General features: G+C 42.8%; 2 protein-coding genes across 3 annotated transcripts; both read left to right on the top strand.

The window, feature by feature from the left end:
* The first annotated feature begins 4,931 nt into the window (after positions 1-4,931).
* On the top strand, positions 4,932-15,972 carry lsm6 (LSM6 homolog, U6 small nuclear RNA and mRNA degradation associated). Its single transcript, XM_039750212.1, has 4 exons — positions 4,932-5,011; positions 9,656-9,761; positions 14,460-14,573; positions 15,769-15,972. Exons 2-4 carry the CDS (start codon positions 9,668-9,670, stop codon positions 15,801-15,803), a joined length of 243 nt encoding a protein of 80 aa, XP_039606146.1. The 5' UTR covers positions 4,932-5,011; positions 9,656-9,667; the 3' UTR covers positions 15,804-15,972.
* An 8,461-nt stretch (positions 15,973-24,433) lies between these two features.
* LOC120527121 (reelin domain-containing protein 1-like) lies at positions 24,434-60,080 on the top strand. Of its 2 annotated transcripts, none has more exons than XM_039750213.1 (7): positions 24,434-24,575; positions 32,857-33,076; positions 38,112-38,334; positions 48,073-48,197; positions 51,170-51,347; positions 55,342-55,405; positions 59,090-60,080. In XM_039750213.1, the coding sequence occupies exons 1-7, from the start codon at positions 24,531-24,533 to the stop codon at positions 59,675-59,677; spliced, it is 1,443 nt and encodes a 480-aa protein (XP_039606147.1). In that variant the 5' UTR covers positions 24,434-24,530; the 3' UTR covers positions 59,678-60,080. The 2 variants fall into 2 exon arrangements, with proteins under 2 accessions (XP_039606147.1, XP_039606148.1); XM_039750214.1 differs by lacking the exon at positions 24,434-24,575 and adding an exon at positions 29,557-29,686.
* Positions 60,081-72,089: the final 12,009 nt, after the last annotated feature.

Genomic DNA, 72,089 nt, shown 5'->3' on the forward strand with positions numbered 1-72,089 from the left:
CCGTCCATCACCCCTGGTGAGACAAAACCGTGACTCATCAGTGAAGAGCACTTTTTGCCACTCCTGTCTGGTCCAGTGAAGGTGGGTTTGTGCCCATAGGCGGCGTTGTTGCTGGTGATGTCTGGTAAGGACCTGCCTTACAACAGGCCTACAAGCCCTCAGTCCAGCCTCTCTCAGCCTATTGCGGACAGTCTGAGCACTGATGGAGGGATTGTGTGTTCCTGGTGTGACTCGGGCAGTTGTTGTGGCCATCCTGTACCTGTCACGCAGGTGTGATATTCGGATGTACCGATCCTGTGCAGGTGTTGTTAGATGTGGTCTTCCACTGCGAGGATGATCAGCTGTCCTTCCTGTCTCCCTGTAGCGCTGTCTTAGGCATCTCACAGTGCGGACATGGCAATTTATTCAGCAGTCCTCATGCCTCCCTGCAGCATGCCTAATGCACGTTCACGCAGATGAGCAGGGACCCTGGGCATCTTTCACAGTCGGTAGACAAGTCTCTTTAGTGTCCTGCGTTTTTAGAACTGTGACCTTAAATGCCTACTTTCTGTAAGCTGTTAAGGTCTTAACGACCATTCCACAGGTGCATGTTAATTAATTGATTAGGGTTAATTGAACATGCATGGAAAACATTGTTTAAACCCTTTACAATGAAGATCTGTAAAGTTATTTGGATTTTTAAAACATTATTGTTGAAATACACAGTCCTGAAAAAGGGACGTTTCTTTTTTTGCTGAGTATATATTAGACTAGTGAAACATACAGAACTATGGTCTTAAAATAAAATGCAAGTAATAACCAAGTTAAAGATTAGTAGCTGTTGATACATCTTATGTTTTGTAAATAGTTACTTCTTTCAGTTCCTTTAAAACAGGGGTTCGCAACTCCGGTCCTGGTGGGCCGCAGTGGCTGCAGGTTTTCATTCTAACCCTTTTCTTAATGAGTGACCTGTTTTTGCTCCTAATTGACTTCTTTTGAATTCATTTTAATTGACCTGCGCTTAAAGACTCAGACCCCTTAACTGTTTATTTTTCTTTAATCGGCAGCCAAACAATAATGAGATACAGAATGAGCCAAAACAGGACCAGCAAACTGTGACCATCATACAATATCTGAAAATAAAAGAAGATGAAGGTCTCAGGAATGTTGATCTGCTCAGGTCCACAAAACATTTTAACAGTGCTCTCAGAAAAGTTGGTGGCAGAATTGGCACTCCAGCCAACTGCAAAAAACCTCACACTGGTTCCATTCCATCTGAACTTGTGTGGTGCTGAGGTGTCACCTGTTGCCTGGCTACACTCGGTCCCAATCTGGGATGCTGAGTTGGTTTGTCATGTGGTGGTTTGTGCGGCAATGCGCTGTATCAGCGGGCGCTTCTAACCTCTCTCTCAGAAAAGAGAAAAACCAACAAAAAATGTCTGCCTTTGCACAATGAGAGCAGCAACAAGCCATGGAATTAAAGAACGAGTTTAATTAACGACAAGACTTGGCGTCTAATTAAGGAACTGGTTGGAGTGAAATTGGTTGGAGTTTGAGGCCCTAACTTAGGTGGTCTTCTGTTGGCTCACTCACTTCACATTTCATGAGGAAAGAAAGGAAGCAATTCAGAGGAGCGATGAAGAAATTCAGGGAAACAAATCTTAAAAAACAAGTCAATTAAAATGAATTCAAAAGAAGTTAATTAGCAGCAAAAACAGGTCACTAATTAAGGGTTAGAATGAAAACCTGCAGCCACTGGGGACACCTGCTTTAGAAGTTATTATGTATTTTATTCATTTCTAGCTGAAATACCCAGCGTTGCCAGTTGCATCTGTAAATTGGACATGCAGATTAGAAAAGAGATGTACGGACCGATTTTACAGCCGCAAACATTTTCTAAGGTGCGCCACATTAATCAATAGTGTACTACAGAAAATAAACATTTACTTACTGTACCTTTTACCACACCATACCAGAGATCACCAAACAACTAGAATATAACTAACTGGTGGTGCCAGGACACTACCATTCATTAAAGATTTCTGTTTTGTCCATATATTAGGAACCTTTACAAAGACTAAAGAACCAACTTGACATGCAATGAACTCTTCCCAGAATGAAATGACTCGTAGTGAAGCAATGGTTCTTTGAGGAACCACACAACCCAGTAAAGTGCCATTAAAGAACCGTTAATTTGAAGAGTGCAACTCTTAAACGTGCACGTGCAGGCTTCCTTGGTGCTATTTTGGCTGAGTTACATCTCCACTCCTGCCATCCTTCCATTATGGCCTCTTGGCCAGGCAAGACATTAGCCTCCATCTCAGCCTGGGTAGCTGTCTGTCCTTCACAGCACTTACTGTACAACATTTTAATAAGTTAAATTTCCTTCTTTTTTGCACACAATGCCTGCCTGGGCTGTGCCTCAATGACCTTTAATGCAGAAATGCCACTGAATAACATGACTTTTAGAAAAAGGGGGGGTCCTACTTTCTTGACTTTTTCCCACCATTATCTATCACTATGGCTATTGGTGTTTTGAAGCTCCCCAAAAAAAGATCAGTGCAGGAAAGGAAAGAAAATCAAATTATGTTAGCAATCACTTCTCCCGTAGTCACCATCAAGGTTAATCAACTCGGATGCAGAAAATGATCTCATTAGCACCTTCCTCACACTGGACTGTCAGTGTAGGAAAGAGAAACCTTCTCCAAATTGAATGGAGAAAAGAAATTAACAAAGGACTGAAACAGCAGGGGGCGGCACAGTGGCGCAGTGGTAGCGCTGCTGCCTCGCAGTTAGGAGACCCGGGTTCGCTTCCCAGGTCCTCCCTGCGTGGAGTTTGCATGTTCTCCCGTGTCTGCGTGGGTTTCCTCCGGGCGCTCCGGTTTCCTCCCACAATCCAAAGACATGCTGGTTAGGTGGATTGGTGATTCTAAATTGGCCCTAGTGTGTGGTGGGTGTGTTTGTGTGTGTCCTGTGGTGGGTTGGCACCCTGCCCAGGATTGGTTCCTGCCTTGTGCCCTGTGTTGGCTGGGATTGGCTCCAGCAGACCCCCGTGACCCTGTCTTTGGATTCAGCGGGTTAGAAAATGGATGGATGGATGAAACAGCAGGCTGAGATAAGTGATGGGGAACATTGATATAAAAGTGAATGAATGGCTGTATGGGAAATCGAACCCTGTTTTCAGATATCGTATGACGGACGCAGTTTGCTGCTCACGTTTTGGCTCATTTTGTATATCATTATTGTTTGGCTGCTAATTAAGGAAAAAGAAACAATGAAGGGGTCTGAGACTTCAAGAGTAGGTCACATATGACTATTTCAGTCAGTCGGTCATTATCCAACCCCCTATAGCTTAACACGGGGTCACGGGGGTCTGCTGGAGCCAATCGCAGCCAGCACAGGGAGCAAGGCTGGAACCAATCCCGGACAGGGCGCCAGACCACCGAGGTAAGACTAATTCAAAAGAAGTGAATTAGCAGCAAAAACAGGTTAGAATGGGTTGAAGTTTGTACCTTTGAACACACAACACAAAAAGTACCGGTAATCATAACTCCCAACACTACACAAACTACAAATTAACTAAACACATATTGATATGTATAAATAATTTTAGGAAATGAAACGATAATAAAGAAATTTCACTTGAACGAATCTATGCATTTTCATTGAATAAAATTAATTGTTTTATGGGTGCCGCACGATTATATTTTTAGTCACATATGACCAGCAAAATCTTAGTACAAGAACAAAACGTGCATTTTTGAATAAAATCGTTTCACTTAATCTTTTTCAAAGTATTTTTAGTGTTGGGTTTTCCGTATTTAGCGGAGATACCGAGGATGTTTTTGGGGATAAAATCCTGTAATCTCTTTCACAAGTTACAAACGCATGTTAACACTTATGTATTTCGTAAAAGGAACAAAACATAAATAAAACTCACAATACCCTGCCCAAGTCAGCCGATAACATTCATGCGAGTGCATAAAAATTTATCCTCCACAATGCCCCAGCACAGACCTTGGGAAGGTGATTTAACAGAAATGACATTAGCGACAGAGTGGAATCGAACCAACGATCTTAAAGTGGCACGTAACCTTTATTCAGGTTTATTTCTCATTACAGAAAAATTAGAAACCTTACTAGTGTGAAATACTGGGAAGGTGCGTCAGTCTATTGGAGAATCGAACCTTCTTTCTTTGAAAAGCCCAACACTTTATCCACCGAACCAATATCGCCAAATCACTGAAAATAGTTTTTCGCCAAAGTTCTATATAAGTGATAAAAAAAAAATTGGTAAGATTACAAAAAAATAGTTTGCGTACATTGGTCTTCATTCTTCGACCATTTGATTAAACATCCACACGACCCACTTGACCAACTCTGCTCAAATGTCATATTGAAGTAATTTGACAAAACTTAAATATCAATTAATACAAATTATTTTTTACATTCATTTGTCTACATTGGTCTGGAATCTTCGACCGTTTGTTCGAAAAGTCCAACACGCTAACCACTTGATCAACACCACAAATGCATATATGTGTATGTGTGTTGGCTATATTTGTGTTCGCTAGAAGTAGAATAAAATGAGAAATTCAAATTTGACATAATTAACATACAGATCCCGGGTCAAAACTGATGAAGTATTGCGTTGTCACCGGAGATCATCATGCATGCATCCTGAATGAAATTGGTCCGGTAAAGGTGGGTTAAAAAATTGATTGCAAAATTTGACCAAGACAAACAGGAAAAGTTGATTAAAATCGTTTAACAGTAATAAAGATTAGAATAATATATATTATAAGTATAATATAAATATATACGTATATGTATATACTGTATAAGTATAATAATAATAAACCCGAGCTCATAGAAGCAGCCCTCGTTTCCCGGATACTGTCCATTAGACGCCGCTTACTGACATTTGAGCCTTCACAGCTTCCGTAGTCCACGTGCTTCTATTTTATAGCTGTTTATTGGCTGTCGTGGTTTCGTCAGGTTTACTGGGAAAAATCGTACAAGCGACGTTGAGGTAAGCAGTGCGAGTTTGAATTCACGTTTGTAAAGAAATAAAAGTGTGAACAAAAAAAATATATATATAACAAACAGGTCAATAAGGATGTTAATGTTTATAGTCAGGAACAAGAATTAATGCGGCATTTCTCTTAAAAGTGCAATAATAAAGCGAGGTTAAGTTTATGAGCAGTTCATTGGGGCCTACAGCGGTTTGTTTGGAATGCTTATCAACTTATTATAGGTTGATAATTCAGATTATGCACGGCATGCATGTATTGCTCTTTAAGAGCGTTAATAGAGGTCATGAACTTTACGTGTGAGAGTTAGTGTATGTTGGATATGTCCTTTGGAATTAAAGTACGAGACTGCAAGTTCAGCTTTGCCATGGGCCCCAGACAATACATTTTGTGTCCTTCTCTTAAAAAGTCGGCCTGGCTAGTGGGGTAAGTTTAATATATAATGATTATTATTTGCAGTTATTCTTTTCTGCTATTTGGCGGCTCTAAATTGTCCCCATTTGAGAGAACGCTGAGATTGTCTGGCACGCCGTATGAACTGCGAGAAATGGCACGGGCATCCGCTGCCCCTGACACTGAACTAACTGCATGAAAGAATAGACAATGGATGGGTCCAAAAACAAAGTTACAAACTTACTGCGCTTTATTTTTTGGGGGGAAAAAATGTATACAGTTTCTCCGACGGAATCCTCAAATTGTTTTGTAACAAAAGGGTGCGTTTCATTTTCTTTTGGCTTTCAACTGATCTTGGCAAAAGGAAAGTATCAGTCCTGTTGCAGATGTTCCATAAATGTGTGTTGCAAAGTTCAACTTGGAGGTGGTAGTAATGTTTGGAGAACTGGAACGTTTAATCTGCTGCCCTATCTACTTCTCGAGATACAGTCATGTGAAAAAGAAAGTACACCCCTTGGAAACTGCTGACTTTCTCAACATATTTGAACAGGCGAACATTAGATCTTCATGAAGACGTGGCCTACAGGTAAAGGTAATATACCCGAGTAAATGATGTATGAAATTGAAGTAGTGTGTTCTTTCTTGTAATCAGAATGAACACAATGCAGGTGTTTTGCATGAGAAAAGTAATTCTATCCCTCCGTTTCTCACCACTTCACATCCATGAAGTCAGAGTCCAGTGTTCCAGATGAGGTGCCAATGATTAGAGCCACCTTGTGTGGTCTGCAGGTGGATCTTGTGTGATTTAAAGCAACACATCTGTAGGGTCTGGTACCCTCTTTGCTACTGACGTGTGGGGTGTCATCATGCCAAGATCAAAAAAAAAGCAGTTTAAGGCCATCGGAAAGAAGGTTGTGGCTGCATAGGAGTGCTTCAAGACATTTGAAAAGATCACTAAATTATTTGTAATCAATCATTTCATTGTACGGAAAGTCATCTACAAGTAGCACAGATTTTAAACAACTGCTAATTTGTCCATTACTGGTCAGCCCTGAAACTTCAGCCTAAGACCTACCTTTTGATACTAAAAGAATTCTTAAAGAACCCCGAATTTTCATCCTGGGATCTGCGGGTGATGGCAAAGTGCAGGCATATACAGTCAAAGAGATTGCATTTATTTGACCTGCATGAGGGGAAGAAAAAGCCTTTGCCGTCCAAAAAGAACATCAGAGCAAGATGAAAGTTTGCCTTTGAACATATAGGCAAAGATCCGGACTTTTGGAACAATGTGCTCTAGAAGGTTGATTTAAAGATAAGAGTTGTTTGGTCTCAATAACTGTAGACATGTTTGGCAGCATTTCAGGAGAAGAAAAATCATACTAACTATGCAGCATTAATGTGGAAATGTTCTGCTATGGGGCTGCTTTGCTGCTTCAAGAACTGCTTCAAGTCAAGTATGAGTTTTGCATTATATCAAAGTGTACTTAAGGAGAATGTGAGGTCATCTGTCCAAAATTTGAAGTTGATCTGGAAATAGACTTTTCGACGTAATAATGGTCCGAAGCACACTACCAAATCCACCAAGAAATGGCTCAAAAAGAAGAAATGGAGTGTTATGGACTGGCCTAGTCAAAGCCCTGATTAGAATCCCATTGAAATGTTAACAGGCAGGACAAGCAAGAAAACTCAAACATCTTGCAACAAAAGGAATTTTTGGAGAAGCGGACATACAGTTGAGGCCAAAATTATTAGCCCCCCTGGAATCATGGAACATTTTCCTAAACTTCTTCCCAAAGTTTGCAACATTGATGAAACTTGATATAATCAAACATCCACCAGTGCTATTTACTAGCTTTTGATACATTTTGTAATATAAAATATATCTTTAGTCTTGCTTTATATCAAATATAGTAAAAAATGGGGTGGTCAAAAATATTAGCCCCATGTTAATGTTTGCTTTCAAAACACACCTACACTAATTAACCAATCAGCTTTGAAACCACACCTGTGCAATCAATTGGCTTCCTAACAACACTCAATCAGCATAAAAAGACTCCCAAGGAACAGGGCTCTTGAACACATGAGAGGGACTACTGTTACTGACCATGCCAAAGACAAAGGAAATCAGTCTGGAGCTCAGAAAGAAGATAGCAGAGGCTCGTGATAAGGGGCAAGGCTACACTGCCATTTCCAAGCAATTCAAAGTGTCTAGAACTGCTGTACGTTGCATCATTGCCAAGCACAAGGAGACAAATTCTGTTAGAAACAAACCTGGCCGTGGCCGTAAGCGCAAGATTTCAAGATCTCTGGAGAGAAAAATAGTCAGAGATGTCAGCAAGGAACCCCGGACATCTGCCAAGATGATTGTTGCTGACCTGACCTCTTCTAGAGTTGATGTTTCAAGGAACACAGTTGTGAGGGCTCTTCACCGTGGTGGGCTTCACGGCCATCGTCCCAGAAGAACCCCTTTACTCAAAGAGCGCACATCACAGCCCGACTGAGGTTTGCCCGTGAACATTTGAAATGTAAAGATGATTTTTGGAAGTCTGTGCTTTGGTCTGATGAGACTAAACTGGAACTGTTTGGGCACATGGATGTTGCTTATGTTTGGCGAAGAAAGGGACAGGCCTTCAACCCTAGGAACACAGTTGCCACAGTTAAACATGGTGGTGGGAGCATCATGCTGTGGGGCTGTTTTGCAGCCTCAGGCACAGGGAGCCTTGTTCGGGTGCATGGCATCATGAAAAAAGAAAATTATGTTGACATTCTGAGGGAGAATATGCAGAAATCTGCTCGTAGTCTAGGCTTAGGTCGTCGCTGGGTCTTCCAACAAGACAATAACCCAAAGCATACATCAAAATCAGTTCAACAGTTTTTCAAGGATACCAAAACCAAGATCTTGGAGTGGCCCGCACAGAGTCCAGACCTCAATTCCATTGAGAATCTGTGGCGAGTGCTCAAAGTGAATGTCCATGCTCGGAAACCACGCAATTTGAACCAGCTAGAACAATTTGCAATGGACCAAAATCCCTCAGGAGACCTGTGCTAATCTAGTAAAGACCTACTCTAATAGATTGTTGTCAGTTGTGGCTCAAAAAGGGTACAGTATTGACTATTAATGGGCATGGGGCTAATAATTTTGGATGTCTCATTTTTGCCCTTTCTTGTTTCCACTCAGTGTGTCAGTAAAATATCCAAACTACAATTAGTGGACCTTGTTATTTTGGACACAGATACGCTTTAAAAAACAAACATTTGTTGTTAATGGTCATTTTCATTATTGGAATCAGGAGTGCTGCCTAATTTCATAAGGGGGCCTAATAATTTTGGCCACAACTGTAGACTGCAGTTTATGCAAAATGTTTACAATGAGTCATTTTCAACTGTAGGAGACAGTACCATCTTCTGAGGCTAAGGGTGGACTGACTTTGTCCTCAGCTGTCAAACATCTGTTGTTGTGTTTGCTTTTTGTGGTTTTATTAGAGTATATCTCCTTTATCTCTGGGCACTGTTTGCCTTTCAAATATGTTGGAAAAAATCAACAATTTCCAAGGGGTGACCTTACCTTAATTACAGGACTGTATCATTTAAGTCTTTGGATCAAATATTCTTGTGGGGAAAGGATACTTGCCTGTTTTTACTTTCTCATTTATGAAGTATAGGGAAAGTATTGTAATCGTCCAAAAATTATAGTTCTCGACATTATAGGCCTCCCTGAGTTAGAAAATACCATTTTTTGGAATTATGTCTGTGTGTATGTAAATATAATAACTTGAGTACGCTTTGTTAGGTCAACCAAATTTTGCATACAAGTGTCAGGTATAAAACGTAGATTTCTATCAACGTTTGTGCTATTTCCGCTAACTGGAAGTGGTAGTTTTTGATTCATGCAGAGTCTGATTTATTCAACTTTTATAATAATTTGTTCAATATGTTATTTTGATTTGTTGTTGATGGTTCTTTAATGTACGTAATAAGAATAACCATTTCTTTGTGATTTACACCTTAAATATTCCCATATCTGAGTATACAAGAAAGTCGAGGGGAGACCACTCCAGATTGCCCCCCCTCTAGTCCTTGCCATGACATGCGACTGTGCCTACTTAAGGGTTATCAAAATAGGCATGTTGATTTGCACATGCAAGTAAAACGTTCACCTATAAAACTTTAACATATGTAAAAGAAGAACAAAAATGCCAGTGTGTATTCTAAAAAATAGTTTTGATATTTTCCTGCTTTTATTTACTCAGATTTGCAAGAAAATGAGTCTTCGAAAGCAAACGCCTAGTGACTTCCTGAAGCAGATCATTGGAAGACCAGTGGTTGTAAAATTGAATTCGGGGGTTGATTATCGAGGTAAAAATGAAAATGTAAAGTTGGGTCATTATATTGTGGTCAACGTGCATTAGTGTGGTCTGCAGCAGACTGGTAACCAGTCTGTGGTTTCTACCTTGATGTCCATTACTGCCTGGATATACACCTGCAACCATAAGCCACATTTACAGATTCGTGCACATCCATCCATCCATTCGGTTTCTAAAGTTAGTAAAAAAAAAAAAAAAAAAATCTTCAGGAGATGTAAAACAGATTCATTTAAACTTGTTCAGGATGTACATGGTGAGAGTTAAATAGTGAAATGCGTATAGCAAGTAATATAAAACTGAAAAAAGTTTTTGAAATGCTTCAAATGGATATCGAACAGAAAAGGTTGTGTTTTTATTTATTTTTTTTGATGTTTTAATGTTAATACGTTGTTCTGCCTTTGCCAAAACCAATTAATGCCACAACCATTTAAAGCCTTATATGTATAAAGTAGTTAGTTTACATAATTGTCAGGAGAAAGATACAGGTTTAAAGTCCTTTCTTTTAATACTTAATCATTAATTGGTGTACTTTATTGAAGCTGTGTTTTCATTGCATGGGGATGGTATGTGAGACAAAAAAAAATCCATATACAGTGCAGTATCTGATCAGTACCTTTAGAAGACATTGGGTAGATTGCCAAAAATTGCCAATCCTAACAAATGCAACACAGTTGATTTTATATTTTACCACAAAACGTGCATTGCTGTCATACAGAGGACATCCTTCTTAAAGGAACAGTCTTTATTTTACAACGTGAAGAGCTTTATGAATAAATTGTGCAGGGATGCCACTCTCATTGTATAGTACATTATATTACCAACAGTTTGTGGACACCAGACCATTAAACCTGTATGCGCTTGTTGGACATCCCATTCCAAAACCCTAGGCATTAACATGAAGGACAAGTGACTCTGGGCAGGCCACTGACAGGTCTGACCCAAACCCACTCCTCCCACGCTCAAACTCCTCAAGCTTTGTCTTTAATGATGGTCTCATCCGGCATGTAGAAGTAAGATGTACACAATACAGAACCCAAACATCGGTCATTCCATGGAGGTTCACTCAGATGGTGTGCTACATGGTTTCAAAAAAAAAAAAAAATGGAAACTTTTCCCTTTCATTTGATTGATGGCCCATTTCAAAGATTTTGACCATGACAATTTTTAGTATTTGAAAGCCTTTGTAAAATGTCAGATCTCCTGAACCAATAAAGATATTTGACTGATTCTTAAAAGGTTTTTCTCTGCATAACAGGATTATTCAATTTCATTTATCATATGCTTGGAAATCAGTAGTCATTTACAGTAGAGTCTCGCTTATCCGACCTTTGCTTATCCAACATTCCGTATTATCCGACGTCCCACCCAAAAAAACGCATCAATTGGCAACAAGAACTGCAAGTTGTGAGCGTAGTCTATTTTTTGTTGCTAAATTCATTTTTTCAGTTAAAATTTTGATGTTTTGTTGTAAAACATGATTACAGTGGATTATGTGGCCAGCCCCCTCTGGCCTGTGTGCATGCGTCTCTCTCTCTCTCTCGTGTGGGTGTGTGCGTGCTTCTCTCGCTCACGTGTGTGTCTCTCTTGCGGGCGTGTGTGTGTGCACGTGGGTGGGTGCGTGCGTGTCTCTTTTGCGTAGGTTTGCGCGTGTGTCCCTCTTTTTCTCGTGCGCGCATGCGTGTATCTGTCTGTGTCTCTCTCACGCTGCACATGAAATGCACAGGGAGAGACTGAACATGTGCGGAAATCATCGGCCCGCACAAACCGAAAGGGAAACTGGCTTGTTCCTATACCGAGTGTGTGGTCGTGAACAGAGGCAAAAGTTTGGCGAACTTTTTGGTCATAACCCGATTTGTACGTGTTCAGAGACATTCATGAACCAGTACACTGTATTAGGTTCGTAATGTGTAAAATTATAACGTAGTTTGACATTTTAATAGGCTTTTTCTTAACACCTCCCTTTATCCAACATTTTCGCTTATCTGACGTTCTGCCGGCCTGTTTATGTCGAATAAGCAAGACTCTACTGTACTTTATAGCACTTTAAAATTAATGATCAGATACAGATTTTTTCACTTGAATAAATAAAGCTGTTCATACTGTAGACATCTTGTCTACAAGGGCTCTGAGCCCTTTCTTATTTGCAATGGTGATGGACAGGTTGACAGACAAGATTAGACAGGAGTCCCCGTGGACTGGGATGTTTGCTGATGACATTGTGATCTGTAGTGAGAGTAGGGAGCAGATGGAGGAGACCCTGGAGAGGTGAAGATATGAGAGAAGAGCAATAGGAGGACCACCAGGACAGAATACATGTGTGTGAATGAGAGGGAGGTCAGTGGAATGGTGAGGATGCAGGGAGTAGAGTTGGTGAAGGTGGACGAGTTTAAATACTTTGGATCAGCAGTACAGAGAAACAGGGATTGTGGAAGAGAACTGAAAAAGAGTGTAGGCAGGGTCGAGTGGATGGAGAAGAGTGTAAGGAGTGATTGGTGACAGACTGGTATCGGCAAGAGTGAAAGAGAAGGTCTACAGGACGGTAGTGAGACCAGCTGTGTTATATGGGTTGGAGACGGTGGCACAGGAGACAGAGCTGGAGGTGGCAGAGAGAGAGGCGAGATGGCGTTGGTTTGGACATGTGCAGAGGAGAGATGCTGGGTATCTTGGGAGAAGGGTGCTAAGGATAGAGCTGCCAGGCAAGAGGAGAAGAGGAAGGCCTAAGAGAAGGTTTATGGATGTGGTGAGAGAGGGCATGCAGATGATGGGTGTGACAGAGCAAGATGACAAGGACAGGAAGATACTGAAGTAGCACCTTGGGATTACTTATTCTCCAAAGCTACCATCAAACACCACGTCCATGTCAACAGAACACAAAAAAGCCTTTCCTATCAGTTTACCACAAATGCAAGCGCCTGGAGTTTGCTAAAGTCTACTAAAACTTTGATTGGAATCTCGTTTTTTCATCAGACAAAAAAAAAAATAATAATTTTTGTGGAACAAATGCACCATGTTTGGTGTAAAAAAAAAAAAAAAGAATGATGGCTAAACCAAAAATAACCTATTCCTGCTGTCAAATATGGCTGAAGTTCTGTGATGTTATGGGCCTTTTTATGGTAAATGGCATCATGGACTCTGAAATTCCAGAAGATTTTAAATTCGAACCTGGTTGCCTCTGCCAGAAAACAAAGTGAGGCATCATTGGAGCATCCAGCAGAACAATGATCCAAAACATAGGTCCTAAAAAATGCAAAATTGGTTAAAGGAACACAAAATCAATCTTCTGTCCTGGTCCTCTCATGGCCCCATAGAAAATCTGAGGGGTGAGCTGAAGAGGAGCGTGTACAAGAAAGAACGTAGGACTCTGGATGATGTGGAGAGATTCTGAAAAGAGGAACAGTCTAAGATTCCCTGCTGTATTAGATGTTATAGGAGAAGACTGCAAACTGTTTTATTGGAAGTGGATGATATTGTGCAAGGGTGACAATGATTGTGACTTTTTTTTTATTTATTATTTTCTGTTTTCTTAGTGCGAGATTTACCGTATATACTCGCATATAACTCAGATCTTGTAACCCGAAAAATTGATCATAAAAGCAGTCTCTGACAATTTCTTTCACTACTTCAACGGTGTTTAATTTAAAACCAGCTTCATATTTTCTTCTGATTGAACGGTCCATGGTAGATCAGGGATGCTCGTACGATAAAGGTGTATGAGGGTGTGAGATGCACAAAACAGTGCAAACGTCGCTTCAGAATAGTTTGGGCATTACCGGATGGTCACGTAGGCACAATACATAGAGAGAGGAAAAAAAAAAAAAGGCAGTGTGCTCTGTGGTTACTCTCTCAGGTGGGCGTTAGCATATCATAATCTCTTGGACCAATAGCGTGAGTTATGTGACGGACATTATAAAATACCAGAAATTATACAATAAAATCAAGTCCCGACTTATCCACGGGAGAACTTCTCTGCGAGTGCATATGGTAACTAATTCACGAAAAGGTGTTTTGTGGTTTTGGTTTTTTAATAGCCTGTTTTACTCATCTTTCTCAGGGGTGGCAATAGTTGAGGAGGGGACTGTACATTAACCTTGTATATAGTGTTTGACATCTCACTTCTCTTCACTCAGCAGTCCAATTGTAAGACTTTTGTCAATTTTGTTGTATACTTATGAGAACCTGAAGTATGGAGCTCAGAAGGTGACAAGATCTTGAGGATTTGGCTTTGTGGTACCGGGTTGATATTCTTTTGATTTTTATGGCATAAAGGATATGGCAGGTCCAGGAGAATTGTAAAAGTCAGTAGATGATTCCATGTCTGTTGTTCTGCATCTTCCTCTTTTGGCCACGTCTCAATTCCATACAACATGCTACTTTTCACAAAACATTATAAATTTCCTTTTAATGCCAGAGTGGATCCTTTATAAGTCAGAATGGAAGACCGATCCTATAATTTCTTCCATGTACCATGCGCCATCACAATCACTGCTGTGTCCATGCCCTCGTCTGTCCTTGGCACGTTACCTTTGTGACACCGCCCCATTTGCTTGTTGCAAAAGGCAACTATAGGAGTTTGGCGGCAAGACAGGCATCCTACCTCAATGTCTTCATTATCCACACAAAGAAGAGATACAAAGATAAACTTTCTGTTAATCTGTCAATTTTTTATTTTCTTTTTAATTTTCTGTTACAGGTGTACTTGCTTGCTTAGATGGATATATGAACATAGCCGTTGAACAAACAGAAGAATATGTCAACGGGCAGCTGAAGAATAAATATGGAGATGCTTTTCTGCGGGGAAACAATGGTAACTAGAGATTTTATTGAGGACTAGAGATTCTGTTATACTCTGTCTTCTTGTTTGAAATTAAATGCAACATGTCACCAAAGTAGTTTTTAAAATGAGGAATGAATGTGCAGTATGTCTGTGTTAAACAGAGCATTTTTCTTTAGTAGTAGTTTGGTAAAGGTTTGTATTGTGAAGAACACAATACAAAAAATACTTTCTCTGAGCTGATCCATCTCCATTAATGCAGGGTCTAATTTAATGCTATCTCTGCTTCGTTTTACTTAACTAGTAGTGTAGAATTGATGTCCCACTAAAACTCTCAAAATAAAAAGTAACCAAAGCTTAGGTACTAGGTCAGGATCTGCATCACATTGCAGCTCAAGTTCTTCTCATTTTTTGACTTGAGTGTAAGCATTAGCTTGTTCATTTGCTCTGTGTGTGTGTATCTAAGTCTTTTGTGATGGTTATTATTTGACCCCAGTAACGGCACACACTTGACTTGAGCATTCATAGTTTTCCTAACGTTTAGCATTCGTTTTCTCAGAGGTTGATGTGCTTGCTGCTTCCTGAGCAGTTCTTCTTTCCTCCACCCTAGTGGCCTGCTTCTTCTCTTTCCTGGGCATCTTTTCATGTTAAAACCGGTTAAGCCAGTGTTTGTGTTGCAATTACTTAGTACGTTTTTCTTAATTTTTTCACTTAATCTGGCACTTAAATCTGCAATCTGCCTCAAGAATGATTTAAGATACGAAGAGGTAAGGGATATGATGGTGAAGGTGGTAGGGATGAGAACGGCACCCGCACACATGCGCCGCACAGCCGTCCGCTGCTGAGAGTTGATTCTACAATAAAATTAAAAAGAGGAATAAGCTTGCAGGTCAATCACCCCGAAAGCAGATAGTTGACGTCACGTAGTATATGTGTGCCGAATTTCAGGTCAATAGGTCAAGTGGATTGCGAGCTACAGGTGATTTAAAATCCTGGACAGACAAACTGACAGACACGGTAGCGTATTATATAAAAAGAAATTATACTGCACTGAGTGCACATCTCTTGTCCATTTTCCTTGCTTACTTTATCATCACCACACTAGTATGTTGCTCATCTAGCATAAGACTTGCTCCTGCATTTATTGTCCTGATCATGGTAGATTAACTGCTTGGTCTCATTTATGTATTAAGAATTTTTTTTTTTTTTCCCCTTTTCTGTTTTACAGTTCTGTACATAAGTACTCAGAAGAGGAAGATGTAATGAAGATTTATTTGATTAGTTTTTGAAATGTTTTTTGTTTAAATCCAGTTTCAGAATTTGTGTTTGTGCAAGGATTTTTTTTTTTGTTTTTGTCTGTCAAATGTTAAGCTTAACAGTTGTATTTTCTAAAAATGTTAGCTGTTATATAAAAATTATTTTGTTCACCCTCCTTGAAAGTATTAAATGTGTGTAAATGTTTGTTGCGTTTTTTTGTTTTTTTTTATTATTGGGAGCTGTGGGGTGAGTGTAACATTGGGGGGTGGAATGGAGACCATTTATACATTAGTACTTAAGTTGGAGTTAAAGCATTTTAAGAATTATTTATACTCTTTCTAATCATCACACATTATAGGTATAACTTAGTGCATGTTAACTTCAAATGCAAAACACAATTTGGACAAGCAAATTCAGACAAGACCTGCTGGCACCTAAGCTTAAAAGACATAGAAGAAGAAAAAGATATGAAAGTTGGTAAAATTAATGGTTTCAAATCGGGATTCTCTGATCAGGTGCTTTTATGTAAGATACCAATGAAAGATTGATTTTTTTTTTTTAAATGGGGGCGGGGGGGATGGGGGAGAGACTTGTGTGTGCCTGATTTTTTTTTTTTTATGTCCTATATTAAAGTGTATTTTCTATAATTAAGATATGATGAGTTATAGTTTATCACGCCACTGCCGTATCCAGGTAAAAGCTGCGTCATTAGAATCCTTAAGATCTTCATTGGTACATGTAGGGCCACGGGAACATTCATGGAGAATGTGGTCTATTGTTTGGGTGGGCTCACCACAGGGACATTCAGCGCTTGTTGTGAGGCCCCCTTTAAATAGGTTGTCCCTTGTTTTGCCCACCTTTGACCTAGCTTGGTTAAGCGCGGCCCAGTCTTTCTTAGAGAGGGATGCTCTTGAGGTGTATGTTGGGAGGACTATAGTCAGTCTCTCACCACCTCTCAAGCCTCTGTTTTGTGAACTGCTTGGGATTAAGGGGTTCCACTGTGACGAAACTCCGAGAAGGTAGTCGGCGATTTACCTCCTGGTGATGGTGAAGTGGGTGTCTGGAGTCCATCAGAACCGATCTACTCTTGAACTACTTTTCTTGTCGTATATGGGGAGGAGCAATCCCGGACAGCCTGTATAAAGTGGGAAGGCACGTTCTCCACAATGTGCTGGTGATGATCCGGCATGCACTATTTAGCTCAGGGTCAACCTTGTTGGCATGGGTTGACCAACCCCACACTGGTGCACAATACTCTGCTGTTCAATAACAGTACCGATGGCCGTTGATCGCAGGGTCTTGGGGTCTGCTCCCCAGGATGTGTTTGCTAGTTAAAACTATAGATTATAAGTCTTAACTGTTAATTTTTTTCTATTAATAAAATGAAATTCTGTAGGCTTATTATTCAGTGCCCATAAAATATTAAAATACATGCTAATGTGCAAAATATGTTGAATTCATATGGAGTAAAAGAGAATAAAATGCTTCTTATTAATTACAAGCGGTCACTAATTTTTTCTGTAACAAACCCACCTGACGCAAAGCTTTAATTTAAAAACTAAAAGGTTTTGCTATTTTTTTTTCCCCGTCTCTCCCGCATTTTCCCCACACAATCAAATTTTTTCCTGTTAAAATATGCATTTACTGTATTTTTATACAGTTTTTTTATTCCTTCAGAGTATCAGCTAGACATTTGTAATTCCTGAGATGGTGTTTTAAATATGGATTCCCATTTTAATTATGTAGTATTTGTTTCTTACCAAAACTCGTGCGGCACAACACACATCACCAAATAATACAAATAAAAAAAAAAAAAAGTATCAAATGTTCATAAGTTGTTTATCAAGAAGATGCAAAGCCAACATGTTTAACATATAAAAGATACATTCGCTATTATGCTAATAAGCATATTTATTAAGCAGCAATTTAATTCTTTAATTTGTTTTCCAATTAAAAATGTAATCTGATGCACTTAAAACAAACCTGCAGTCCAAACCTGAAACTAAGAAGATCGGAACTCATTAAAGTGGCTTGTAGATGTAGAAACCTTGAAAATCTTATTCCACACCACTGGAAGCTGTGCTATAGCACCTAGTCTGGACCAAGAAAAGGCCATAATCTATAAAACCATTTTGAAGTCCCTTTCTTTCAAAGATCCCAGCACACAGTGGGAAAATGATCTCTCACTCAACATTTCAGAAACTTGAGTATAAGGCAGCCAGAATTCACTCAAGCTCCATATGTGCAAAGCATTCAATTATTCAACTTAAAATCTTTTTATCGAGCACATCTGTCTCGTTTTAAAATTGTCCAAAATGTTTCCAGGGCAAGAGCCAACCTGCGAACGTTGCAGTCAAGCCCCAGCTTCACTGGGCCACATGTTTTGAGCGTCGTGTACCAAATTAACATCATTCTGGATGAAAATCTTTTAAATGCCTTTCAGACAGCCTTGGTGTCCCAATCCCTCCTAACCCATTAACAGCTGTGTTTGGTGGTCTCTTAAGTGGGCTTAAAGTGAAGAAGGACAAACAAACTACAATGGCCTTTACTTCACTATTGTCACGTAGACTTATCTTGTTCAGCTGGAAGAATCCTAACTCACCTCTGTTAGGTCAGTGGGTAACTGATATATACTATCTGAAATTGGAACACATCAAATTCACACTTAGAGGATCTGTGCAAAACTTTTTAAAAACTTGGCAGGACCTAACCAATCATATTTTAGAATAAGCATCTATATTGGGGAGGAAGACTCCTTTCTCTCTTTACTACTCGCCGCAGGGGACTGGACTTTCTCCGGTCCTGTTCAGCCAACATACCTCGGACTTCCAATAAAACTGAGTCCTGCCACGTGCAAAAGTTCGCTGATGACACTGCTATGGTGGGCTGCAGGAGGAGGAGTATAGGAACCTAATCAGGGACTTTGTTAAATGGTGCGACTCATACCACTTACACCTGAACACCAGCAAAACCAAGGAGCTGGTGGTGGATTTTAGGAGGCCCAGGCCCCTCATGGACCCCGTGATCATCAGAGGTGACTGTGCAGAGGGGGCAGACCAATAAATACCTGGGAGTGCAGCTGGATGATAAACTGGACTGGACTGCCAGTACTGATGCTCTGTGCAAGAGAGGACAGAGCTGACTATACTTCATTAGAAGGCTGGCGTCCTTCAACATCTGCAGTAAGATGCTGCAGATGTTCTACCAGACGGCTGTGGCAAGCGCCCTCTTCTACACGGTGGTGTGCTGGGGAGGCAGCATAAAGAAGAGGGACGCCTCACACCTGGACAAACTGGTGAGGAAGGCAGGCTCTATTGTAGGCACGGAGCAGGGCAGTTTGACATCTGTGGCAGAGCGATGGGCGCTGAGCAAACTCCTGTCAATCATGGAGAATCCACTGAACAGGATCATCTCCAGACAGAGGAGCAGCTCCAGACAGACTGCTGTCACCGCCCTGCTCCACTGACAGACTGAGGAGACCCCGCACTATGAGACTCTTCAATTCCACCCGGGGTGGTAAACGTTAACATTATACAAAGTTATTGTCTGTTATACCTGCATTGTTATCACTCTTTAATTTAATATTGTTCTTTATTAATCCCAGGGGGAAATTCCCATACTCCAGCAGCAGCATACTGATAAAGTATCTATCTATCTCCATCTACTCTTAACAGTTTTACTTGGGCTGTGGGCCTTCCTCTCTTTCTAATGGGGGGGTTGATTTGATTTTAGTTTTGTCAAGTTTGACTAGATTGTACGGAATGTACTTGTTTAATTCAAGAAAAAAAGCCATCTCTCCAAACTAGTTTTGTGATCAAGGAGACGTGTTAACAAAACCAGTGTAAGGTCAACGGCCACATTGAAAGAGCAGTCAGCAGAGAGTCCTGGACACACTTTGTGATAATGCCGGCCTTCAACTCAAGAAGGCAGGATGTAAACCCAGGTTTATCAAAGTCCACCTGAAGTTTGGTAGATCGCACATGGGTGAGCTCACGATAACCTATAGGTAAGGATTTAGTGGACCGCTGCAGTGGGGTTTATGACATGGAAATCCTGATGGTGCCATAGCTGGGTGTTCCTGCGTGTGTGCAGATGTGTCTAACTTACCTCACTTAACCAGGAATGAACCTCTTTTGCCGATGAGAAGTGAAACATGCAAGTTCATGTCCTGTTGACGTCACAAGAAGTCAGTCAAACAATGAGATACTTGAAGTGGGTGTCACAATGTCACCAGATCATCTTCATACCCACCGACATGTCACCATCTTGCTAAATGCAGCCATAGAGATTTTAAACACAAAGTGAGGACCTCATGACAATACGCTGCTCAGTAAATCTCCTGGCTCTGAACTTCATAAAGTAAAACTGCAGCTCCAGATTCAAACAGATTTGATTAGGAAAATCCACAATGACACGGACAGAACATGTAGACAACACACACAGCACGACTCAAACTGACAGTACGTATCTGGGGTGGTCTGGTAGCAACACAATCTCTCGTGTGGCCAGGGGTTTGCTGCTCAGCTTGAGGCCAGCAAACAACTGAATATATATATATATATATATATATATACTCAGCAAAAAAAAGAAACGTCCTCTGACTTTCAACTGTTTTTACTTTCAGTAAACTTAATGTGTAAATTTTTGTATGAACACTAAAAGAGTTAACACCATAAGACATAAACTAAAAATGTTTCATAATGTGTCCCTGAATGAAGGGAGGCTCAAAATCAAAAGTACCAGTCAGTATGTGGTGTGGCCACCAGCTGCTTGAAGTACTGCAGTGCATCTCCTCCTCATGGACTGGACCAGATTTGTCAGTTCTTGCTGTGAGATGTTACCAAACTCTTCCACCAAGGCACCTGCAAGTTCCTGGACATTTCTGGGGGGAATGGCCCTAGCCCTCACCCTGCGATCCAACAGGTCCCAGGCGTGCTCAATTCCTTCGACGATAAACACGAATCCGTCCATCACCCCTGGTGAGACAAAACCATGACTCATCAGTGAAGAGCACTTTTTGCCACTCCTGTCTGGTCCAGCGAAGGTGGGTTTGTGCCCATAGGCGGCGTTGTTGCTGGTGATGTCTGGTAAGGACCTGCCTTACAACAGGCCTACAAGCCCTCAGTCCAGCCTCTCTCAGCCTATTACGGACAGTCTGAGCACTGATGGAGGGATTGTGTGTTCCTGGTGTGACTCGGGCAGTTGTTGTGGCCATCCTGTACCTGTCACGCAGGTGTGATATTCGGATGTATCAATCCTGTGCAGGTGTTGTTACACGTGGTCTTCCACTGCGAGGATGATCAGCTGTCCTTCCTGTCTCCCTGTAGCGCTGTCTTAGACGTCTCACAGTGCGGACATGACAATTTATTCAGCAGTCCTCATGCCTCCCTGCAGCATGCCTAATGCACGTTCACGCAGATGAGCAGGGACCCTGGGCATCTTTCTTTGGGTGTTTTTCACAGTCGGTAGACAAGTCTCTTTAGTGTCCTGCGTTTTTAGAACTGTGACCTTAAATGCCTACTTTCTGTAAGCTGTTAAGGTCTTAACGACCATTCCACAGGTGCATGTTAATTAATTGATTAGGGTTAATTGAACATGCATGGAAAACATTGTTTAAACCCTTTACAATGAAGATCTGTAAAGTTATTTGGATTTTTAAAACATTATTGTTGAAATACACAGTCCTGAAAAAGGGACGTTTCTTTTTTTGCTGAGTATATATAGTATATTCTTTCCACATTCCTTTTGCTTCTTTTCCAGAAAATGGAAGGAACACATGTAAGCTTGCTTATTTTCCAAGTTAGCACCATCAGGTGATTCTCCTCAGTGGTGGATGAAGATGCTGCCCAGCCCCATATATTAGGTTATTAAAGATGCATTCCTAATATTGATCTCCTTTTTTTCCCCCCTCAGGTTAATACAGATACCTTAAAGGAAGTAAATGGCATGTACTGCGTGACCTTAACTGGGAAAAGCTTCAACTGGAATTGAAACTGCGCAATTAAAAAAGAAAGAAACAGATAGAGAAAAAAAATGAGAGAGAAAGAAAGAAAAAAAAGGATGGTCCTTATTTTAATATGGCCAACAACTCTCAAGCCTCATTACTGAACTGGAAACATTAAGGTTGAACTGCACACAGACAGCAGAGGGTATGGAGAACACTGCAGGGCCAATTAGTTGACCCCTCGGGCATAAACCAGGCCGGCAGCACCCAGCATGCAGAAAGAATGTCAAAGACAAGAAGCAAGATTTATCTACTTGAGATAAGTAATTACCATTGAGCATATGACATAAAATCAGAGAACAACTGCTTAAAAAGACAATAATGCAGGTTGTCCTAAACTTGTCAATAATAATTTAAATTAGGAAGGTAAATTATGACTTATTTTGCACAACATTTGGTGAGGCTGTGCCCAACTGGCCCCTTCATGTACAAAGTCTTTTGTGCAGTGTGGCACAAACCTAATCTCACCCTTTAGCTGTGTAACATCAACCCTATGCTAAAGATGGTCGAGACAAACTACTGTGGACTGGCTGGCACTTACAGGGCGCTGTAGGAATTTACAAATCAAAGATGGCAATCTCTTTGTGGCACAGGGTGTGGTTGTCATTTTAGTCCCAGCTCCAATGGGCCAATTGATTGTTTATGTTGCCAGTGAAGTGTGTTTTGAACATTTATACTAATATACAGAAGAATCAGAAAGTATTGAGCCCCTTTTCACTTTCTGCCTACTTTATGATGCTCTAGATTGAATTTTAAATTTGCCAGTGTTGCCCATCAATCTACATTCAATCTATAAGGACTTCTGAAAACATTTTCACTAAGTTAGCAAATTTAGTAATCAAAAACTGAAATCTCTTGCTCCTTAGAAGTATTCAGACCCTTAATTCAGTACTTAATACAGAGTATTAAGTGTGGAGTCTTCCTGGGTAAGTCTCTATAAGCTTGGCACACCTGAATTTGGGCAATTTATCCCGTTCTTCTTCTCCTCCGATGCTCTCAAGCTCTGTTAGATTGGATGGGAAGTGTCTGTGAACTGCCATCTTCAGATTTGCCTTCCATTTTCTCTTGTGAGAGTTTTCAGGAGGTGCTTTATAAAACAATACTGTAGTAAAAATGCACATGTTTAGGATATTGTGAGCATAAGACTGGACGACTTGACCCGTGGGTTATGTGACACAGGTGTGACTTTTTCTTTTTTTTCCCCTTCATGGATATTTATGATATGTTTGTTGTTGACTACCATTTGTTACCATAAACTCCCTGGTTTATTGGAAACTTTTTCCCCCATTCTTCAGGAAAATATGGGATTTTTTTCTCTGCCAACACTACATGTAAAAATACATAATTTTTGGATGGAATATTCCTTTAATACATTGCAGAATGTGACTTTTACAGTATATTGTATAGTGTACCAAAAACTGTGGAAGAGAGGTGAAGAGGAGAATGCAGGCAGGATGGAGAAGAATGACAGGAGTGATTTGTGACAGACGGATATCAGCAAGAGTGACAGGGAAGGTCAACAAGACGGTAGTGAGACCAGCTGTGTTATATGGGCTGGAGACGGTGGCACAGGGGACAGAGCTGGAGGTGGCAGAGTTAAAGATTTGAAGATCTGCATTGGGTGTGACGAGGATGGACAGGATCAGAAATGAGGACATTAGAGGGTCAGCTCAAGTTGGACGATGTGGAGACAAAGTCAGAGAGGCGAGATGGCGTTGGTTTGGACATGTGCAGAGGAGAAATGCTGGGTATATTGGGAGAAGGGTGCTAAGGATAGAGCTGCCAGGGAAGAGGAAGGCCTAAGAGAAGGTTTATGGATGTGGTGAGAGAGGACATGAAGGTGATGGGTGTGACAGAACAAGATGATGAGGACAGAAAGACATGGAAGAAGATGATCTGCTGTGGCAACCCCTAACGGGAGCAGCTGAAAGAAAGAGAAGAAGAAGTACAGTGTACCACAATACTCTGACCCGTTTTATCTTGCGAAAATTAAAACGGGTTTCAAACAAAGCTGCATCACGTCATTCCAGACACTGCCCAAAAATCCGTCCATCAATCAGAATCCGAGCCAGAAAAGAGGCAGAAGAGCCCAGTGAAGGACCAGCAGAGATCGGTGGCTGACTTGGGGTAAAGGGGCTTCTGTTTTTTTTTTCCTTTCCATTTCAAGAGTCCCTCAGTTGTTTGTTTTATTTTAAGTTCTTGAGCTTTTGAAGCCGTCCTGCTTAGGTGACTCGAGACTATTGGGGTCAATAGGCTGCTGACATGACCGCTGCCCTCAGATTCCTGTTACTGGGCAATAAGGCAGAAAAGCCAACCTACTTGTTGATTTTTCCTGGACTTGCAACATTGATATTCATCTGCTGGCTTGACGTGCCGCCTTGCGAGTGAATTTCTAACTCCGGTGGACTCCATGCATCAGAAAGGCTTTGTTCAGGAAATCTTTCACAGCGCATGAGAAAGAACAATAGGGCCCTCCAGCTGATGCAGGATGAAGTGTCCCCAGATGATCTTTTAGAGAAACAAGGGGCTTCAGCACTATTTACTTGGCAGCGACACAGGCTGTGGGAGCTGCGTTATGGGGGACAGGGATAGGGGGTAATGCGATTAAAGAAAGAGGATGAGATGTCAGAAAGTTCCTCGAGGTATTCAGCAACAGCTGCTGTGCATCCTATTAGAGAGCGGGGCCAAGGCGACTCCAGGATGTGCTCCACATTTTAGAAACGCTTCACATGTGGCAGCCACAGACGCCAAATCAAAGGCAAATGAACATGAAGGTAAGAGCATGCAATTTGATTAATAGAGGGCTTACGGGGGTGTCAGCATCCAAGAAAATCATAACTGAGACAAGTGAAGGGGGCCTTTCTGAAAAGTTCAGTGGCTTGGCTTTGAAGCTTCTTGAGGGAGAAAATGGGGGACCCTCTAAATAGGGTCTTTAAAAGGAGACGCACTGCAGCACATTCAAGTCTGTCATTTAGGACAACTGAAAAATGAATAACTGAAGAAAGATTATATCTGTAGATATGACGGGTCTACCCACTGTCTGTGTGCGCGCGTGTGTGTATATAGAAATTATATATGTGTGTGTGTGTGTGTGTGTGTGTGTGTGTGTGTACAGGGGAGGGCAAAAGTAAGATTACAGCCATATGTGAAACACAAGGTTGATTATCTTATTATTATTTATTAATTATTGTATTATTCATTTGAATTATTTGTCTTCTTCTTATGATTATTATTATTAAAATGGGCTTGAGTGCAATCAAGCATGACTTTTTCCATGCAGACAACTGTAAACCTACTTTTGCCCACCTCATATATGCATGTGTGTATGCATCTAAACATACATATACTATGAAATATAGATACACATAGATTATAAAAGTAATTATTTTTAGACAACATAAAATTTCTATGACAGAATGAAATGTTAAACAAAAAAAAAATGTAACATTATATAAAAATGTATTGTTTTTATCTATTCACATGAAAACGTTTTGGTCTTTTAAAATCACTTAAAATAACTGATTGATCTATATATTTATTTATATATATATTTATATCTATATCTTTATATAGTTATATCTTTATCTATATCTATCGATAGATAGATAGATAGATAGATAGATAGATAGATAGATAGATAGAAAGATATAAATATATAAATAGATATATAGATCAATCAGTTATTTTAAGTGATTTTAAAAGACCAAAACGTTTTCATAGATAGATATACGTGTAGGTATAGGTAGACACACACATTATATATATATATATATGTGTGTGTGTGTGTGTGTGTGTGTGTGTGTGTCAATCTATACCTATACCTACAAGTATATCTATCTATCTATCTACCTACATCTATCTATTTAGATAGATAGATAGATAGATAGATAGATAGATAAGGCACTATATGACAGATAGATAGATAGATAGATAGATAGATAGATAGATAGATAGATAGATAGATAGATAGATAGATAGATAGATAGATAGATAGATAGATAGATAGATAAGGCACTTTACTAAGGTAAAGTCACCTCTGATGGAGGATCGCAGTAATTGTGGGGTAGAGGGGTCCTTTCATCAGATTGGCTGGCCCAGCACTCACTCAGCTGTTGAATGGCCAAATGGGGGAGGCAGCTTGATGGCCGAGGTCTCCAGAACTCTGAACAAATCCAAATCATATTATGGGATATCATCTCCTGTTAAATTCTGCTCCATACTTGTAATTTTTTTATTTTTATACTGTATCGAGGCTTTGTCCTGTTCTGTGTATTGTATTGACTTCCTTCTTTCTGACACCCACTGCACGCCCAACATACCTGGAAAGGAGTCTCTCTTTGAACTACCTTTCCTGAGGTTTCTTCCATTTAATTTTTCCCTACAAGGGTTTTTTTTGGGAGTTTTTTCTTGTCTTCTTAGAGAGTCAAGGCTGGGGGCTGTCAAGAGGCTGTGCCTGTTAAAGCCCATTGCAGCACTTCTTGTGTGATTTTGAGCTATGCAAAAATAAAACTGTATTGTATTGTATATGATTGATAGATAGATACTAGATCTATATAAATATAAATATGGACAGAGATATAAAGATAGAGAAAGACAGATAGAGATACACATACACATGGTGTATATGTATCTAGACAGAGAGAGAGAGAGAGATTACAGTATCAGAAACATAAAACAAGGCTACAAACTCACAGGACAAGTAATACAGCCAATCAATCAATTGATAAATTAATTTTGTTCAGATATTTCAATATACCTTTAAAATATAAACTTAAAGAGTACTTCTGATGAAAGCACTGAATTGCTTGATAGCAGTGGGCAGAAAAGACCCCCTGGGATGCTTCTTAGCTCCCCGTGGTGTAATGAGCCTGTGGCTAAAAGTGCTCTAAGAGAGAGCGCCTCCCGGAGGGGATGGAGGGGATTTTTCACAATGCATACAGTGTGTGTGTGTGTGTCAGTCAGTCAGGGAAGGGTAGCTTTATATTTAATGCTGATATATTTATCTTGAAATATTTTGAATACAAACTCTTTCAAAACAGGAGGACTACTAGAATAGGAACATAAGTGACAACATCCTGGCTGACTCATCATCAGAAATGATTCCCTCTCTGCCAATGTCTTTTTGATGAATCATTCTTAATGCTGGTGACTTCAAAGAAGGAGTTATGGCTTATTAGGCCTGTTCCTTTCCTCTATCCAAATATCAGGGTCTTTAAATATAAACCTGTGTCACAATTCCAGCAGGTCTGACCTCATCTTACTGCCACCTACAAAAAGGGCCATCTTAATAGCATCATAGGCCCCAGCTGGCAAAGTAGAGCACTGGGACCCCCGTTGTGATAGCAAAACAGAAACATACACAGGGCATCAGAAAAAACGTGGGGCCCCTGGGCAACTGTGTTAAGACGGCCCTGCCTACAAACCTGTGTTGACAGCAACAGCTCATTGTTATCCAAGGCAGAAAGCCAGAAGGTTTTATGGGGGAAGGTCTTGCTTGTTTTTACCATATTTATATATTCATTATTTTTTTTTTTGAGCTCAAGTACAACTTTGGTGTATTTGTCATTTTTATGCTTTCTACGGGCACAGTAAAAGTTGCAGCTTAACTTATTCATTCAAGCCTTCTGTTTGTATTCATTTCTAATAAATTCAGCTCAGTGACATCAGGATTTGAGCCATCTGAGATTTTTCTGGTCAGACTGGTATACTCACTAATCATGGTGTTGGGAAATCAGTTTTACTTTATATTTATCCGCTTAGCAGATGCCAAAGCAACTTACAAATGAGACCACCATAATTCAGTGAACATCAGTCGGTGGGGACAATTGTGACAGGAAAAAGTTACAAAATTGTTCATCACAAATGAAGTGCTGAAAACCAAATGCAAGCGAGTTACACTTCCTACGTTACAAGAAATGATCGAAGCCATCATCAGTTAGACCGAAATTCAGAGAACAAGAAGAGTCTTCAAATGCTTCTTAAACACATTGAGGGAGTCGGGTGTTCGAGTGGAGGTGGGCAGCTCATCCCAGCCGTTAGGCGCTACAGATAAAGAGAGTCTGGATTGAGACTTGGTACCATGTAGAGATGGCATAACCAGCCGCCGTTCAACAACAGACCTCAGTAGGTGAGAAGGAGCGCAGAACCGCACAAGTCTCTCCATATACACAGCTGAGGACCCTTATAGACTACACTGTAGCCGTGCATCAAAAGATCTGAACATAACACGTGCTGCTACAGGGAGCCAATCTCGAGATCTGACGAATGACACGTGCCTGCCTCAGCTGGTTGAACACCTGACTTGTCGCTGTGCTTTGAACTAGTTATCGAGAGATAGATAGATAGATATGAAAGGCACTATATGATAGATAGATAGATAGATAGATAGATAGATAGATAGATAGATAGATAGATAGATAGATAGATACATATGAAAGGCACTATATGATAGATAGATAGATAGATAGATAGATAGATAGATAGATAGATAGATAGATAGATAGATAGATAGATAGATATGAAAGGCACTATAAGATAGATAGATATGAAAGGCACTATAAGATAGATAGATAGATAGATATGAAAGGCACTATAAGATAGATAGATAGATAGATATGAAAGGCACTATATGATAGATAGATAGATATGAAAGGCACTATATGATAGATAGATAGATACTTTATTATCCCAAGGGGAAATTCCCATACTCCGGCACTGATAAAAAACAATAATAAATTAAAGAGTGATAACAATGCAGGTATAACAGACAATAACTTTGTATAATGTTAACGTTTACCCCCCTGGGTGGAACTGAAGAGTCACATAGTGTGGGGTCTCCTCAGTCTGTCAGTGGAGCAGGACGGTGACAGCAGTCTGTCGCTGAAGCTGCTCCTCTGTCTGGAGATGATCCTGTTCAGTGGATTCTCCATGATTGACAGGAGTCTGCTCAGCGCTATATGATAGTTCCTATAAAGAGCAGAGGAATTCACAGAATACTTGTGACATACTTGGGAGCTGAACTGAGGATTTTAAAGTCAGACGTGTGAACTTGGAGCGGTCGCTAGAATATTAAGATGTTCACTGTCCGAAGACGGCGATTTATTTCTTTTATTGCGGGGACCCCAGGAAGACATCCAGGCTTGACCCGGCACGCGGGCACACCCGCACAGCGACACTAAAATATGTTACCGGCAATATATGAAAGGCAGGCATTGTATAGAATGCCTGGCGTTTTGGGGCAAAGTATGAAATATCCGAATTATTTAAATATTATGCATACTTTCCCTAGGCATTGTATGTAATACCTAAGCATTATATCGAATGACAAATGCTATTAAGGCAAAATATTAAAAAAAGGCTTTTATTGAAAAGACGTAGGCAATATGAAAATGAAAGACATACAAAATAAAGTATAGGACTTTCTTATTGAGGAAAACAAAGTAAAATATGAACCTATTTGTTGCCACGTGACATTAGAAACGTCATTAGCGGGAGTATTTTATACTTTGCCAGTTTGTCTTTTGGCATTGCATTGAATGCCTAGGAAATATGTGACATATTAATCGTTTCATACTTTGCCGTCCTATTTTCGGCATTCTATACAATGCCTGCCTTTCATACATTGCCAAAGCAAACGAAAACACTCAGCAATAGACGATAACCAAATCAACACAACACGGTCCACTACGATAGGTGCGGATGATGAAGAGAATGAAACTGTGATGTCAAGTGAACGGTTGTGAAAGTTTTGCCCTACCGTGTTTCAGGTGGTGTTTGAAGAACCGTGGAAGTTGAGAGCGTCCGCCGGACGAACACCTTTATAAGCTTGGACGAAATCGCAGGAACAAACAAGCACATACATCCGGAATGAAACTGTAATCCAATCGTGAGTAGTGAACGCGTAGAAACGAAAATACACAGATGATCGCGATCCCCACGGCGTCTTTTTTGGCATCTTCTCAAAGAGAGCGCCTAATTCCCAGTAACCCCAGCGGCAGTGAAGCTGCCCAATGGTGAACTAGTACCGGGGCTGCTGGGAATTGTAGGAAATGTAAGTTTCGTTGCTACAATCTAATACAAAACAACGCAGGAGATTAATGGAGCGCTAGAAAAGCAATCATCAGAGGGATCACACTCCTCAGCCTCCCTGGAAAAGTCTATTCGGGGGTCCTGGAGAGGAGGGTCCGTCGGATAGTCGAACCTCGGATTTAGGAGGAACAGTGTGGTTTTCGTCCTGGTCGCGGAACAGTGGACCAGCTCTACACCCTTAGCAGAATCCTGGGGTGTGCACGAGAGTTTGCCCAACCAGTCTACATGTGTTTTGTGGACTTGGAAAAGGCATTCGACCGTGTCCCTTGGGGAATCCTGTGGGGGGTGCTCCGGGAGTATGGGGTACCGGACCCCCTGATAAGAGCTGTTCGGTCTCTGTACAACCGGTGTCAGAGCTTGCATTGCCGGCAGTAAGTCGAGCCCGTTTCCAGTGAGAGTTGGACTCCGCCAGGGCTGCCCTTTGTCACTGATTCTGTTCATAACTTTTATGGACAGAATTTCTAGGCGCAGCCAGGGTGTTGAAGGGGTCCGGTTTGGTGGATTCAGGATTGGGTCACTGCTTTTTGCAGATGATGTTGTCCTGTTTGCTTCGTCAGGCCGTGATCTTCAGCTCTCTCTGGATCGGTTCGCAGCTGAGTGTGAAGCAGCTGGGATGAGAATCAGCACCTCCAAATCCGAGACCATGGTCTTCATTCGGAAAAGGGTGGAGTGCCCTCTCAGGGTTGGGGGAGAGATCCTGCCCCAAGTGGAGGAGTTCAAGTATCTCGGGGTCTTGTTCACGAGTGAGGGAAGAATGGAGCGTGAGATCGACAGGCGGATCGGTGCAGCGTACACAGTGATGCGGGCTCTGCATCGGTCTGTCGTGGTGAAAAAGGAGCTGAGCCGTAAGGCAAAGCTCTCAATTTACCAGTCGATCTACGCTCCTACCCTCACCTATGGTCATGAGCTATGGGTAGTGACCGAAAGAACGAGATCGCGAATACAAACGGCTGAAATGAGTTTCCTCCGCAGGGTGTCTGGGCTTTCCCTTAAAGATAGGGTGAGAAGCTCAGTCACCCGGGAGGAGCTCAGAGTAGAGCCGCTGCTCCTCCGCATCGAGAGGAGTCAGATGAGGTGGCTCGGGCATCTGATCAGGATACCTGAACGCCTCTCCTGGTGAGGTGTTCCGGGCACGTCCAACCGGGAGAAGACCACAGGGAAGACCCAGGACACGCTGGAGGGACTATTCGTCCCGGCTGGCCTGGGAAACGCCTTGGGATTCTCTCGGAAGAGCTGGATGAAGTGGGCAGAAGGAAGTCTGGGCCTCTCTACTTAAGCTGCTGCCCCCGCGACCCGACTTCGGATAAGCGGAAGTGGATGGATGGATGGATGGAAGATTGCAATTAAAAATCAAAGGGAATCAGACAATGCTGTCATTCTTCCGCACAGTAAAATAATGTAACATAAATGCACATTTGAATACATAATAAACCAATGTAAATACTGAACAGTTTAAATATCTTCAATTTTTTAAAACAATACTTTTTTTAGTAGTGAACTAATATTTTTTATTTTTGATATCACTTATGTAGTGTTGTTCTTTTGCGTATATTTTTGTCAATGAAACATAATTAACGTCAGGATAAAAGAAGTTTACAGAGGGGATTTGCAGTCAGACCTGATACTATCCGTGCTATTTTGCCTCCGCTGTAGACTGACATCAAAATGGCACTTTCTGACTATTATATGTGACACATTGTTGTGGGTTTCTCATATCTTTTTCATGAGTTAATTTAACTTTTCGGTGCAGTTGGATTTTTTTGGGCCATGACGTTAATTAATTAGTGGAACATGTATTTCCTTAAGTTGGCTGCAAATAACCAAGAATGTCTATTGAGTCAGTCAATCAAGGACACGTATTATTTTAAATATAAACCAGACAGGTACACAGATACACACACACACACACAGACTCTTTTCCTTTAATTAAGGTGGATAAAATGATTTCTGTATGTTCAGCAGTTACTCTTCGTTGGACCTATTCAGTGTTAGCATTTGCAGTGCACCATCTGTTGGAATGTATTTCATAATGCATGTAGTAATAAAATGCAATGCATTTTTCATTCCAGCAGATGGCCCATTTGTGGTAATAAAATGCATTACCACAGAAGTATGTGAAGCACCATCTGCTTGAAATGACAAATGCAATACATTTTGTTACTGCAAATGTTTGTAATGCCCCATCTGTTGGAATGACAGCAAGCAGATGGACACACAAATACAATGCCATTTATTAAGGTGGACTAGCTCTACTATCCATCTAAGATGGGTTGAGATCTAAGTAATCAACAGTGTTAATGTTTGCTGTGCACCATCTATTGGAAAGTGTCCTGTAATGCATGTAGTAATATAATGTATTGCATTTTTCATTCCAACAGATGGTACATCAGAAACATTTGTAGCACAAATGCATTATTACAAATGTTTCTGATGTTACATATGTTGGAATGACAAATGCAATACACATGTCTCTGTTTTATGCCATTTGGTACGGGATTTTTAAAATCAGTGTTAATGTTTGTGATGCGTCATCTGTTGGAATGAGAAATGCAATACATATGTCTCTGTTTTATGCCATTCGGTATGGGATTTTTGAAATCAGTGTTAATGTTTGTGATGCGTCATCTGTTGGAATGACAAATGCAATACATATGTCTCTGTTTTATGCCATTTGGTATGGGATTTTTGAAATCAGTGTTAATGTTTGTGATGTGCCATCTGTTGGAATGACAGAGACATAGCAACCATACAGCCTTTCAGAGAGAGAGACTTATCCTTTTATGGAATGAAGTATTGCTTTAAGGCCATCAGCCAGATTGTTAGCATCTCAGTGTGTGGGTGTTTGTTAAAAGTAGTGCATTTGCTACACAACAAGCCCCACAATTAGTGGGCTTCTCCTCATCAATAACATACTACACTGATGTGGCCTGCCTGGCTGACCAAGCTATGTTTTTGTGTTTTTCTAAGGTATCTCAGAAAATGAAGCCCACCACAATGGCCATATTGTGGGCTGGCATTGCCTTCAGTGTCATGCCCTGCACCTCTGGCTTCTCTCATGGTGCAAACCCCTCTGCCTGTATTGATATGAAGCCGAGACATATTCAGGTCGGACCCCAGAACCCCCACAAGAGCTCCATCACGCTGCGCACTGACAGGACCACCTACCTTCCAGGGCAGACAGTGACTGGTAAGTTGAACTCTTCTTGAGCAATGGAAAGGCACTATATAAATAAAATGTATTATTACTATTATCTTATCTATCCTTGTCTAACACATCCAGATTGTCAGATCTTTGTGATATGAAGACCCACTGACTCCCAGTAGGAGAATTTTGGTGTCATATTTCATAGATAAGTTTGGTAATTTCCAGTCGGGGTTATTTCTTCACACACGTGGTACATATATGCATTTGAAACATCAAATTGTGTTCCAGAGTCCAGCGATTTTGCAAATATCCTCGCTGCACTGGCGTTTTCCATTAGAGTTAACGGGGCACGGGTACAGCTGGCAAACAGAAGCCTTAAAAATTAGTGATTACAAACACATTGTTGAATAGTTTATACATGTCATGTTGTGAACAAATTTGTGAGATTCAGCCATTTTTAAAAGAAAGCCAGCTGTGTGTGATAGATCAGTGCTTGTCTTCTTCAGTAATAACCTTTCACCAAATCAGGCCAAATCTGTCTGTGCCACATGGGTGGTTATGTTTTATATCCTTATTTATGTGCAAATTCACACAGACAGTTAGGTCCATGAGATTGAGCAGCACCTGGCAAGGACAGGAGTTATCAGGAGCAGTCAGTGTGGGGTCAGGCGAGGGAGGCCATGTTTAACTCACAGGCTGGAATTCTATGAGGAGGCAACAAAAGGATACGACCAGAGAGGAGCAGATGATGTTATTTATCTGGACTTTCAGAAAGCATCTGATGAGGTGCCACATGAGAGGGTGGGCATCAAACTAAAAGAAGTGGGAGTTCAGGGTGTGGTGTGTAGATGGGTGGAGAACTGGCTCAGACACGGCAGAGGGTGATGGTGTGAGGAACCTCATCAGAATGGTTTGACTTTAAGAGTGGTGACCAGCAGGGGGCAGTGCTGGGGCCACTGCTGCTATTTCTAATATAAATGAATGATTTAGATTGGACTGTGGTGGGCTGGCGCCCCGCCCAGGGTTTGTTTCCTGCCCTTCACCCTGTGTTGGCTGAGATTGGCTGCAGCAGACCCCCATGACCCTGTAGTAAGTATTTAGATAGGACTATAAGTAACAAGCTGGTTAAGTCAGCAGATGATACCAAGATAGGTGGATTAGCAGATAATTTGGAATCCGTTATATCATCACAGAAGGACTTGGACAGCAGACAGGCTTGAGCAGAGTTGTGGCAGATGAAATTTAATGTCAGTAAATGTAAAGAATTACACATAGGAAGTAAAAATGTGAGGTTTAAATACACAATGGGGGGTCGGAAAATCGAGAGTCCACCTCATGAGAAGGATTTAGGGGTCACAGTGGACTCTAAGCCATCGACTTCCCGACTGTGTTCAGAAGCCATTAAGAAGGCTAACAGACTGTCAGGTTATATAGCGCCTTGATGAGTGGAGTACAAGTCACAGGAGGTTCTGCTCAACCTTTATAACTCACTGGTGAGGCCTCAACTGGAGTCCTTTGTGCAGTTTTGGTCTTCAGGCTACAAAAAGGACATAGCAGCACAAGAGAAAGTCCTGAGAGGAGCAACTGGGCTGATTCAGGGTTATGAGGAAAGATTAAAAGAACTGAGCCTTTACAGTTTAAGAAAATGGAGAAGAAGAGGAGACCTGACTGTAGTGTATAAAATTATGAAGTGAATCAGTTCAGTGGATCGAGACAGTGACTTTAAAATGAGTTCATCAAGAACACGGGCACACAGTTGGAAACTTGTGAAGGGTGAATTTTGTACAAACATGAGGAGGTTTTATTTTTACACAAAGAACGAGAGACACTTGGAATGAGAGGCCAAGTAGTGTGGTAGACAGTAAGACTTCAGGGGCTTTCAAAACTCGACTTGATGTTTTTTTGGTAGAAATAACAGGACAGGACTGGCGAGCTTTGTTGGGCTGAATGGCCTGTTCTCGTCCAGAGTGCTCTAATGTTCTAATCTGGACAGGGACACAATTTTCATAAATGTGGCTCTGTACTCCACCACAATGGATTTCAAATAAAGCAATCAAGACGAAGTGATTGAAGTGTAGACTTGCAGTTTTAATTCAAAGGGTTTTATGAGCTGTTTAGGAATGACGGCCACTTTTATGCCTGGTCCCCCTATTTTCAGGGGCTCAAAAGTATTTGGACACACTAACATAATCATAAATATAATAATCGTTGTCAATATTTGATTGAAAGTCCTTCCCAGTCAGTGACTGCCTGAAGTCTGAACCCACGGCCGTCTCCAAGTGCTGCTCTGCCAGGCCTTTACTGCCCGCTGTCTTCAGGTGCCGCTTGTTCGTTGGACTTTCTGCCTTCAGTGTTGTCTTCAGTAAGTGAGCTGCATGTCCAGTTGCGTTGAGGTCAGTTGATTGACTCGGCCATTGGTGAATATTCCACTTGTTTGAGTTGTAAAGCCCTTGGTTTGCTGTCCCAGTATGTTTTGGCTCGTTGTCCCTCTGCACTGTGAAGTGTCGTCCTGTCCGTTTGGCAGCGTTAGTCTGACTCTGAGCAGACAGTATAGCGCCCTCTACACTTCACAATTCATCCTGCGACTTCTGTCAGCAGTCACATCATCAATAAACACCAGTGACCGATGTCCATTGGCAGCCACGCATGATCAGGTCATAACATGGCCTCCACCACGTGTCACAGATGACGTGCTGTTCATCGCATCAGGAGCCATTTCTTCTCTTCTCCATCCTCTTCTCTTTCTGTGATTCTGGTACACACCGATCTTAGTTTTATTTGTCCAAAGAAAACTGTTGCAGAACTATAAACATTTTCTGGTAAAGTCTAATCTGTCCTCCCTATGCTTGAGGTGTACCAGTGGTTTGCACTTTGTGGTGAACCCTCTGTCTTTACTTTCATGAAGACTTCTCTTGATTGTAGACTTTGACACTGACAGGTCGACCTCCCAGAGAGGGGTCTTGATTTGGCTAAATGTCGTGAAGGGGGTCTTCTTCACTAAGGACAGAATTCTGCGATCGTCCAGCACAGTTGTCTTCTGTGGTTGTCCAGGCCTTCTGGTGTTGCTGAGCTCACCAATGTGTTCCTTCTCTTTAAGAATCTACCAAATGGTTGACTTGACCACTCCTGGTGTTCCTGTTATCTCTCTGATGGGTTTTTTTTTAAGTTTTCTCTGCCTGTTTTTACTTGCATGGACAGCTCTTTGGACCTCATATTGAGAGTTCACAGTGACAGCTTCCACATGCAAAGTCCACACTTGGAATCAACTGCAGACCTTCTTCTTCTTCTTCTTCTTTCGGCTGCTCCCATTAGGGGTTGCCACAGCGGATCATCTTCTTCCATATCTTTCTGTCCTCTCCATCTTGTTCTGTCACACCATCACCTACATGTCCTCCCTCACCACATCCATCAACCTTCTCTTAGGCCTTCCTCTTCTCCTCTTCCCTGGCAGCTCTATCCTTAACATCCTTCTCCCAATATCCCCAGCATCCCTCCTCTGCACATGTCCAAACCAACGCCATCTCGCCTCTCTGACTTTGTCTCCCAACCGTCCAACTTGAGCTGACCCTCTAATGTCCTCATTTCTAATCCTGTCCATCCTCGTCACACCCAATGCAAATCTTCACATCTTTGAACTCTGCCACCTCCAGCTCTGTGTCCCGTGCCACCGTGTCCAGCCCATATAACACAGCTGTAACAGAAGAAAGATAACAAATAATACTTAATTAAAGATAATACATCAACTCAACAATATTAACACAAATAGAGAACAGTGAAAAACAATGAAAAGTTCACAAAGAAGACAAAAAGATGCATTTAAAGAATATCTCTGTGGTTATTCTCATCTAGATGCTTCCCGTAGCTGGATGTTAGGCATGTGGTTGGATATTTAAGGCGGGGCTAATTGTTAGGCGTGTGGTTGGATATTTGGGGTGGGGCTAATTGTTAGGCATGTGATTGGATATTTAAGGCAGGGCTCAATGTTAGGCAAGTGGCTGGATGTTTGGGGCGGGGCTGAGTATTAGGTATATGATTGGATATTTAAGGCAGGGCTAAATGTTAGGCATCTGGTTGGATATTTGGGATGGGGCTAGTTGTTAGGCATGTAATTGGATATTTAAGGCAGGGCTGGATGTTAGGCGTGTGGTTGAATGTTAGGGGCGGGGCTGAGTGTTAGGCATACAGTGGGATGTTTGGGGTGGGGCTGAGTGTTAGGTATGTGATTGGATATTTAAGGCAGGGTGGGGGGACAGAGCTGGATGTTAGGCGTGTGGTTGGATATTTAAGGCAGGGCTCAATGTTAGGCAAGTGGCTGGATGTTTGGGGCGGGGCTGGTTGTTGTTAACACCCAATCAGAGTCTCAGTATTTCTCACAGCTGACACTGCACTCACACGCTCCGATTTAGTCTTATGTGTTGTTCCGGTGTTTTCTTGCATTATCTTGAGCATCACAGCTCCCATAAATGCTGGAAAAGCCTAAGAAGATGAGAAGGTCATTCCCATTGAATGTCAAACCTGAAGTGATAAAGCGTAGGTAGACTTCTTTTGAAATAGTATTTATTGAGACGATACTTTCTTACAAAGATTTCTTTGGACGAATGATGCTGTCCTCAATCCAAATCCTTCAATTTTCACCTATTCTTGTGTTAATCAAGCAAAAATGGAGGAGGAGGGGGTATTTTTTTGGGGGCAAAATTGCTTCAATTTTTTTAATTAAACTGATGGTAATTATGAGTTAATATTATGAAAATTCACTGGACGAAGGAACAGATGAACTTCTTCAAGCAGGAGAGCCCCTCGACAGGTCCGTTTAAGGCCACATTAGTCCAGGTGACTCCTCCAGAGGTTTCCTCACAAGGCTTCAGGAGCTGGGAGTGGAGACACTGGAGTGTTTAGCACAGCAGGTAAGCTCATTTGTGTTTTCCTTTACCAAACCTGCAGTTCGGTACTTTAATATATTTTCATATTTTTCTGGCGGGGTGACATGTTGAGTGTTAGACATGCAAGTCAGATGTCATCTCAACTCTGCGTGTCACAGCACTAACACCACAACCGCTTCTCCGTTTGTGTTTTTCAGTGACGGTGAGGAGCACACGAGACTTTATGGGATTTTTGATCCAAGGCCGTCGTGTCATCGATGATCGGATCGTTGGCTCCTTCATCGTTTTCCCTTCTGAGTCCAAACTGCTTCAGTGTCAGGAGTCGGGGGACTCGGTGACGCATTCGGACAAGTCGCTCAAACGGAACCTCTTATTTGTGTGGAAGGCACCTGCTCTGTCCATTGGGGACATCCAGTTTTAGTAAATGATCATTTCTCTTTTTGTAGATTTATTAAATGCATAGCAACGTACAAAAAAGGCAGTGGTGGTCCTGAACCTGGGCACTAAAGTGGTCAGGTGCCACTTGATATTTAAAGCCCTTATGACAACAACAACAACAAGAACATTTCTATAGCACATTTTCATACCAATAATGTAGCTCAAAGTGCTTTACATGATGAAGAAAGAGAAAAAAGACAAAGTAAGAATTAAAATCAGAGAACACTAATTAACATAGAATAAGAGTGAGGTCCGATGGCCAGGGAGGACAGAAAACAAACAAAAAAAAAACTCCAGATGGCTGGAGAGAAAAAATAAAATCTGCAGGGGGCCACGAGACCACCTGGCCAGCCCCCTCTAGGCATTCTACCTAACATCAATGACCTCAGTCAGTCCTCATGGTATTCAGGATTCTCATGGAGGGACTTGATGATGACGGTCACGTGGACTTCTAGTCTTTAATCCATCAATGGATCGACATCATGGTGCTTTGATCAGGTGGTAGTGGCGCAGATCACCACCACAGAAAACCAGAAAAAGAACAGAAGAGAGAGTAGGGGTTATTATGGATTGCGGAGCCACCATGAATAATAATGATAATTAATTGAATATACAGAGCATCAGGATTAAACTAAAATGAAGTTATGAGAAGGCCATGTTACAGTAACGTGTGTTCAGCAGTGTTTTAAAGAGCTCTACTGTATCAGCCTGGTGAATTCCTATTGGCAGGCTATTCCAGATTTGAGGTGCATAACAGCAGAAGGCCGCCCGCCCGCCTCACCACTTCTTTTAAGTTTAGCTCTTGGAATTGTAAGCAGACACTCATTTGAGGATCTAAGGTTACAATTTGGAATATAAGATGTCAGACATTCCGATATATAAGATGGAGCGAGATTATTTAAGGCTTTATAAACCATAAGCAGTATTTTAAAGTCAGTTCTAAATGGCACTGGTCACCAGTGTAGTGACGCTCAGACTGGTGTGATGTGTTCGGATTTTCTTTTCCCAGTTAGGATTCTAGCAGCTCCATTCTGCACTCGTTGCAGTCGATTGATGTCTTTTTTGGGTAGTCCTGAGAGGAGTGCGTTACAGTAATCTAGTCTACCGAAACCAAAAGTGTGAACTCATTTCTCAGCATCTTTCAGTGATATAAGGGGTCTAACTTTTGCTGTGTTTCTTAAGTGAAAAAATGCTGTCCTAGTGATCTGATTCAGGTCAGAATCAATAGTTACCCTTAAATTCTTTACCTCCGTCTTGACATTTAATCCTAATGCATCATGTTTATTTCTAATAACCTCATTATATCCATTACAGTAATCCCTTCTCGATCGCGGGGGTTGCGTTCCAGAACCCCCGGTGATAGGTGAAAATCCACGAAGTAGAAACCATATGTTTGTATAGTTATTTTTATATATTTTAAGCCCTTATAAACTCTCCCACACTGTTTATAAATATTCCCTGCACAGTTATACATCATAATCCCTTTGTATTCTCTTAGATATTAGGTAAGATTCATTGAAATTATGTATGTAAACACACTGTTTATATACAGTAAAACCTAAATATTATTTTAAACATATCGAGCGTTTCCGATATGACATATGTTACATTGCGATAGACAGGCCACTAGCAATAAATACGTACAATGCAAGAAAAATTGTATATGTGTGTACAGTTACACTAAATGTATGTACATGTATTAATTACTGTACGTAGAAAATGAATTATGGTTACTCACCAACAATAACGCAATGACTTGTCCGATACCGAGGAGTTTAATTTTACTGCACAACAAAGGAGAGCGTTACATCTCCTGCAAAGGAGCCTCTTCAGGCGACTGTATATCACCGCCGTTGTTCTTCTTCCGCCAGTCTTCAATCCAAATCCCTAAAGCAGATTCCATCCGGACTACTGCCTTATTACATCCACTTACAACTCGTCTTGCACCCTGGTTAAAAGGAAACTGCGGCCGTAGATCTAATATTCTTTTCCTCCTTTTTAAATAAAAACAATTGTGGACTCATTTATGCCGTAATGGCATCCTACAGCAGTGTAGCTTTTCCCTTCTTTCAGCATATCCAAAACTTTTACCTTTTCGGCAATCGTTAGCATCTTCCGTTGGCGCTTGGGCATGGCCCCTGAAGCAGTAGCAGGAGCAGATCGTTTTGGAGCCATAATGAAGGGCTTGACTACGCACAAAGATGAACACAAAAGTTAACTCTTTACACAGTGAAACACGTTGATGCTGAATGAGCGAGACGAGACTTCCTGGTTAACGCAGTGGAATCGAATTCGGCGCTCCGTCGCTGAGCCAATCAGCACACAGGAACTTAACTGCGTGCTCTGATTGGGTAGCTTCTCAGCCATCCTCCAACAGCGTCCCTTGTATGAAATCAACTGGGCAAACCAACTGAGGTAGCATGTACAGGAAGTAAAAAGACCCATTGTCCGCAGAAACCCGACAAGCAGCGAAAAATCTGCGTTATATATTTAGATATGCTTACATATAAAATCTGCGATAGAGTGAAGCCGAGAAAGTTGAAGCGCGATATAGTGAGGGATTACTCTATTGCCAATCACTAAAATTTCAGTTTTCTCTTTATTTAGCTTGAGAAAATTACTACTCATCCATTCTGAGATACAAGTCAGACATTGTGTTAGTCGGGGTCATCAGGTGCTATTGATAGCTGTGGTGGCTCACGTTATGCCCTGAGATAATCTGGCCTAACGGAAGCATGTAGATCGAAAAGAGCAGCGGACCCAGGATAGAGCCTTGTGAACACCATATAGAATATCATGTGTCTTTGAGATGTGATTACCACAACTCACAAAGAATTTTCTACCTGCCAGGTAGGATTCAAACCAATTTAAGACCCTGCCAGAGAGGCCCACCCATTGACTAAGGCAATTTCTAAGAATATTGTGATCAATGGTATCAATTGCGGCACTCAGCTCTAAGAGGATGAGAACAGATAAACGGCCTCTGTCTGCATTTACCTGCAAGTTCCCCCCATCTCTACTGACTGCTCGAAGAGGAGGAATCAGGAGACGCCACTAAATCAAAAATTTAAGGGTCAAGTGTCAGAACCAAAAAGACAAAAAGTTTAAAAAACGGTGCCCGGGACATACATCAAGAATCAAGGAAGGAAATGGTGGAGAAACGTTCGATAACCGAAAATAGAAAAAGAACATGTAACTAAACCCAAATTATTAATTTTAAAGGGCTAAAAATAATCACAACCAGGAATTCAAAAGCAACACAGAACAAATGCAAAGGCGTCTTTGAGTGTTGAGTTTACAGGACACTGAGAGCATTTATCTCAGAAAAGTAATTGGGAGCCAAATTGAGAACAAAATAACAAGCAGAGAGTCAAAGCTGGAAAGTCCACATTAACAAAAAACAGAAAAACAAGAACCGTAGTGAAGTAGAAAGGGCAAAAATTCGGAAAACAATAAACACACACAACCGGAGCCAAAACGGTGATCTCAAATTATTGTCAAAAAGCAGAGGGAGAATTTGTGAACCAGAAATTTTCAGAACAACAAAGGATATAATAATAGTTTAAACGTTTGAATTGAGTGCCATCTAAGACAACCGGGAGGTGAACGATGTGAACTTCATATGTTTTAAGGTGATATTTTTACGTTGTGTCCCGGTAGTGGAATGACAGGCTCTCCTGACAGCAAAAAGAAAATTTTGGGGCACCAATGGGGCCGTCCCTTTTGTTGTCCGTGGACAAACAAAAAGAAACAAAAAAAGAAAGTGACGCTGTATGGCATAACTGCAGGAATTTAACAATGGTAGAGATACAGTCGCTGCTAGAAGACCTCCGTCCAGCAGGTGGCTCGAGTCAGTAATGACACCTTCTTCTGGGACGTCCTGAAAGGGGCCTTCACCAGGCTGCTTCTCAGCATTGTAGGGAAAGGAGGGGATGATGATGTTAATGGCAGCATCCCCCATCTCAGAGGGTTACTACAGACCTCTACTGAGCCTGAGAGGAGGCCCACCGAAGCGCATGAATGACGGTGCCAACCTTAACTCTCCAGGCTGACCTTTCCTAGAAACAGCAAAGGAATCGTCAACATAAACCACTCAAAATGACAGCACTAACATGAAAATTCAATTTTTATCACAGGGGATTGTTGCTTATTTTCAATATTGTTAAAAACGTATTAACCCTTTCAGTCCTGGATTTTCTGTTTTTATGAGAAAAATGATTTTGTGAGATATTCTACCTTTGGGGTGTCTAGGAAGCTCAAAAAAAACCAGTTATTATAGAAGTTAGGGCACCTTTATACTTCATGCTCAGAACGTGACTGCCACGTGTCCCCAGTGTTCATTTGACTCGTCCTCTGAGCAGGTCCTCAGAAATTAACACGACGCGTGCGTGAGTTGCAGTACCAGCAAAAAAAAGTCGGGGGGCGGAGTGCGCTAAACGTCGGAACGTGACGTCAGAGTCTCTGTTTACTATCTACATGTGACAGAAAGCCGCTTTGCGGATCCTACGAGATCGATGTGCGTGCATCGATGTTTCATGAATGGTTCGATGTGGTGAAGCAAAATGCTGGCATACAGATGCATTCATGTTGCTTTTATATTCAAGCGTCACACATTCCCAATCGTAATGACACAACACATTTTAAAAGTCTCGCGTACCATCTTTTGTGCCGTCTTATTTTTCTGGGGCTTCCCCCGGACCTGACAGCAGCAGCAAACAGCAATAGATCGCTACACAGAACACATTAAATGTATGATATTCCACCTCTCTGCACATTTAGAATCCTAAGATTTCTACTTGATATCACTTTCATGATGAAATGCATTGAAGTATGTATGTTACATTCTACAGATAAGTCATTAATTTCATTTAAATAACGAATACTGTTAATACTTACACACAAGGGGGTGACACGGTGGCGGAGCGGTAGCACTGCTGTCTCACAGGGAGTCACGTCTCTGGTATTCCCTGCCCGGAGTTCTCATGTTTTCCTGCTGGGTTTCCACACTGGGCTCCGGTTTCCTTCCAAAGATACGCAGATTTGGTGACACTAAAATGACGCCCGTGTATGTGTGTCTGCTTGTATTCACCTTGCGATAAACTCAGGCCCCGTCCAGGGATTGTTTCTGCCTCGTGCCCAATACTTGCTGCAATGGACACATCCCTGGATTGATGGATTTAATCATTATCTCCTTTTCAGACATATTGCGGTAAGGTGTCATCGGAATTTAATGGACGTTCACTGTGATGTGAATTGCCGGGAAGTCGAAACCTGATCTCACCGTGATGATATCTCGCACTGCCACCTGGTGGATTCCACCAGATTTACGTAAAGTATGCATGCAAATATAAACAGTAAAACACTTGCGTAGCAGGAGCGTCGCGTTGAGTGAAGTATAAACGCGGCCTTAGAGTTCATACGACTTATAAGACATCAGGGGCTTCATGTATAAACGGTGCGTACGCACAGAAATGTTGCGTAAGAACTTTTCCACGTTCAAATTGCGATGTATAAAACCTACACTTGGCGTAAAGCCACGCACTTTTCCACGGTACCTCATGTCTTGTCGTACGCAAGTTCTCTGCTCGGTTTTGCAAACTGGCGGCACCCAGAGTCAAAGCAGTGCTACTGTTCCTGTGTGGTTACTCATTATTTTCATGACGTGGCTTTATAAATACACTGAAATTAACCGCATATTGTTTATTAGTGTAACGCATCTGATTGTAATTAACTTCGTAACAATATAATGGTCCAAGGAAAAGCCATAGTATTCCAAATACCATAACTGCTTTAGCGTTGTTACTCTCACTGCACCTTCTTCTTCTTCTTCTTCTTCTTCTTTCAGCTCCTCCCGTTAGGAGTTGCCACAGCGGATCATCTTTTTCAATATTACTCTCACTGCAGCACTCGGAGTATTTATATCACTGTATCTGAGTGTGAATCACAGCAGCAGCTGATCAGAAAGAGAATTATCGGTATACAGCTTCAAGGACACGCTGTCTCAGCCACTGCAAAACGTTTTAAAGCCTTTCCTGTACGGACCTCACGGTTCAGAAACAGTTTAATCCCAAGAACTGTAAACGCACTCAATCAATTGCTCCTTGTAGAACTGTTTGTACTTATAAGTACAATCACCCACTGTAAACTTGCACTACAGTTATAATATCTCACAACCTGAGCCACTTTATAAAGCGTATTTACATATGATGACGATATCATTTTAAGGTGAAATGCAGCAAAATATGTTTGTTAAATTATACACATAAAACTTTAACTTCATTTAAATAATCTATATTCTTCACTGGGAGTGTCGTGAAGGATAGAATAATTAAACATGTACTACGAAGATATTTCAATGTTCTTTAAACGTTTTGAAGAATCGGTGCTAAGCTTACAGATGGCTTAACTTCTATTACAGAGCTGATTGTGTGGCGATCGGTTACTTGGGAAAGAAAAGCACTGACTGCAGTGACGGCTACGCCAATATATATTGAATATAAAACAGAAAGAGAAAATAACAACACAGCTAAAAGCAGCGACAAATTTCGACAATAAATTATTTCATCGAAGTGAAACACATGTTTAATAACGTGCTTTAGCTCCTATCATCATGAAAATGACATCACGTATACATCTCAGTATTTTAGTTATTCAGAGAGCTGTAATATCACGAATGTAATGGACTCTGTGTCCAGTTGGAGGAAGAGAGCCAGTTTAAGAAGCAAGTAGTGATTCACACACACAGAGCACATACGAGTAGAAGATCAAATACAAAACAAAGCATTTAACGTGCTACTTTAATTACGATGTGATTTGAGAAACTGGTTAATTAAACGATTTTAAGATGAAGTTTATGATGTTCTACTAAATGACAAAATAAACTACGTGATTAAAGTGGAAATGTCGAGATTGAAGTTGACATTTCGTGCTTTTTCCCCACCGTGTGCCTTTTTTCTCTGTACCCTAATAAACTTTCATATGACACTCAGACAGTGGGCTACAACTCTTCTTTTCATGGCGACTTTGATATGTTTGATATTCTTTTTATTTCCGGCACTGTGCGATTTTGTGAATGTGAGCTTTCAAGTTTCTCCAACACGCTATGTCACTCGATCAACTTCCTTTTGTTGATTATACCACGGTTTATTTGAACAAATAGTATGTTTTTCCCTTTGACTCCACTTGGTATTCGCTGAAATTCTTATATTTTCCCGTGCTTTTCCCATTGTCTTTTCACAGAAGGCTGCGCTTAAGGGCGATTTATATTGATTTGCATATTCAAATAGGCGTAATTCTGGGAGGATTTGGGGCGTTACATAAAGCGCGTGCACGAGCGTTAGTTTTCACGCTGATCGGGATTTATGTAGTGGAAGAACGCGGAAGTTGGAGTACGCACAGATTCCTGCATCTGGATTTTTCTGTGCGTAAGCACATTTCGGCTTTTGTGCTTACGCCATGTTATAGTGCGAGTTCTACGCACGGCGTTATACATGAGGCCCCAGGTCTTCTGCAGGTTGCCAGTTCAAAATGTTTTCTCTGCATACAAACACCAATCCTACTTTGAATGAAACTTTCTGAAGCACTTTCTGTTGTTGTGGCATCACAAATACGCATTGCATTTTTCGCACAATAAGGTTGTTTTGAATTTGCATTTGCAGCGTTGCTGTACTTTTTCCTCTTTCAATCATGTGGTTCATCCGATCGTATCGAATGTCTTCACAGGGGCATACCCCATCCCGCAGAGTCTTTGTCTTCTTTTTTTTGGAGGGGCAGGTTGCTGACTGTTGCCTGGTCACCCACACTTGGTGACTTTACATGTTTGATTGGCATGTGTAAGTGTCTCCGTGACAGTCACAGTAAAATCTAATAGCAGCACACGCCCGCTTCCAACAGCTGCGAATGTACCCGTGCTTTACAAAAACTGGCTGCATAAATATGTACTAGAAATAGGATGTCAGGGCCGACAGGTTAAGTACAAAAATAGATGTGAGCACAAGATTCCTTGGCCTCTAAAACACTTAAAACAGCGTTTTGAGGTCAAGGAGAATTTATGAAAAAAAAATGAAAACCAACAGCCTAATCGTGACACATTTATAAGAATCCACAATCTTGGACAACCAGAAAGCACACAAAGCTGATGTTTACTCCTTTGTCCCCGAGATGTCATGCACCGGAATGGGTTATAAATTCACTTTTTTGTCGTCTTTTCTCCATAACTTCCTTGACTTTCCACTCGTTTTGGTGGTTTGCTTAGCCCAAGAATTCAAATTTGTCGTTAGTGTTTTGATTCTGACCGCACTCGTCGTTCTGTTTATTTATTTGAGTTGCTTTCATTGGCATTTTGTTTTCACCCATTTTTGAATAAAATTTTTACATTTGGAATTTTTTGTTTTATTTATTTATGTGTGTGACGTGAGCGGTGCATCATATGACCGAGGAGTGATTTGTCTTGTGATCGAAGGTTGCGGGTCATTCGAACACTCGAGACGAGAACAGGCCATTCAGCCCAACAAAGCTCGCCAGTCCTCTCCACTTATTTCTTCCGACAAAACATCAAGTTGAATTTTGAAAGACCCTAACGTCTTACTGTCCACCACATTACTTGGTCACGTGACTGCGATCATCACGTTTCTGACCTCATCAACTTCCAGTATAAATAAATGGGCGGAGTGGTGGCTCTGAGGCTAAGGATCTGTGCTGGTATCCTGAAGGTTGCCGGTTCAAATCCCCGTCACTGCCAAAAGAGATCCTTGTCTGCTGGGCCCTTGAGCAAGGTCCTTAACCATCAATTGCTCCGGGGTCGCCGTACAATGGCTGACCCTGCACTCTGACCCCAAGGGGTCTGCGAAAACTAGCAAATTCCTAATACGAGAAATTGTATAAGGCGAAATAAAGAACAAAAAAAAATAAATATGGCCGCGATTCCAATTATAAACATCGCTCGGCTGGATAAAAGAATAAAAATAATGGTCAACTTTCCCAGCAGTAGTTGATTTCTTGATTTCTAAGCAGATCGGGTGTTTGGTTCGTTTTTGCGGTGCTTGAATCCTTTTTCGCTTTTTTGACTTTTATTTCCTTGTTTTTTGTCCCTTTTGGTTTGGTTGCCTGCGTTTTCTCTTTGATTTCCTGGTTTTCTGACTTTAGCCTGACGGCGAGTACGATTTCTGGTTCACGTTTACATCTCCCATTGCCTTTTGTCTTCTTACAATAATCCTTACGGGACGCGGTCTCACAATGGATCTTTCGTCAAAGCTAACAACGCAATCGAATATTCAGAGTCAAAAAATGAGAGCAAAAGATTTGTTAGCCAGAATGTCGAGGAGTCGTGATCTTAGTGCAATTGATCAAACTCGGATACCCTACGAGTGCAGAGCATGACCTTTGACCCTTCACCCAGATGAGTGTACCCCAGGGAATTCTAGGAGGATTGCTGTGGAGATGGTCATAACAAATGGCTAAAATGGTGGCTTCTGTAGCAATAAATCATAAATAAATTTTAATGGAAGAAGATACAATAAAGCACACTTTATATTGGTTAAAATCTCCTATTCCACATAACTAAAAGGAAGTTCCATTTGGAGCTGTACAAAATAATGAATAATTTCCAAACATCAGATGTGCCAAGCTGTGTTTCTGTCATGTTGGACATGTTGGTATGGAAGTGGGTGGCGCCACGACTCTCGTGTATTTCTAACTCATTCCAGCCTCTCTCCCCTGCAGCGTCTCCATTGTGCAGTCCTACTTCATTTACTGGGCCAGAATCAACTCGACTGTGGTTCGAGACGTGACGCCAAAGGGAACGACGCCAGTGGCGCTCCAGACCGGGCAGCTCTCTACATCTGGAGGTACGGCACATGACCTGAGGGGCAGAAACAGAGAGGGGCACCTCACGATGGCAGTGGGGAGAACGTTCTGTTTGAGAAGTGCTAGAAGTCTGGGAACAGGAGCCCACCGCTGGAGGGGGAGTCCCAGACATGCACATTTATTCGATTTGAATTCAAATTAAAGAACGTGCTGCTGTGTGTCTACGAGGCGAAGCCAATCGCTACCTGCACTTTTGTGATCATTTTGTTTGAGTTGGCTGTACAGCTTTCTCCAGGCTCCTGTGGAACCCTGTCTTGGTCATCGTGGTCAAGTCTCGACCTTGGTCACACAGTTTCTATTGTTGTTTTCTAGGAGTAAACACGGCCACTCCGCCCTCCATTTGCACTGAAGAAGAATGGTGAGCAGCGATCCACTTTTTAAAGGCTGAAGGTCTACCAGGGGCTGAAGTCCACAGAAGGCTTTCTGCTCAATATGGAGACAGTGTTTGACTGCGGTGAAACGTGGAGTGAGAAGTTCCAAAATGGTCAGATGGGTGTCAAGCATGAAGAATGAGCAGGATGGCTGTCCATGTCCAATGTCAATGACAACATTGAGCGAGTCCGAGCCAGGACGCTGCGAGCGTGGACTTCAACGCCTGGTCCAACTTCATCCCATAAAAAAAAAAATAGATCACTGATCGCTGCTCTTCTGTGGGGCAAATGGAGGGCAGGGCATCAACAAGAGGAACTGACTGATGAAGGTCAAAACTTGGCCGCTGTGACCACAGACATGCCATCATTCCACATGTACACATACTCTAGGCAACTCTACAGCCCACCCAAATAAAATAATCACAAAAGAACGGATAACTCTTGACTTACCCTCGCCCATTAATTTAGCCAACACCACCTAAATGTGACCAGGGCACGAGTACAACGGTACACCCATAGTCCTCCATTTGGAGCTTTGACATGTTGACTGACTGGCTCAGGGTCTCATGGGAAGTCTGGACTGACCACACAGCCAGGAGAGTGTGTATATATTATATTATCCTAACTACAGGGTCACGGGGGTCTGCTGGAGCCAATGCCAGCCAACACAGGGCACAAGGCATTATATATACATATACCAGATATACTCACGTTTAAGTTCTCTCACGGATGAGTCGGGACTTATCTTATAATTTGTGGTATTTTATAATGTCGGTCGTATAAGTCGAATGCAGAAAACTCCCGCTATTGGTCCAAGAGATTACGATATGCTGACGCCCACCTGAGAGAGTCACCACGGAGCACACTGTCTCGATGCATGCTCAATAATCCAGGTAAGGAAATTCCGTTGATTCCGTTCATCTGGACATCGTTTTTTTTTCTCATACGTTACATCACTCATCCAAGTGGCTGCCTCAGTCTCAGTACCTTTGATCACACGGCCCATTTGTTAGTTAATGGTGCTAGTTCAGTCGTTAGGCCAAGGTACTGTTCATAAGGTGGGAGAAACCTGCAGTCGACTGACACTGAGGAAGTCACTTGGATGAGTAATGAAGCGTATCAGAAAACAAACGATGTCCAGATGAACAGAATCACGGAGCACACGGCCTTTGTTTTCTATGTATTGCGCCTACGTGACCACGCGGTAACACCCAAACTATTCTGAAGCGACGTTTGCACTGATTTGTGTTTTTTGTATCTCACACCCTCATACACTTTCATCGTAAGAGCATCCCTTATCTACGATGGAGCGTTCGATCAGAAGAAAATATGAAGCTGATTTTAAATTAAAAGTCGTTGAAGTTGCGAAAGAAATTGGTAACTGCGCTGCTGCAACAAAATTCGATGCGTCTGAGAAAACTGGTGCGAGATTGGAGGAGTCAAGAAGGTTAAATTAAGTGTCGTAGTTTTGAACGGGCGAATAAGTCGGGGTCTGATTTTCTGATTGATTTTTCGGGTTTCAAGACCCGATTTCTACGCAAGTATATACGGTAACTGAAAAGTAGCATCCTTATATTTAATATCCTATTGGAGGTCTCCATGGATGAGTGCGATGATCAGGTCAGATGGCCTGGAGGACAGAAAAAAACACAAGTTAGGATGGAGAAAAAAAATGTGCAGGGGTTCAAGGGGCAAAAGACCACCCAGCACCCACTGAGCATTCTACCCAACATAAATGTGCTTAAATCGTTCCTCGTTGTTTCCAGACTTCATCTGAGAGGATCTGAAGCCGTGGGTTTTGTGGACAGCCGGGGCAGTCGCCTTCACTCCAGCATGACGGGGGACCGTAGAGGACTTGGATCAGGTGGTGGTGGTGGTGGGACAAGAAGAACAGGAAAAGAAAGCAGAGATTAGTAAAGATTGCAAATCCTTGAAGAAATATGACAATTCTACACCACCCAGTCTATTACGAGACCCTTATCAGACCACCCGCTGCTTCCCTCTGTGTGATGGGCAGTGGTCTCCAGGTGGATAAGAACTTCTCTATCGGCTTTTCTTGAGTCCTTTTTGTTTCTTTTGATTTATGTTTCCCTCTTTTAGATTATAGTGTCAATTATATGCGCCATCTGTTGAAGTGAAAAATGCAGTTCATTTTATTAGTATACGTGACAAACACCTTGAAATGGACCGGTCAGGGATGAAGCCCTTCAGTGAGTATGTTGAGAGTGACGTTGTAGGGATGGAGGACTGCACTTCTGCTCTGTTTGAATTCATTTTAATTCAATGACAAACCTCCTCAACCAGTAAGCCTTGATTTACATTGGACTGGGTCAGCTGGTACAAAATTAAAATGGATTGATGAGAGAATGGTGGGCTTCTAAAATGAGCAAATTACCTGACCTTCAGTTTGGGTTTGGGTTGATTGATACCTGCGCGCCACAAAGCTCATCCAGCGTTCGTAGATCCAGCAGTGTGGCCCACTGGACGGAGCGCCTGCCTGCAAGCAACAAGCTTCAACGTGATCTGGCCTTTGGTCTCAGATACGGACCACTGTAATGTGTTCATTTTTGTTTTTCTGCCAGATTGGTCTGCCAATTCCTCGCTGACAAGAACCACGGAGGCCATTTCAGACGCGGGTCACAATGAAGCCTCACTGTTTGAAGAAGACACCCAGGAAAATAAGGAGGAGAAGCTCAGGGCTGCAGCAACACAACAGAAGCAGAGCCTGACTGAGCCACTTGACCGCTTCATGCAAACAAGGTATGTCCAGGGCTGAAGGGCTGTCAAAAAAATGATGAATTATTGGGGGCTACAAAAATCGAAAAAGTGAGATCCTCAAACACTTCAAACTCGTTTGAGACTCCACACCTCAAGTGTGTCAGCCAAGACAGCCCAACCATATCCAGAGCCCTCCGGAGCTGAGGATGAGTATCACCCACCCCTGAGACCCTGTCACCGAGTGGGGACCTCAGCTCCAGTGATGAGTGAGTCCTCCTCGAAGTCCCCTGACTCTTAAAGGAAGGCATGACAGTAAGATTTAGTAGGCCCTCCTTCCACGGCCCGACTATTTCCCCAGATGAGGTCAGCGGCACACCATCCTTGCTCTAAACAGTGTGGACGAAGCACCTGCTTACCCTCCTGAGTCATCTGACAGTTTGACATTCTGAATGTCATTTTCCCTGTCCTCACCTGCTCCAGGTTTTTGCTTCCCCAGCTGCCATCGCCATAATCCGCTTGGTGTGCCGGTACCTGTCACCCTGTCTTCTGTACCGCTGGGTTCAGGGATCGCTGCTGTGACATTTACATTTCTTTATTTGGCAGACATGAGAACATTAGAACACTCTGGACGAGAACAGGCCATTCAGCCCAACAAAGCTCGCCAGTCCTCTCCACTTATTTCTTCCAAAAAACATGAAGTCGAGTTTTGAAAGGTCCTAAAGTCCTACTGTCTACCACACTACTTGGTCACTTATTCCAAGTGTCTAAGAAAAACTTCCTAATCCATCCATCCATTATCTAACCCGCTATATCCTAACTACAGGGTCACGGGGTCTGCTGGAGCCAATCCCAGCCAACACAGGGCACAAGGCAGGAAACAAACCCTGGGCAGGGTGCCAGCCCACCTGAGAAACTTCTAATGTTTATGCAAAATTTCCCCTTCACAAGTTTCCAACTGTGTCCCCGTGTTCTTGATGAACTCATTTTAATGTCACCGTCTCGATCCACTGCACTAATTCCCTTCATAATGTTAAACACTTCACTCAGGTCTCCTCTTCATCCCCTTGTGTTTAAACTGTAAAGGCTCAGCTCTTTTAATCTTCCCTCATAACTCATCCCCTGTAGCCCTGAATCAGCCGAGTCGCTCTTCTCTGGACCTTCTCCAGTGCTGTTATATCTTTATGGAGACCCAAACTGCCCACCATATTCAAGATGAGGCCTCACCAGTGTGTTATAAAGCCTGAGCAGAACCTCCTGTGACTTGTACTCCACACATCAAGGCGCTATATAACCTGACTGTCTGTTAGCCTTCTTAATGGCTTCTGAACACTGTCTGGCCGTTAATAGTCCACTATGACTCCTTCTCATGAGGATTTCCAGACCGCCCATTGTGTATTCAAACCTCACATTTTTACCTCTTATGTGTAATTCTTTACATTTACTGACATTACATTTCATCTACCACAAATCTGCCCAAGCCTGTGTGATGATTCAATGGATTCTCAACTATCTGCTTATCCATCTATCTTGGTATCATCTGAAAGCTTAACCATCCATCCATCCATCCCGCTATATCCTAACTACAGGGTCACGGGGGTCTGCCGGAGCCAATCCCAGCCAACACAGGGTAAAAGGCAGGAAACAAACTCTGGGCAGGGCGCCAGCCCACTACAGGGCACACCACACACACCCACACACCAAGCACACACTAGAGACAATTTAGTAAAGCTTAACCAGCTTGTTATTTATATTCCTATCCAAATCATTTCTATTTATTAAAAATCGGGAGTGGTCTCCTTCCCTCAACTTTCTCGTATACTCAGATATAAGAATGGATATTTGAGGAGTAAACTGCAAGACAATCATTATATTTTTATATTATGTACATTAAAGGACCATCATCAACAAACCAAATTAATAATACATTGAACAATTATTATAAAAGTAAAGATGAATAAATCGGACTCTGCAGCAGCATAAATAAAAGGTAGCGTACCACTTCCGGTTAATGGAAATAGCCCAAAAGTTGATAGAAATCTACGCCTAATACTTGTATGCAAAGTTTGGTTGACCTAACTGAAAGCGTACTCAAGTGATCGTGTTTACACACACAACAGACAGAATTTCAGACGCAGGGAGGTCTAAGACATCGAGATTCGTCAAAATCTCGACACTGAATCTTTGGAAGATTACAATGCTTCCCCCTATACTTCATAAATGAGAAAGGGAGGTCTAAGACATCGAGATTTGTCAAAATGTCGACATCAAATCTTTAGACGATTACAATGCTTCCCCTATACTTCAGATACGAAAAAGTAAAAATAGCAGTGGTGGCCCCAGCACTGCCCCCTGCTGGTCACCCAATTCTGATGAGGGTCCTCACCCCGTCACCCTTCCTGTGTCTGAGTCAATTCTGCACCCATCTACACACCAGACCCACTGCCACTTCTTCTTTTTTGATGCCAACCCTCTCACACTGGTTTTATTCCATGTGAACTAGTGGGGTGCTGAGGTGTCACCCTTTGCATGGCCGCAGTTGGGTCCTAATCTGGGATCCTGAGTTGGTTTGTCACGTGGTGGGTGCAGCAAAGTGTGGTATCAGCGCCTGCTCCCTACCTCTCCTCTCTCCTCTCATGTGGCGTCTTATCAAACGCTTTCTGAAAGTCCAGTTAAGTAACATCATAAGTCGTATCCTTTGGTTGCTCCCTCCTGGAATTCCAGCCTGTCAGTAAAACACGGCCTCCCTCGTCTGAACCCAAGCTGGCTTTTCACCGTCTCTCCTGTTCCTGCCGTGTGTTGCTCACTCTTTTCTTTAATAATTCCTTCCATCTCTCTATTAATTTACATATGCAGGTGACAAGCCTTTTCTTTACATCGAAACGTTGCTCCATTTTCTGAAACAGTGTTTATCAAACATGTAAATTAGTAATTGATAACTATAAGCGATAAAAAAATAATCAATTAGTAATTGATAATTGTAATCGATAAAAAATGAATCAATTAGTAATCGATAATTGCAAGAGTTTTTTTTTCCAGATTGGGGGGGAAAAGTCTCAAAATGGGGGAACTTGTCTTGCTTTGATTTTGACTGTAGTATCTGACAAGCCTAACAGTGAGTGAGAGAAAAACAAAGAGAAAGGAAGAAGAAGAAGAAGAAGAAGAAGAGGGAGGATGAACATGTGGCACTTACCGGATTTTTTCAGAGGTTCCAAGTAAAATCCTGGAGCAAAGAAGTAAAGGCGGTGATCTCGATGGCAAGGATACTAGCGAGTGACAAATTGCGCTCGTCACCTCCCTCCCTCACTACTCCCAGACACCCGCACTCCACCAAAGAATCCCAAACGCTCGGACCATGACGACTAATCCCACCTTGCACCCCTGGAGGTGGTCCCGTAGAGAGCAACCACTCAGCAGCCAACTCAGTGAGAAATTAAAATTTTAGCCCACCTAAAATGAAAGGACAACCAAATACCCCCTCCCCCACCCACCTTTGTGGACCCCATGTGTATTCCGATTAAGACCCCCCCAGAGGCCCCTGAGTGACAGAGAGATGATCGTCCTTTCAACAGTGGTCCGCAGCAGTGCAGCATTTCCCACTTGATTATTTTAGCAATGGAGAGGGTCTCGGGTTCTCCCTTAGTAATTTCCACCACGTGGAGACTTAATTGTTTCATCAATGGGGGGTAAAAAGACACCATTGACATCATGGACTGATTCCAAGACGGACGAGCAGCCACAGCCGAGGGCTCCTTGCTGGGTGTAAATCCAAGAGCTTGCCAGACGGGACACAGGGTACAAATTGCTTTTGCTTTCCTGTGTGTCATTTAGCTAGGAGGCCTCATGACTTCCTGATTTAATGCTCGCCGAGTGGGTCCGTGCTGATGGACGTGGGCTCCGCCGCGTCGCCGTAGCTCCAGCTAATGTGGCTGCTGACAGCCGGCCATGAATCGCAGTGTTAATAGATGGTCTCCATTTCAGACGCGGCTCACCTTTCTCATACTCTTAGCATTTATTGCTCCCTGATGGTATCTTGCAGGGCAGGAGGCGAGAGCACGGCCGGAGAACTGGAGCGGTGCCACGGCTGCCAAGAAGATGCACAAGTAAGAGGCTCTTTCCTGTTTGTATTTTTTTGTTGCTTCTTCCTCACTCTGTCAAAAGAACAGAAAATGGCAGAAAGTGAAAGGCTTGGAGGACAATACTGTGGTGGCACAGTGGTTTGCACTGCAAGGTTCAAAACATGTGTGGCATCTGTGGCTTCTGCCCGTGCCCTGGTGTTTAGATGGATGGTTCTTTGTCATTTTCTAACTCACTTAATCCAGACCAGGGTCATGGGGGTGGAGCCTATCCCAGCGAGCACGGGGCGCAGATAGTTATGAAAAGTTTTGTTTTGTGGGGATTGGGAGTGTTCCTCAGATGAAGACATTTCCCAACCAAGATGAAATCACACGTGGGCAGACGACAAGATGATAAATCAAGAGAAACGAGGCTGATAGTATTTGTCTTCCAGTTGGGAGGTGAATTGTTGCAAAAAGAAGACAGTAGATGATCGCGATCAGTCGACTTCTTATAGCCAGCTTTTAAATTCAGTGTCTTATCTTATTTCTCCCAGTAAACCCCCCTCCCATAGTAATATGCAACACTGCCCAATGGGATCGTACTTCTGGGGTTGCTGGGAATTGCAGTCCAATTAAGTACAACTGCTACAGTTTTTTCCTTCATTCTCTGCTCCACCACTACCTCCAGCGAGTCCAGGAGACGTCCCATAACTGAGCCTGTCTTTTTAATCAGCTTGCCCATTCGGTGGGCCGGTCCAGAACACCACACTGGTCATCTCAGAGTTCTAGAACATGTAAAGGATGTGTGTTTGGTACCATGCTTGTGAGTACACCCTGTCACAGAAGGGCAGCCCTCCCATGATTCCATACTATAGTAAGTGGCTTTGGCAAATTAATAAACTTGCAGCTTCAAGCCAGTCAGTTTTATGGAAGAGTGTGATCTGCTAATTGATGAAGAGGCCCTGAGATGGGCTCCATAACCATGGATTGGATTACATTCATTTAAGAATGAAGCCTTACTGTATTTTACGTCTGGCATGGTGGCACAGGGGCTAGTGCCACTAGGCCTGGTGTCGTGGGTTCCAATTCCATGCCTAGTCATTGTGTGTGTGCCGTTTGCCTGTTCTCTCCATGCTTGTGTAGGTCCTGCAATGGACCAGTAAGGTTGGGGCCAACCTTGCGCATCTTGCTATACTGAAATGGGACCCACTGCTATCTATGACTCTGAACTGGATTCAGTGGATTTATCATCTTTATGTTATTACTGCTGCTTCTTCTCAGGTCCATTATTGTTGGTTCAAATCCCATGCCTGGTCATGCCTGCTGCATCATGGGTCCTGTTTCATGGGTTGCAAGGTCATTTTCTCTGTGGCGTTTGCATGTTCTCCTTGTGGGATTTTGTCCCACTTTCTGGAGACAGAAGTAAGTTGTCCTTGAGCCTTTTGTTCCCCTAAAATGGATTTGATGATTTTACGTCATAACAGCTCCATGACCAAGGTTTGATGGCCAGTCCAGGTGCCTGTATAAACCCGTACCTTCACACATCCCAAAGATGGACGGCCTTCAGTAACCAGACTCTGGTTAGGTGGTTGTACCTTGTGATGGACTGATGTCCCACCAAGTGATGGTTTCTACTCCAGGCCTGTTACTTCTCTTTTCCCATTCACCTGTAATAAAGGAAGCAGGTAAATATGGGTGGACAGACAGAAGTTCTTCCTTCACTGACTAGTGGATTGGCTTGTCCTGTTGCTCATACAAACCATCTTCTAGAAATCTTCCTTTCACCCTCCATTCTCCAGACTCAGTTATATCTGGCAGGCGGTGGCCATCAATATCTCACCCTGGGTCACTTTTGTTTTCTGGTGAGGCCCCATTGAGACCACTGCACTCCGGGAAACTGAGCCAACATGATAAGCAGTTTGCTTTTCCCTTTCCAAGACTCCACAGTCAATACTGTATTATCTACTGTATCATTAGATTTATATATTCATTTTATACATCCATTTAGTAAATACTTGTTGCATTCCTTGTCCTTTGTGTGTTGAGCCCATGGGGGGCGGGCCCACTTGATGCTGCAACTTGTGGGGCTGCAGGTCAAAATCTCAGCTTTAGTGTGGAGGCTTTGACTGTGGTTTATGTTCAGTCGACTTTCATTTCTCTTTTTTGGTAAATGAATATTTGATTCTTTTGATTCATTAAAGCCCTTTACTCCATTTACTGGGCATTGTGGGCCAAATGCCAGCTTCCGTTTTTTTGGTTTATGCTGATTTTGGATGGCGGGTCTCCATGGAGCATCGATGTGACTCAAAATCCCAGAAGCCATGTAAATCATGTACCCAAAAGCTATAGAGAAAGAAGATAGGAAAAATAAAAGAAAATAACTCCTTATAGCACGGAATGGGACTTTATAGTTTTTGCCGAACATATTGAAAAACATTGCATTTATTATTGTGGGCCAGAGGTTCCCATGGTTCTCCTCTCCCAGTTTTGGCATTAAAGCCCTTTACTCCTTTTACTGGGCCTGTGTGGGCCGAACATCTAGTTCCGTTTTTTTTTTGGTTTATGCTGATTTTGGATGGTGGGTCTCAATGGAGTCTCTATGCGACTCAGAATCCCAGAATCCATGTAAATCAAGCACCATGTAGTACAGAATGGGTCTTGTTTTTAGGTTTGCCTTTTTTGGTTTACCATTTTAATCCTCCCAAGTTCTTGATTCTTGACGCTGACATTTTTGAATAAGTAACGTTTTACTATTAAAGAACAATATATATTTGTTATTGTGGGCCAGAGGGTTCCATGGTTCCCCTCTCCCAGTTTTTGCTAGTAAAGCCCTTTACTCCATTTACTGGGCCTGTGTGGGCCGAACACCTAATTCCGTTTTTTTGGTTTATGCTGATTTTGGATGGTGGGTCTCCATGTGACTCACAATCCCAGAATCCATGCAAATCATGTACCCAAAAACTATAGAGAAAGAAGATAGGAAAAATAAAAGAAAATAACTCCTTATAGCACGGAATGGGTCTGCTTGCTTTTAGGTTTGCCTTTTTTGGTTTACCATTTTGATCCTTCCTAGTTCTTGATTCTTGACATTGACATTTTTGAATAAGTAATGTTTTACTATTAAAGAACAATATATAAAGTATGTTATTGTGGGCCGGAGCTTCCCATGGTTCCCCTCTCTCAGTTTTGGCATTAAAGCCCTTTACTCCAGTTACTGGGCATGTGTGGGCCGAATGCCTCCTTCCATTTATTTTTTGATTTTTGCTGATTTTGGATGGTAGATCTCCGTGGAGCCTTCATGTGACTCAGAATCCATTTAAATCATGTACCGTGTAGGTACAGAACGGGTCTTCTTAATTTTTTTGCTTTACCATTTTGATCCTTCCTAGTTCTTGCTTCTTGACGTTGACATTTTTGAATAATTAATGTTTTACTATTAAAGAACAATATATGCAGTATGTTATTGTGGGCCTGTAGTTTCCATGGTTCACTTCTCCTGGGCCTGTGTGGGCCAAAAGCCTGCTTCAGTTTATTTTGGTTTATACTGATTTTGGATGGTAGGTCGCCATTGAGCCCCTATGTGTTTTTTTTTTCCATTCACACGTCTATAAAACAATAGGATCTCCATCACATACGAGTGAAATCAGATTTGAGCTGCAGACGTCCTTTGTGATTCTCTCTTCAATGTGTACTTCACTAAATAATTTCCATTTTCTGTTGTATTTTAAGGCTAGAAGTTCAAAAGATGTGACCGATGTTTCACGATCTTGGAGTGAGACCCTCCTGTTACCGACTAGCTGGCCTCAAGTGGAGACAAGCAGTGTGGTGACTTCCCAACTCCGCCAGCACCAGGCCACCATGGCAGACAATCCATCTCCAGCGCTGAAGCAGTCCGTCCTCGTGACGCTGAAGGTTTCGGCCGACTTTCTTCAACAGACAGAGAAGGGCGAGCCCAGAGAGCAGAAAGCAGGGAGGGACAGAAACAAATCCATAGGAGCAGAGAGCAGGCCCACCCATGAGGATGGAACGTCCAGCAAGGAAGGAGGAAACTTGGCGAGGGGCTCTCAGCTCGGTGCGGTGGAGCTGGGGATCCTGCTGGGCTGCTCAGCAGGTCTGGGCATGGCGATGGCGGCGGGTCTCCGGTACCTCCGCGCTCAGTACTGCCGCAAGCGAACCGAGGTGTCCTTCACCGAGCAGAACAATGGCATCATTCACGTACAAGAAAGCGGAGAGCTGGTCCAGGTACGGAAGGTCAGAGAAAACAGCTTTGTGTTGGTCCAGGCTGAGTATAACGTGATCACACCTCCAGGGAAGTGAAGACCCTCAACGTCTCACTTCTCCATTCCTCGACTACTTGGGTAATCACTCGAGGAAGATCCTTCCATCTTTGAATAGTAGCCAAAAAAGTAAATATAGTCAGACGGTAGCAAACATCCACCCTCTCTTCGGTGGTCAACCATAGTTAATCCATGTTAGTGGAGATGTGTGACTAAACCATTGTGATGTTGTGTAGACGATGAATAAACTCATCCCACCAGCTCATGTGCCTTCAGATACGTTCATTACGTTAGAGCAGCTCAGCACACTGGCGAGTCATCCATCTCTCAAAACCTTTCCTCCAGAACAAGATGGTGGGACAGCAAAGCCTATCCTGGCAGAACTGCACACAAGCTCCCCGTAAGCAACATGGCAGTCCACGTAGTCTTGGGTAGAAATTCCTTCAAGGTGCATCTTGACTGGGTGCCGGGATGTGAATTCAGTTGGTGAACCACGTAGAGTACAGAAAATAACCGTCTTAGTCGGTGGAGAATTCAGTCAGGACTGCCACAGTGTTCTGATGTCAGAGTGGGCACACGCCATCACTCCTGCTATGGAGACCCCAATCAGGCTCACTGTGTGCAGACTCAAGGACGAAGACAGCGTGTTATGAAAACGAAGAAGGACCACGAGATGAGATTCTTGTCAAAAAGTCACACCAAGTTCAGGACACCAAAGCGTCAGCTGAACGTGATGCACTTGAACAAATGATGCGTCAGATCGATACGGTGCATCCATTCTCATAATCTAAATCGGGGGTCTCCTGGAGGGCCGCAGTGGCTGCAGGTTTTCATTCTAACCCTTTTCTTAATTGGTGACCAGTTTTTGCCCCTAATTAACTCCTTTTCCATTCGACTTGTTTTTTAAGGTTTATTCCCCTGAACTTCTTTATCGTTCCTCTGAATTGCTTCATTTCTTTCCTTAAATGGCACCCAAACACAAACGTGAAGCGAGTAAAGCTTTTAAAAACGTAGATATTTTGTCAGTGGAATCATCTCGACGCGCCAGGCCTTTGCTGAATCCCATTTACAAGCTGGAGCTGCTGAACTTTGGTAATTTTGGGTAAACGCAAAGTGGAGGCCTCAAACTCCAACCAATTGCTTAATGAGGCGCCGAGTCTTGTAGTTAATTTAACTCGTTATTTAATTCCACGGCTTGTTGCTGCTCTCATTGTGTAAAACATGTCCGAAATTGTGGATTTTCTCTTTTCTAAGAGCATCGGGGACCTGAGCAGATCAAGATGCCTGAGACCTTCACCCTTTTTATTTTCAGATATTGTATGATGGTCACAGTGTGCTGCTCATGTTTTGACTCATTATTGTTTGGCTGCTAATTAAGGAAAAAGAAACAATTAAGGGGTCTGAGTCTTCAAGAACAAGTCAATTAAAATGAATTCAAAAGAAGTTATTTAGCAGCAAGAACATCTCACTAATTAAGAAAAGGGTTAGAATGAAAACCTGCAGCCACTGCGGCCCTCCAGGACCAGAGTTGGGGACCCCTGATCTAAACGTACAAAAACGATTATTTGTCACATGAAAAAAGATAGCCCACCCCATCCTTTAGGACAACTTCAAGCCCACCAAATCAGAATCAGGTGTCCCGGCTGAGGTGCCGATGAAGAAACCCTCCTTAAGGAGTCTGCAGGTGGTCCTGGCTGACTTAATTTAATTACAGATATCGAGGGTCTGCTGCACTCTTTGTGACTGACATGTGTGGTGTCCTCCTGCCAGGATCACAAGAGCTTTCAATGGCCCTCAGAAAGAAGGTTGAGGATCCCTGTGATACTGTGAAGGGATTTAAGAAGATCACCAAATGATGTGAACTCAATCGATCCACTGCAAGGAAAATCATCGACAAGTGGCGTAGGTTTCAAATGTTTGTTTGGCTGGCCTGGCAAATTCAGCTCACAAGATGACCATCTGATATGAAAAGAAGTCTCCAAGAGCCCCAGAATTTCTTCTCAGGATGGCAAAGTCCACACATCGACAACCAGAAAGACATCGAGAAAAGATGGGTGCCAAGAAAAGACTCATCTGTCCAAAAAGAACATCAGAGCAAGATGACAGGTTACCACTGAACAAAAAAACCAAATCTCGCCGTTCTTATTGTCTTTGAGATCCACTCCATGAAGATCGTCAGAAGAAGAATCCCCGCCGATCATCACAGCGGATCAACGTCAATTGCTTAATCAGCCTGTTGTGACTCACCGTGACACACTTGGCAGACCCGATGTAACCCGTGCCCATTGAATACAATGGTGACTCGCAACCCATGACACGTGAGGGGTCCACGACCGATAGATTAAGAAACCCTGATCAGAAAAGACCAGGCCTTCTGGAACAACGGGCTTTAGACAGATAATCAAAGAGTAACGGTAGACATGTTTGGTTTGAGAGGAATGTGGCATACAAGGCAAAAGACGACCGACTCGGGACCCCCTGGAGATTGTAGTAGAGGAGAGAACTGAGTGCCATTATGAACAATGCTGAACAGGATGTGACAGAACAACATGGAGAACTTTCAGCCAATGTATTCCTCAGCAAAAGTGTGTCAAGAAAAGCAACGGGGACCAACAGTACTCCACCTGTATAGACGCCTCACTGGGACCACCGCTGACAACTTTTACAGTTCGTGTGTGCATTTAGGGTCGGGTTGTTGTTGTTTGTTCTAACAATAAAGTTCTAACTACTAACTTATTGTTTAAGTACTTTAATTCATATCTATCTTTTTATAGCGCCTTTCATATCTCTCTAGCCAGCTATCTGTTATATAGTGCCTTATACTTATCTATCTACTGTATTATATAGTGCCTTACTGGCGCACCTTTCCAGGTATTTACATTTTATGCGGAGCACTTCGTATCTTTCTGTCCATCTATCTATCATTTATATAGCGCCTTTCATTTCTATCAAATCCATCTATCTTTATTTTAATTAGTGCTCTTCATATCTGTCTATCTTTTAAATAGAGTCTTTCGCCTCAATTTTTATTTTAAGTATTGCCTTTCATTTCTATCTAGCCATATTTCTTTTATGTGGTGTCCTTCATATCTACCGTTAATATAATACACTTCATTTCTATTATATACAGTCATATGAAAAAGTTTGTGAGCCCCTCTCAGCCTGCATAATAATTGACTCTCCTTTCAACACAAAGATCACAGTGGTGTGTCTGTCATTTCCTAGGAGTACTGCGGTGTTTTCTGAACAAAGACTTTTTAGTGACGCAGTATTTAGTTGCATGAAATTAAATTAAATGTGACAACCTGGCTGTGCACAAATGTGGGTCCCCTTGTCATTGTGCTGATTTGAATGCCTGTCACTGCTCAATGCTGATTACTTGGTTGGATGAGCTTGTCAAGCCTTGAACTTCACAGACAGGAGTGTCCAGTCATGAGTGGTCAAAGGTATTTAAGGTGGTCAATCACAAGTTGTGCTTCCTTCCCTTTGACTCTCCTCTGAAGAGTGACAGACAGCATGGGATCCTCAAAGCAACTCTCAAAAGATCTGAAAACAAAGATTGTTGAGTCTCCTGGTTTAGGAAGGCTACAAAAAGCCATCTCAGAGGTTTAAACTGTTAGTTTCAACTGTAAGGAATGGAATCAGGAAATGGAAGGCCACAGGCACAGTTGCTGTTAAACTCAGCAGGTCTGGCAGGCCAAGAAAAATACAGAAGCAGCATATGAGGCAGGATTGTGAGAATGGTGATAGACAACCCACAGATCACCTCCAAAGACCTGCAAGAACATCTCGCTGCTGATGGTGTATCTGTACATCGTTCTACAATTCAGCGCAATTTGCACAAAGAACATCTGTATGGCAGGGTGAGGAGAAAGAAGCCCTTTCTGCACTCACGCCACAAACAGAGTCGCTTGTTGTATCAAATGCTCATTTAGACAAGCAGATTCATTTTGGGACAAAGAGCTTTGGACTGATGAGACAAGAATGGAGTTATTTGGTCAGAACAAAAAGAGCTTTGCATGGCAGAAGAAGAACACCGCATTCCAAGAAAAACACCTGCTACCTCCTGTCCAATGTGGTGGAGGTCCCATCATGCTGTGGGGTGGGCTGTGTGGCCAGTTCAGGGACTGAGGTCCTTGTTAAAGTCGAGGGGTTGGATAAATTCAACCGAAATATCAACAAATTCTTCAGCATAATGTTCAAGTATCAGTCACAAAGTTGAAGTTACGCAGGGGTTGGATATTCCAACAAGACAATGACCCAAAACACAGTTGGAAATCTACAAAGGCATCCATGCAGAGGGAGAAGTACAATGTTCTGGAATGGCCTTCACAGTCGCCTGATTTGAATATCATTGACAATCTATGGGAGGATTTGAAGCAGGCTGTCCATCAAACTGAAGTGAACTGGAGAGATTTGGTATGAAGAAGGTCAGAAATACCTCCATCAGAGTCCAGACACTCATCACAGGCTATAGGAGGACAGCGTCTGGAGGCTCAAAGGAGCAAAAGGAGGCTCAACTAAGTATTGATGTCATATCTCTGTTGCCTAAATTTATAAACCTGTTTAATTTTGTTATGCATATTGCATATTTTCTGTTAATTCAATAAACTTAATGTCACTGCTGAAATCCTACTGTGTCCATAAGGCATGTCAGATATTAAAAGGAAGTTGCTACTTTGAAAGCTCAGCCAATGAGAGACAAAAATCCAAAGAATTAAGAGGGGTTCCCAGACTTTCTCATATGACTGTAGTACCTTTCACATCTATCTATTTTAAGTATTTCCCTTCATATACTGTATATCTAGCTATCCATCCATCTTTATTTTAAGTAGTTAAGTAGTATCCTACATATCTTTCTGTCTTTTAAGTAGTGCACTTCACATCTACCTGTTATATGTACTTTACATTTCTATCTATCTATTATATAGCGCCTTTCTCATCTATCGGTCTTTATTTTAAGTAGTGCCTTTTTCATGTCTGTCTATCTATTATAGTGCTTTTCACATCTATCTATTATATAGTGCCTTTCATTTCTATCCATCTATCTTTATTTTAATTAGTGTCCTACATATCTCTATGTCTTTTTATATAGCGCCCTTTATATCTCTCGATCCATTATATAGTGCCTTTCATATCCGTTCATCTATCTTTTTAATATAGCGCCCTTCATATCTGTCTATCCGTCGGTTGAATCTATCGATCTTTTTTATCGTTCCTTTCCTACTTTTCAATCTCATAATAATTCATGATGTGAATTTCTCCTTGGGATTAATAAAGTATCTATCTAATCATACAAATGGCTAACACCGACCCGGCCACTCTTTAGCGGTCAGTGTCACTTGTCCTCGTGTCTGCTATGCTTGTCATCAATTGCCAGTAGGCGATTACAATTAAGAGAGAAAATTCCAGAGAAAAAGTGAATGATAAAGAAAATGAAGGAATAAATCAAACGGTAAAAAAAAAAAATCCGCCACAAATATCCTGAAGTTTCTTTTAAACGAGTTTCTAACACAAGTGCATTTTTCTGAATGCAAAATTAAAGGAGAAGCGCAGAGGGCCGCTGGTCACACGAAGAGATCACGGCAAGAGTTCGGGGGTCGCGGTAAGTCGGCGGAGTAAAAAGCTGCAGCGGCCACAGAGGAGACCGCCGGCCCCCCGACTTCTGCTCAACGGACTGTCGCGGCCGCACGTGTTGTCATTCCCCGTACGCACCACTAGATGGCAGCCTCTACTCGCAAGTCGGTACCTCGGGCGGCAGAATCTTCTGCTTGTTGGACGAGCCGCCCGTCGATTGAGCGAGCGCAGCTAACGGCGTATGGTGAGTACATAAAGAGACAGAGAGACCCCTCAGAGGAGCCCCCCTGTAAACGGGGACGGGTTGATTTGTCTGTTAAAATAGATTCAGTTTTGAACAGCTCTGGGGTTGGGGTGTTATGTCGCATTCATTTTGTGTGCGTGGGTTTTATTTACAGGCACACATAATGAATATGTGCTCCATATTACGCGATTCAGTTTGCCTGTCTAGTGGTGGCACCCGCAGGGCTGTCTTAATTTATGGGCACTGACCAGGCAGGCCCCCAGAAGCATAGGGGTCCACAATGTTTCTGCTGCTCATGTATGTTTTCTGTTTTGGGTCTCCGGGGGCCTACGATGCTGGTAAGACGGCCCTGGGTGGTTAGGACCCCCTTCATCCCCCAGAACAGGCTCAGCTCTTTGAGGGATGGACTCAGGAAGATTCTTATGGGATGTTGGTCCATATTGACTTGAAAACATCACAGTCCTCCTATTGCACACAGGGTGAGATCTGTGAGCCATTAAAATAAACTGAGGACCACCACCACGGTCTTAGAACAAACCTAAGAAGACATGAACTTTGTGGCATCAACTACTTGAAAAAGATGGACTGCAGCCATAAAGGATGGACATGGCTAGCAACAGCGCCATTCAGGTGAAACAAGTTATTAACATGGGTCAAGAAGACCATCAGACTCCATTACAATGCCACCTCCATTCTGGAAGCATCCGCACACCCACACTGATTACCGGACCCTCTGCAGGTCACTTTAGGAACTGAGGTACATCAGGCAAGGTGACGTTTTTGGAATCGTCAGACTGCCACTCTTGGTGTTCACAGGCCCACCATAGGCTTGTGGGCAGCAGAGGACCCCAGAGTGATTTTCCGCTGCTGTAACCCATCCTCTTTGATCTCTGATGTATCATCAATACCCTTGTGCCCACCACAGAGCTGCTACTGGAGGATGTGTGGTCTTTCATGACCACGTTTTGCCATTCCCCTCCACCTGAAACGACCACCTCGTACTTGAGATTCCCCCTCACATTCTTGGTGGTCTTTCTGCTGTGGACTCACTTTTCAGTTTGCAGATTTGCACTGTGGAGGACTGTGGTGGTCTGTGATGAACGAGAGGCGGCTGTAGGGAGACCACTTCACTTCTGACTTCTCGACTGACTACCAGCGGATCACCACAGTGCCAGTCTTTGTGTTGTGATGGGGGCCAAGAAAAATGTTTCAGGTCACGTTTTCACAGAGAAGACAAAATCTCTGAGATGGTGGGCTTGAGGGGGTCTCACAATAATTATAGAAATCAGCACAAAAAAACCCCAAAAAAATCACAAGGATCAGCGAACAGAGAGCAGCGAGTCACCACGGCCCACCTATTCAGGGGGCTTCACACTCAGACGGGCAGCCTGTTTGTCAAATGAACACTCAGCAGATTTCTGGTTGTTGTTATTATCTCCGAGTTTCATTTTTGGTCTTTTCTTTTTAATTGTCCTCTGACTTGGCCTGCCTGTTATAACGGAGCGTCGTGGACCCCCGTCCCCCTGCTGCTCACTGAAAATGCAAGTCGCCAGACCAGAAGCTGTTTATAGCGTCAGGCCGATGACACAGAAGGTCATGAACTCTGACAACATATTGTGGAGGATCAGCCCGACTACAGACAGACAGCAGGGGACATGAGTCTAAAAGCACACACACAGTGCACAAATCACCAACAATGCTCAGTCCTGGGCGGCACGGTGGCGCAGTGGGTAGCACTGCTGCCTCACAGTTAGGAGACCCTTAATGGTTCACTTCTCGGGTCCTCCCTGCGTGGAGTTTGCATGTTCTCCCCGTGTCTGCGTGGGTTTCCTCCCACAGTCCAAAGACATGGAGGTCAGGTGCATTGGTGATCCTAAATTGTCTCTAGTGTGTGCTTGGTGTGTGGGTGTGCCCTGCGGTGGGCTGGCACCCTGCCTGGGGTTTGTTTCCTGCCTTGCGCCCTGTGTTGGCTGGGATCACAGCAGACCCCCGTGACCCTGTGTTCGGGTTCAGCAGGTTGGATGATGGATGGATGCTCAGTCCTTTTTACTTTACTTTAGTTCTTCTTCTCTTCTGCTGCCTCCACTCTTCTCCCATATGCTGTCTTCCGCCTCCCGACTCCTCGAATGAGATAGATAGATAGATATAAAAGGCACTATATAATAGATAGATAGATACTTTATTAATTCATATACTCCAGCAGCAGCATACTGAAAAAAAACAATATTAAATATCAGAGTGATAACAATGCAGGTATAACAGACAATAACTTTGTATAATGTTAACGTTTACCCCCCCGAGTCACATAGTGTGGGGTCTCCTCAGTTTGTCAGTGGAGTAGGATGGTGACAGCAGTCTGTCTGAAGCTGTTCCTCTGTCTGGAGATGATCCTGTTCAGTGGATGCAGTGGATTCTCCATGATTGACAGGAGTTTGCTCAGCGCCCGTCGCTCTGCCACAGATGTCAAACTGCCCTGCTCCGTGCCTACAATAGAGCCTGCCTTCCTCACCAGTTTGTCCAGGCGTGAGACGTCCCTCTTCTTTATGGTGCCTCCCCAGCACACCACCGTGTAGAAGAGGATGCTCCGCACAACCGTCTGGTAGAACATCTGCAGCATCTTATTGCAGATGTTGAAGGACGCCAGCCTTCTAATGAAGTATAGTCGGCTCTGTCCTCTCTTGCACAGAACATCAGTATTGGCAGTCCAGTCCAGTTTATCATCCAGCTGCACTCCCAGGTATTTATAGGTCTGCACCCTCTGTACAGTCACCTCTGATGATCACGGGGTCCATGAGGGGCCCAAACCCTAAAATCCACCACCATCTCCTTGGTTTTGCTGGTGTTCAGGTGTAGGTGGTTTGAGTCGCACCATTTAATACTGAGGCGGCCCGTTTTACACCCCACCCGGATGTGCTCCCAGATCATCTTCCGGCAGAGCTTCTGGGTGTAGAGGAAGTGCTGCAGACCAAGGCTTCGGAGCTGTCCAGACGCCCCCTAGTGGTGGTCACGGACCCCAGCAAGGTTGAGCTTCTGTTCCCAGCCTGTGGCCCCAATACAAACCTGGGCGGGCTGCCCTTTCATGTCCCAGGGGAGGTACTGCTGTTGACAGAAGGGCGTCCCGACCGGGTAAGACCCCTGGCCGTCTGCCACAATATATATTGTGGTGGATGGCGGGGACCCATGCCCGGCTGGGAAGCCCCTTCTGTATATGGTCCGGGGGAACAGACATGGACTGCACAAAATCTCCCCCCCAGGTTGCAGGATGCCAGCCCCCCTGGGTTACAGCGGTGCCTCAGACTCCTGCAGGGCTTCATTGGAGTTGGAGTTGGTTACAGCCCTGTTGGGATCCAAGGGGCGCCGCCAGGGGGTGCTGCAACAGCTGTCCAGCCCTCTTGGGTGGGTTTTCTGCCACCCCCGGAAGTGCTCGTTGGCCTACTGCCGGCTTTATAAAAGGAGCCAGCAATCGTTACTCCGAGAGCCAGAGTCGGGAGGAGAGAGGACTGGAGGAAAGAAGAAGAATTGATTTTGTGTTGTGCTGTTTGAGCTTGTGGGACTGTGCTGTGTCTGTGGGACACGGGGAAAAAAATAAAAGTTTATTAACTTTTATAAGTGTGCCTCCGGTGTCAGTCTGTGTCGGGTCTGGCGCTGATATAGCGCCTTTGTCACAATATGTATATATTGTGGAATACCGGGGCGCTCCAGTGGCCCCAATCCCGACACAGACAGGCAGAGACACAAGTTCAGCACACAACACACTTGATTTCCTTGAGGAAGTGTTTTTCCTCGCTCCGAGCAGCACCAAAGTCCTTTCCTTCTCTCTTTCTCCGTCTCCGAGCTTTGTCCACCTCCTCCTCCAGACACTGGCTCCCCAAGTAGTGGTAGCTGGCCCCTTTTGGGACTCCGGTTGTCCAACAAGCTTCTTCCGGCAGCATTTCCGAGTATGGCAGAAGTGCTGCTAAGTACGGCTTGGGGTAACGTCCAGGCACCCCCTTGGTGGAAGCCATGGGCCCCACCAGGATTGAGCTTTCATGCTCCAAACCCGCGGCCCCTCAGCAAGCCAGAGGAGGTCCAGAATAAGCCCTCTTCCCCCGGTGCTTCCATTAACGAGGTGTCCCAGCCAGATTCTAACTTATAACAAACGTTCTACTGTTCGAATGCTAAACTCGAGAGAAATTTGATCCAGGGTTCGATTGATGCTTCTATGTTCAAACTGCACACGCAGTGGAAAAACGCACCAACAGATGGAGCTTCTGCAGCGAGCATAAAAGTCATCAAGTCGCCTCTCGCTCTCGCTGTGAAAGCATCTCTTGTGTTACGCTCGTGAGCTTTCGGTACTTTTGTTGCTTTATTTTTGCCGTGTTTGGTTATATATATATATATATATATATATGTGTGTGTACTAGCCATCTCCTGTGGCTCCGCCCACATATTAGTCAAACAGATAGTTAGGAGAGCCCCGCCCAGCTCCCCACTCCTGATGTCACACCTCCCTCGGCCCACAGCCTCTCTCTCAGATCAGCGTGAATATATCGCTCCTGCAAGCGAATTATGATTCTTAGCACGATGAGAGAAGTCGTAAAATCAACCGGAATGTTCCAGCAAATTATAGAAAAAAACCCGATCTAAATTCGTTAAGTAGTTCTATCGTTCGCTAGTTAAATGGAGGTAAAGAACACCCCGAGGCAGACGTGTGAGTGAGGAGGGCCCTGCCCCACTGCGTGTCTCTCGGATTCGCCCAAATAAATCAGTACCGCAAGCGAACTCTGATACATAGCGCAATGAGAGAAATCAACCGGAATGTTCCAGCAAATTATACAAAAAAAAACGATCTAAATCCGTTAAGTAGACAGACAGACAGATGATTTTATATACTTGTGTGATGGACGGCTGGCAGCTCAGCCAGGCTGGGACACCCAAAGAATGGAAGGATCGGTGAAGACAGCGACTCTGGGACACTGCCTCCCCCAAGACGCTAGATGGTGATTTCCCTGCAGCATAGTGGTGCCCCGGGTTCCCGCAGGGCACCATGGGCTCTGGAGTTTGGCTTCACAGCCCTGCTGGGTACCATGGGTGCTGCCAGGAGATGTTGCAGGAGGTCCTGGGGATTTCTACTTTCTGCATAGCCCAGAAGTACTCCCGAGCTGAAGTAAATGCAAGTTCTCCATCTGACCCGGAAGTGCTGGCAAGTCACATGGACGGAAGGACAGAAACACTTCCGGGTTAAGGACGATATAAAAGGCTGCTGTGAACCCAGCTAGCGAACTGGAGTTGGGAGGCAGAAGACAGGGCTTGCTTGGAGGAGTGGAGGAAACATACTGGGAGTAAGTATTGTATTTACTTGCATGAGTATGGTGGCTGTGGTGCTTAGGGGCACAATTTATAAAGGAAGAAAAAGAATCAAAATACTCCGTAGTTCGTTTACTTGGTGTCTTAAGCGTCTGTCTGTCGGGTTAGAGAAGCGACAGTGCCCTCTAGTGTCACAAGAGATATAACGCCAATCTATGAATCATAGCATCCAAGAAGAGTGTGGAAGCAACAAAGCCTAAGAGGAAGGTTGTACTGTAGTATCGACAACTGATGTGAAAAAGGAGCCCCCTTTCCAAACAGTAACCTTTGTCTTCCCCTCTACTAGCCACACGGGACATCATCACTCCTCACTAAGGTACAGTTAATGCAATTTTCATTTTATTATAGTTATTTTATTGTATTGTTTTCATGTTCAACTATGTAGGGCATTTAATTCTGTTATTTTTACCTTAAATTATGTGTATTTATTTAAGTTTATCGAGATGGGCATTGTTTAGGGTCTGGGAATGGACTAATTCACTTTCCATTATCTCTAATGCGGAAAACTGATTCGAACTTTGGGCAAAGGAGAGTTCAAATGGCCTCCTGAAACGAATTGGGTTTGAAGTACGAGGCACCACTGTGTGTGTGTATGTATGTATATATATATATGTATGTATATATATATATATATATATATATACATATACACACACACACAGTATGCAGCTGGAGATCCACAAAGGGAGAAAATGAATCACATATCAAAAGTAGGTTTTTATTCCTGAGCTTTCAGCCCCTTCACCAGAGGATAATACTTAGACTTACAAGAAACAAAGGCAATATATAGTAAAAAAAATGACATGGGTTGGTGGGCTAAGTCAGTGTGCTCTATTGGGTTTTGGAGTTACATCATGCCTGATGCAACTTTGGAGGAAGAAGAGTTTTTCATAGGTGTGTGCTTCACGGATTGCCGAAGTTTCCCATCGTCTAATACATTGATATATATATATATATATATATTATATATATATGGTCTGCTGGAGCCAATCCCAGCCAACACAGGGTGCAAGGTAGGAAACAAACTCTGGGCAGGGCGCCAACCCACCGCAGGGCAGACACACACACACCAAGCACACACTAGGGACAATTTAGGATCGCCAATGTACCTAACCTGCATGTCTTTGGACTCTGGGAGGAAACCCACGCAGACACGGGGAGAACATGCAGACTCCACACAGGGAGGACCCGGGAAGCAAACCCACAGGTCTCCTAACTGCGAGGCAGCAGCACTACCCACTGCGCCACCGTGCCGCACATATTGAGCAAATCTCACAAGTAAAAT

Source organism: Polypterus senegalus, chromosome 4, assembly GCF_016835505.1.
Source record: "Polypterus senegalus isolate Bchr_013 chromosome 4, ASM1683550v1, whole genome shotgun sequence".
NCBI lineage: Eukaryota > Metazoa > Chordata > Cladistia > Polypteriformes > Polypteridae > Polypterus > Polypterus senegalus.

Bases quoted from the DNA above. Each gene is read 5' to 3' on its own strand.
- lsm6 (XM_039750212.1), top strand. From the start codon at position 9,668: ATGAGTCTTCGAAAGCAAACGCCTAGTGACTTCCTGAAGCAGATCATT. The intron at 9,762-14,459 runs GTAAAAATGAAA...TTTCTGTTACAG, and splicing joins TTCGGGGGTTGATTATCGAG to GTGTACTTGCTTGCTTAGAT. The intron at 14,574-15,768 runs GTAACTAGAGAT...TCTGTTTTACAG, and splicing joins TTTTCTGCGGGGAAACAATG to TTCTGTACATAAGTACTCAG.
- LOC120527121 (XM_039750213.1), top strand. From the start codon at position 24,531: ATGTGGCAGCCACAGACGCCAAATCAAAGGCAAATGAACATGAAG. The intron at 24,576-32,856 runs GTAAGAGCATGC...TGTTTTTCTAAG, and splicing joins AAAGGCAAATGAACATGAAG to GTATCTCAGAAAATGAAGCC. The intron at 38,335-48,072 runs GTAAATGATCAT...TCTCCCCTGCAG, and splicing joins ATTGGGGACATCCAGTTTTA to CGTCTCCATTGTGCAGTCCT.